The following is a 72,089-nucleotide window of genomic DNA, read 5'->3' on the forward strand; positions in this document are numbered from 1 at the left end:
AGTTTTTTGGGTCACTTAGGTAGACTATCATGTCGTCTGCAAATAATGATAGTTTGACTTCCTCCTTTCCAATTTGTATCCCTTTGACCTCCTTATGTTGTCGAATTGCCCGAGCTAGTACCTCAAGTACAATATTGAAAAGATAAGGAGAAAGGGGGCAGCCTTGTCTGGTCCCTGATTTCAGTGGGATTGCTTCAAGTTTCTCTCCATTTAGTTTGATGCTGGCTACCGGTTTGCTGTATATTGCTTTTACTATGTTTAGGTATGGGCCTTGAATTCCTGTTCTCTCCAAGACTTTAAGCATGAAAGGATGCTGAATTTTGTCAAATGCTTTTTCAGCATCCAATGAAATGACCATGTGGTTTTTTTCTTTGAGTTTGTTTATGTAGTGGATTGTATTGATGGATTTCCGTATATTGAACCAACCCTGCATTCCCGGGATAAAGCATACTTGATCATGGTGGATGATCGTTTTGATGTGTTCTTGGATTCGGTTGGCAAGAATTTTATTGAGTATTTTTGCATCGATGTTCATAAGGGAAATTGGTCTGAAGTTCTCTTTCTTTGTTGGATCTTTGTGTGGCTTTGGTATCAGCGTAATTGTGGCTTCGTAGAAGGAATTGGGTAGTGTTCCTTCTGTTTCTATTTTGTGGAATAGTTTGAAGAGTATTGGTGTTAACTCTTCTTTGAAGGTCTGGTAGAATTCTGCACTGAAACCATCTGGTCCTGTGCTTTTTTTGGTTGGAAGACTTTCTATGACTCCTTCTATTTCTTTAGGCTTTATGGGACTGTTCAGATGGTCTAGTTGGTCCTGATTTAATTTTGGTATTTGGTATCTGTCAAGGAAATTGTCCATTTCCTCCAGATTCTCCAGTTGTGTTGAGTACAGGCTCTTGTAGTAGGATCTGATGATTTTTTGGATTTCCTCAGTTTCCGTTGTTATGTCTCCCTTTTCATTTCTAAGTTTGTTAATTTGGATACTTTCTCTGTGCCCTTTGGTCAGTCTGGCGAAGGGTTTATCTATCTTGTTGATTTTCTCAAAGAACCAGCTCCTGGTTTTGTTGATTTTTTTGTATGGTTCTCTTTGTTTCTACTTGATTGATTTCGGCCCTGAGTTTGATGATTTCCTGCCTTCTACTCCTCCTGGGTGAAATAGCTTCTTTTTGTTCTAGGGCTTTCAGGTGTGTCATTAAGTTGGTAATGTATGCTCTCTCCATTTTCTTTTTGGAGGCACTCAGGGCTATGAGTTTTCCTCTTAGCACTGCTTTCATTGTGTCCCATAGATTTGGGTATGTTGTGTTTTCATTTTCATTGTGTTCTAAAAAGTCTTTAATTTCTTTCTTCATTTCTTCCTTGACCAAAGTATCATTGAGTAGAGTATTGTTCAATTTCCACGTGTATGTGGGTTTTCTATTGTTTCTGTTGCTATTGAAGACCACTTTTACTCCATAGTGATCAGATAGGAGGCATGGGATTAGGTCGATCTTCTTATATTTGTTGAGGTCTGTCTTGTGACCAATTATATGGTCGATTTTGGAGAAGGTACCATGAGGGGCTGAAAAAAAGGTATATTCTTTTGTTTTAGGATAGAATGTTCTATATATATCAGTTAAATCTAATTGGTCCAAAGCTTCAATTAGTTTCATTGTGTCCTTGTTTAGTTTCTGTTTTCCTGATCGGTCCATTGAGGAAAGTGCAGTGTTGAAGTCACCCACAATTATTGTGTTAGGTGCAATGTGTGCTTTGAGTTTTAATAAAGTTTCTTTTATGAAAGAGGGTGCCCTTGCATTTGGAGCATAGATGTTCAGGATTGAGAGTTCTTCTTGTTGTATTTTTCCTTTGACCAGCAAGAAGTGTCCCTCAGAGTCTCTTTTGATGACTTTGGGTTGAAAGTCAATTTTATCTGATATTAAAATGGCTACTCCAGCTTGTTTCCTGATACCATTTGCTTGTAAAATTGTCTTCCAGCCTTTTACTCTAAGGTAGTGTTTGTCTTTGACCCTGAGGTGTGTTTCCTGTAAGCAGCAAAATGTAGGGTCCTGTTTACGTATCCAGTCAGTTAGTCTGTGTCTTTTTATTGGGGCATTGAGTCCATTGATGTTAAGAGATATTAAGGAATATTAAGAAATAGTGATTGTTACTTCCTATCATTTTTGATGTTATTTTTTAAATTTGATTGCTTAACTTCTTTTGGGTTTGAGGAAAGGTTACTATCTTGCTTTTTCCAGGGTAAAGTTTCCCTCCGTGTATTGGTGTTGTCCTATTATCCTTTTTAGGGCCGGGTTTGTGGATAGATATTGGGTAAACTTGGTTTTGTCATGAAATATCTTAGTTTCTCCATCTATGGTGATTGAGAGTTTTGCTGGATATAGTAGTTTTGGTTGGCATTTGTGTTCTCTTAGAGTCTGCATGAGATCTGCCCAGGACCTTCTAGCCTTCATAGTCTCCGGTGAAAAGTCTGCTGTGATTCTGATAGGTCTTCCTTTATATATTACTTGGCCTTTTTCTCTTACTGCCTTTAGTATTCTTTCTTTGTTTAGAACATTTGGTGTTTTGATTATTATGTGACGGGAAGTATTTCTGTTCTGGTCCAGTCTGTTTGGAGTTCTGTAGGCTTCTTGTATATTCATGGGCATCTCTCTCTTTAGGTTAGGGAAGTTTTCTTCCATAATTTTATTGAAGATATTTGCTGGCCCTTTAAGTTGTAAATCTTCACTCTCATCTATGCCTATAATCCTTAGGTTTGGTCTTCTCATTGTGTCCTGGATTTCCTGGATATTTTGGGTTACAAGCTTTTTGCATTTTGCATTTTCTTTAACTGTTGAGTCCATGGTTTCTATGGAATCTTCAGCATCTGAGATTCTTTCTTCTATCTCTTGTATTCTGTTGTTGATATTTGCATCTCTGTCCCCTGATTTCTTCCCAAGGCTTTCTATCTCCAAAGTTGTCTCCCTTTGAGTTTTCTTAGTTGTTTCTACTTCTGATTTTAGATCCTGGATGGTTTTGCTTAGCTCCTTCACTTGCATGTTTGTGTTTTCCTGTAATTCTTTAAGAGATTTTTGTGTTTCCTCTTTCATGAGCTCAGCCTGTTGACCAAAGTTCTCCTGTATTTCTTTAAGAGATTTTTGTGTTTCATCTTTCATGACCTCAGCCTGTTGACCAAAGTTCTCCTGTATTTCTTTAAGTGTTTTTTGCATTTCCTCCTTGTTGGCTTTTGTATTCTCCTGGATTTCTTTCAATGATTTTTGTGTTTCCCTTGCAAGGGCTTCTAACTTTTGATCCATTTTCTCCTGAATTTCTTTAAGTATGTCCTTCATGTGTTCCTGTACCAGCATCATGACCAGTGATTTTAAATCCAAATCTTGTTTTACTGGTGTGATGGGGTATCCAGGACATGTTGGCAGAGGAGAATTGGGTTCAGATGTTGCTATATTGCCTTGATTTCTGTTAGTGACGTTCCTGCGTTTGCCTTTTGCCATCTAGTTCTCACTGGTGTTAGTTTGTCTTGTCAGTGCTGGACTCACCAGTGCAAGCTGCCCCTTCCCAGTTGGCCTCTGGTGCACAGCTTACCTCCTGCACTGCTTGTAGACAGGGTGCTGCTGCCCAGGCTGTTCAGATCCCAAAGCAGGCACCCGAAGGCTCCCGCTGGGGCCCGCTGGATTCACTGGAGCACACTGACTTCTCCCAGCTGGCCGCCCAGAAACCCAGCTAGCCACTTGCAGGACTTGGAGATGTGGTGCTGCCGCCCAGGCTGATCTGGGCAGCAGAACTCCCAACCGGGTTGGTGCACAGAAGGCTAGCCTAGCTGCTCAGGCCCTGAGTCTAGGCAAAAGCCTGGGAGGCCAATATCCGTGCAAAGTTCCCCTCAGCTGTGGGTGTTAATTGGGTGTGTCAGCTGGCTAGGATGGTGGCGTGCGAGAGTTCCCTGAGAGTGCTGGGAGAGTCTGCTGGGCTAACAACCTCCTGGCTGGGTCAGCACACAGATGGCCCATCGAGCAGCCCAGGGCCTGGGGGCAGTCCAGGGCCTGACCGTCTGAGACCCCTGCTATGTCCGCCTCGGGCTATGCCTGTTAGCTGGTTTGGTTTTGCCTGCTGGGTCTCTCTGGCTTCCCGTAGGCAAAATGGCGGTGGTGTGCAAACTGGCCAGGATAAACAACCTCCTGGCCGGGTCGGCATACAGATGGCCCACCGAGCAGCCCAGGGCCTGGGGGCAGTCCAGGGCCTGACCGTCTGAGACCCCTGCTTTGTCCGCCTTGGGCTATGCCTGTTAGCTGGTTTGGTTTTGTCTGCTAGTCTCTTTGGCTTCCCGTAGGCAAAATGGCGGCGGTGCGCGCCGGCCCGGGCAAACAAGCTCCTGGCTGGGTCGGCACACAGATGGCCCACCGAGCAGCCCAGGACCTGGGGGCAGTCCAGGGCCTGACCGTCTGAGACCCCTGCTATGTCCGCCTCGGGCTATGCCTGTTAGCCGGTTTGGTTTTGCCTGCTAGGTCTCTCTGGCTTCCCGTAGGCAAAATGGCGGTGGTGGGCAAACGGCCCGATAAACAACCTCCTGGCCGGGTCGGCACACAGATGGCCCACCGAGCAGTCCTGGGCCTGGGGGCAGTCCAGGGCCTGACCATCTGAGACCCCTGCTATGTCCGCCTTGGGCTATGCCTGTTAGCTGGTTTGGTTTTGCCTGCTTGGTCTCTCTGGCTTCCCGTAGGCAAAATGGCGGCGGTGCGCGCAGGCCCAGGCAAACCAGCTCCTGGCTGGGTCGGCACACAGATGGCCCGCCGAGCAGCCCAGGACCTGGGGGCAGTCCAGGGCCTGACCGTCTGAGACCCCTGCTATGTCCGCCTCGGGCTATGCCTGTTAGCCTGTTTGGTTTTGCCTGCTAGGTCTCCCTGGCTTCCCTTAGGCAAAATGGTGGTGGTGCGCGCGCCGGCCCGGGAGGAAAAAAACCTCCTGGCCGGGTTTGCACCCCGGTGGACCCCCGATCAGCCCAGGGCCTGGGCGCAGGCCAACGCCCGTCAGGCTTAGACCCCCGCGATGTTGGTCTCGGGTTATATTTGCATACCTCAGTCTGATTTCTCTGGCGACTGAGAACCAATATGGAGCCCTTGTAACTGACTGGCGGGAGGCAGAGTTCTGATGTGGCTTCTGTGTGGTGAAAGGCACTGTAAATCCGCCGCTGCTTGCAGCCTGGCTGGCCAGCGATGGCCAGTGGTCGTGGACGCCGGGTCTGCCTGGACCCTGTCCGCTTGGTTCTACTGCTGATGGCCCTTCCTCTGGACCAGCTGCTGCTGCTGCTGCTGCTGCTGCTGCTGCTGCTGCAGGTGGCGGCCCCTCCTGATATATTTTTTATTTACATTTCAAATGATTTCCCCTTTCCTGGCTCCCCACTCCCGAAAGTCCCATAAGCCCTCTTTCCATCCCCTGTTTCCCTATCCACCCCTTCCCACTTCCCTGTTCTGGTATTGCCCTACACTGCTGCATGCCCCTGGCATAGTGGCATATACCTTTAACCTCAACACTTGGGAGTCAGACACAGGTGGATCTCTATGTGTTCAAAATGAGTATCAGGCTGGCCAGAGCTACTACACAGGGAAACTGTCTATCTATCTATCTATCTATCTATCTATCTATCTATCTATCTATCTATCTTCTTTCTCTCTCTCTCTCTCTCTCTCTCTCTCTCTTTCTTTCTTTCTTTCCTTTCTCTCTCTCTCTGTTTCTCTGTCTCTCTGTCTCTGTCTCTGTCTCTCTGTCTCTCTGTCTCTCTGTCTCTGTCTCTCTGTCTCTGTCTCTGTCTCTCTCTCTCTCTTTCTCTCCTCAGCCAAAGTAGACACATAAAATAGTAGAAAAAGAAGCCTTCTGTTTTGGGATAACAATGAAAACTATAACTGGATAGGAAGCAATCTATAATGACAGATGACAGAATTGATAAGAGGTACATTAAAACCCACTACTTTGGCTGTCTAGTGTGAGAGTAAGGAACTAGAGGAAAGTCACACAGGTTTGATACAGACCAGCAGACCACAAAAAGACACAAATGTGGCTAAAGGGAGGAAATGTCAATGTCCAAGATAAGTGACCTGGATGGAATTAAAAGAAGATTAACTACGACTACAGAAGAAGAGGGTAGTTTGAAGATACTTATCTAAATTATCCAAATAAAACAAGAGATACCAAATAATAAACAGTGGTACACATTCTGGCAGGATGAAAAATCAGATTTAGAGTTCCAAATTAGCTAAGTACACAAAGAGTATTTAAGGAAATGAATCTATGTATTTTCAATTTTTGATAAAAATCAAATAAATCCATGGATTCAGGATACTCTATGGTTGTCTGTGAGAAATAAGAATAAACTTGTATCAAGGAACTTCAAAAATCAAACTTCTAAATCTAGTGATGAAGAGAAAAATTAAAAGCATCCAGATTAAAAGTTTACAGAAGAAAGACATCAGACTTCTTACTGGAGTTAATACAAAAGAAGATGGCAGGGACATATTTTTAAAGTATCAAAAGAAAATACTGCAATAAGTTAAATTTCTATTTTGCAAAATAAATTTTATACTGCAGACAAAGTAAAGGCTTTTCCAGATACACAGTAGCTGTCAATGTTTCATGACAGTAGTATCTCACTGCAGGTACTTTTAGGAAGTCACCCAGTCATATGAAAAATTAAAGAAAACTCCAATTGTAAAAACCAGGAAACCACATTCTGGCTATAAATTATTAACTAACAGAAATGCAAAGAAACAATTACAGTCAGTCAGCAAAGAATACAAGGTAAAATTGAAAAATTCTGTAAAAAAAACAGTGACAAATGCTAGCTAGTGTGTGTCTGTACATGTGCGTGTACATGTGAGTGTGTGTGCATGTACTTGTGCATATGTGTGCCCATGCATGTGAAGCTTTTGCAACTGCTAGTGGGGTGTAAAGTAGAATAGCCAGTATAAAAATAGTAGGTCATTTTTATCAAAAAATTGAAACCAATGTACCATGTGATCTAATTGTAGTCCCAGGAACGTGAGTGAAGACTCTAATGCAGTTTATAACAGAGACACCCACTCCTCATGGTAGGCTAGGTTATGAAATCAGTTGGGGTATCCAACAGGTGCATTGATAAGGAAAAATGAGGTATACATACATGCACACACATGCATACACATGTACACATACTAATAGCTTGAAATGGAGGACAAATGAATTTAGGAAGAAGAAAAAGACTATCATGGAGATTCAACTCAATACACATCAAAATTCCAACTCAATTCTTCATAGTGTTAGAAAGAGCATTTTGCAAATTCATTTGGAATAATCAAAAACCCAGGATAGTGAAAACTATCCTCAACAATAAAAGAACTTCTGGTGGAATCACCATCCCTGACCTCAAGCTGTATTCAGGGCAATCATGGTAAAAAATTCATGGTATTGGTATAGAGACAGGCAGGAAGACCAATGGAATAGAATTGAAGACCCAGAAATGAGCCTACACACCTATGGTCACTTAACCTTTGACAAAGAAGTTAAAACCATCCAGTAGAAAAATCACAATTTTCAACAAATGGTGCTGGTTCGACTGGCAGTTAGCATGTAGAAGAATGCATTTGATCCATTCTTATCACCCTGTACAAAGATCACATTCAAGTGGATCAAGAACCTCCACATAAAACCAGATACACTGAATAGAAGAGAATGTGGGGAAAAGCCTCAAACACATGGGCACATGGGAAAAATTCCCAAACAGTACACCAATGGCCTATGCTCTAAGATTAAGAATTGACAAATGGGACCTTGTAAAATTTCATTGTTTCTATAAGGTAAAGGACACTGTCAATAGGACAAAATGGCAGCCAACAGATTGGGAAAACATCTTTCCCAATCCTACATATGATAGAGGGCTAATATCCAATATATACAAAGAACTCAAGAAGTTAGACTCCAGAGAACCAAATAACTTTATTAAAAATGTGGAACAGAGCTAAGCAGAGAATTCTCAACTGAGGAAACTCAAATGGCTGAGAAGTACCTAAAAAAAGTTCAGCATCCTTAGTCATCAGGGAAATGCAAATCAAAAAAAAAAAAAAAACACAATAAAACAAAAACCTGAGATTCCACCTCACGCCAGTCAGAATGGCTAAGATCAAAAACTCAGGTGACAGAAGATGCTGGAGAGGATGTGGAGAAAGAGGAATACTCCTCCATTGTTGGTGGAATTGAAAGCTGTTAGAACCTCTCTGGAAATCAGTCTGGTGGTTCCTCAGTAAATTTGACACAGTACTACCTGAGGACCCAGCTATAACACTCCTGGGCATATACCCAAAAGATGCTCCAACATATAACAGGGACACTCTACTATGTTCATAGCAGCTTTATTTATAATAGCCAGAAGCTGGAAAGAACCCAGATGTCCCTCAACAGAGGAATGGATACAGAAAACGTAGTACATTTACACAATGGAGTACTACTCAGCTATTAAAACCAATGACTTCATGAAATTCACAGGCAAATGGAGAGAACTAGGCAATATCATCCTGAGTGAAGTAACTCAGTCACAAAAGAACACACACGGCATGTACTCACTGATAAGTGGATATTAGGCCAAAAGTTTGGAATACCATTGATATAACTCACAGGACATATGAAACTCAAAAAAAGGAAGACTGATGTGTGGATGCTTCAGTCCTTCTTAGAAGGGTAAACAAAATACTCACAGGAGGTACTGGGTGGGAGGGACTTGGGAGGAAGAAAGGAGGGGGAAGGGAAAAGGGGGGGGGGAAGTATCAGGTATGGGAGAAGGGGATGACATACAGAGAGAGTCAGGAAATTGAACCAAGGTGTGTAGCAATGGTGGATGAGAAATTGGGGGTAGCCACCAGAAAGTCCCAGATTCCAGGAAAGCAAGATGCTCCTAGGACCCAAAGGGGATGAGATTAGCTGAAATACCTAAGAAAGAGGAAGGAGAACCTGTAGAGGCCATATCTAAAGGCTAGGGAAGGTGCCTGGGTGAGGGATGGGACCACCTATTCATCTCCAAATTTTTAACCCAGAATTGCTCCTGTCAAAGGAAATACAGGAACAAAGTGTGGGCCAGAGACTGAAGTGAAGTCATCCAGAGACTGCCCCACCCAAGGATACATCCCACAAACAGACACCAAACCCAGATAGTATTGATGATGCCAAGAAGTGCTTGCTGGCAGGTGCTACCTCCTGAGAGGCTCTGATAGAGCCTGATAAACACAGATGTGGATGCTCACAGGCAACCATTGGACTGATCATGGGCACTCCAATAGAGGAGTTAAGGACAGGAATGACGGAGCTGAAGGGATCTGCAACCCCATAGGAAGAACAACAATATCAACCAACCAGACCCCCTAGATCTCCCAGGGACTAAACCACCAACTAAAGAGGTTATCTGGCATCAATGGGAAGAGAGGCCCTTGGTCCTGTGAAGGCTCAATGTCCCACTGAGTGCCTGGGTGGTGGGGTGGAAGTGGGTGAGGGAGTACCCTCATAGAAGTGGATGCGATAGGGGGTTTATGGAGGGGAAATTGGGAAAGGAGATAACGTTTGAAGTGTAAATAAATAAAATATCAAAACAGAAGAAAAAAGGAACAACACTATGGGTATTACTAATCCACAAGGGAAAGCACACTAAATGCTTCTATTTTCCTTTGGAGTGGAATTTGAAACTCTGTGTGTTGCTGAAATACCAGTTCTTAAATAGTTTGAAATTAGAACATGGGTCTCAGAATTAAATCTACTTTGGTAACCCATGCTTGCCTCTCCCTGGCTGTGGAACTGTACTCAGACAGCCTCGAAATTTGAACTGGCTATGTTCTGTGGTATCACTTAGCATACAATGTTCTCACCAATCTGTTGTTATGGTCTTAAAGGCAGCAGGTCTTTTCCAGGAAGTATTTAGGAAACACCTTACCAGTCTGTGAAATGTTGAGAAAACTTAGTGTTTCCATCTAAACAGTAACATGAGGCCTCATTCTTACAACTTTCTTCCACATGGTTTTATAAAAAATGGTGATTGGAATGTAAAATTTGAAAAAAAATATGATTGGTTGGAATTCCTATGACTTTTATTAAAAATCACTGTTCTGATCAGTATATATACTAAAATCCATGTATCTTTAATATTTTATCTCTTGCTTCAATTCATCTCTGTCACACACTGGGGTGATCTGGTCTTTGGCAAGCACTTTATGGAACTATTTAAACAGTGTTAAAGATATTTAATGCCAGCAGTTGAAAGAAGGCAAAGGCCCTCTTCCCCCTCCTCCCACATCCCCATACAATAAAATCTGTAATTTATTTCATAATAAAGAAGAAGTAAAGGTAGTCCTAGGAACAAAGGGGAGTTTTTCTTTGTTTTGTTTTTAGTAACAAGAGCCATTTCAGTTCATGGAGAAAATATAGCAGTCACAAATGCCTCATAGATAAATATTGAATTTCAAAATACATAAAGTAAAAACTGTCAAGTAAAAAGAGTTAGAATTAAAAGTTCCATAAGTAAACCTACAGACACAATACAAGATTTCAAAATTCCCCTAATGAAAACCTGGCAGAAGGGCACGGGCTATTGCTCATTGGCAGAACACCTGTCTAGTTTGTATAAGGCCCTTTATTTAACTCCTAATACTAAGTATAATGTATAAATAACATATAGCCCAATAAAAATACCTCAAATTAAAAACACTAAGCAAGACAAAAGCAAACAATACCTCATGAATCCCTGATAGGACATTAACACCCTGTGGCCTTATTGACCTTTAAGCCATATGTTATCAACAACAGACACATGTCATTCACTAGAAGGTCTCCTAGACCATACAAAAGACCTCATAGGTTTCAAATGATCAAACTGTTACTAAGTATACACAATGATGCTATAACAATAGGTGAGAGATGAACAGAATTCTCTCTGGGATATCCCCAAATATTAGAAAACTAGTGCCAGAAGTCACAAAGGGAAATTACAAAGCTGATTGAACTTAATCAAAGTGAAAATACATCATGCCAAAGCACTTGGGAAGCAAGACCTCAAGTAAGAGTTATGGGGTAAAATAGCAGAAAGAGGAAAGCACCTGTGTCTTAAGACATTATAAAAGAGGAGAGAACTCAGCTCAAAAGGAACTGGGAGGATAGAAGCAAATAAACAATTTACTGATAGTGGAAAAATCAGTGGAGATAGCAAGCCAAAAGGATGTTCTGACATCCCAGCCACAGGACAAACCCACACATAGTTCATAGGAGCCTTAAACCCAACTGGAGGGTTTCATTGGGAAAGAGATCTATTTTCTCAGTCTTGATATTTCAGACAGTTGTAGTCTGATACCATCTGGAGGAGACTATTGTTTGAGACTGGGCTACTCTGGTGACCAGAAAGCAAAAAACAATCATACCTCAAGTAGCCTGAGGTCATTCAATCACATGTTGGTAGCAGACAGCAGTTCTAGAGAGGACAAGGGTCCTACACAGATGAGCTGAGCCGCTTAAGTTGCAGGAAGGTGGTCAAGAATATTGAGGTCTATGGTCTGCCCTCTGTGGTAAGGAATGTGGACTACAGTGTACACTGAGAGCCCCCATCTCATAGTTAATGGACTGTTCATCCTCCAGAGTGGCCTCCCTGATGTAAATAATTTGCTGCCATAGAGGACTGAGAACATGGAATCCTAGTCTGGTTTGGACAGTTGGTATCCTCAGGGTCACAAACTAGTGGCTTTTGAAACAAACTTTCTGGTCCATCAGCCTCAATTCACAGTGCAACAGTCTGTAGCTCCTGGAATGCACAAAAGGAATGGAGACCTGCCTAAAACTGAACATCAAGCCTTGGCTGTGCTGGTCTTCAGCCTGCACACAGCCAGACTGAATGGATAGTTTCAGTGGTATTGCCTTCTCTTTGGGTGATACTGGGGATTGAGACCTCAAGTTTAAAAAAAAGAATAAGAAGACCACCAAATAATATCAGAAGACACATGCATGCCAAAGAATGCACAAATTGTAATTTAGAAACACAGGTAACAAATAAGGTATCATGATTCCTAAAATGTTTATAGGTATTTAATAACGAAATCAAAAGATCCTGAAGTCATTAAATGTAGGAGAAAGAATTATAAAGTTTAGTTTTAAAACTGATTAATGACCTCAAAGAGGATAGATGATCTGAATAAGAAGGGCAACAATATGGATGAGAAAGCCACAAACACACACACATACACACACACACACACACACACACATACACACACACATATACACACATACACACATACATACACACACATACACATACACACACATACACACACATACACACATACACACACATACACACATACACATACACACATACACACACATACACACACATACATACACACATACACATACACACATACACACACATACATACACACATACACACACATACACACACATACACACACATACACACTCACACATAGACACACACACATACCACACATACACATACATATACACACACACATACACACACATACACACACATACACACATACACACATACACACATACACACACATACACACACATACACACATACACACACATACACACATATACACACATACACACATACACACACATACACACACATACACACACATACACATACACACACACATACACACTCACACATAGACACACACACAGACACACACACACCACACAGACACACACATACACACACACATACACACACATACACACACATACACACACATATACACACATACACACACATACACATACACACACATACACACACACACACACACCCCAAAACACAAACTGATAGTCTGAAACAAAAGAACAAACAAAATAGAAATGAAAAATTCAATTAATTGATGAAAGACATGGTGGACTTCATCACCAATATACTAGACTAAAGAGAAGAAATAATTTTAGGGTCTGGGGTCTGGTAGATGGCACAGATGGTAAAGTCCTTTCCACACAGGCATGAGGATCTGAGTATGGATCCCCAGCACTTACATAAAAGCAGGATGTAATGGCACATGCTTGTAACTCTAGGGCTGAGTGGGTGGAAACAGGCAGACTCCTAGAACCCAATGCCCAGCCAGTCTCACCATTTGATGCACTCTCAGTTCAATGAAAACTTCTGTCTCAAAAATAAGGTGAATGGGGAGGGGAAGAGGTAATCAGAGTATATTATTAAAAAAAATCTTTTCAATAAAACCTTTCAATAAAAAGGCAGGGGAAGACAGAGTAAGACACCTGCCCCTGACTTATAGTTCACACACACACACACACACACACACACACACACACACACCCTAAGGAATTCTAGATACAATGGCAAACTAGAATTCATGTTGGAACAAGTGCCCATTACAGTTTTGGAAATAAAGAGAACAGAAATATTTTATCACCCATCAGCTACTTCTTGCTTTCCCAACCTCACCTTGATCAGTGCCCTCAAGAAACTTCTGATTCTGAACACATGAATATTCTCTACCATCAAACTGGATTTGCTGTTGTGACTGCAACCAATGTATCCACTGACATAGCTGTGTTTAGCTGGGTTTACTTATGAGTAAATCTACAAAAGCTGTGCCGTTAGGGATTTTATAGAAGGGGTTCCCAATGACTACTTCTAGGACCAGCATCAGTAATCCAATGGGGAAAGGTAAAGCTATGGGAGATAAGCAAAGCTCTAAACAGTGCTTTAGGTATTATATACCCATCAGACATTCCAAACTCCAGCCACGTAAGGACTATGGAGTACCAGGTACTTCTCATAGGCACCCCGAATATACATTCAGGCTCCCAAGATCTTCTGTCCCCAACCTACAGTTGACCAGAGCCAATTCAAGGTAGAGCAACTAGACTTGGGGAGCGACACCAAAAGGCAGCAGAGGAGAGGTCCAACCAGAAGTGTGCTGAGGGATACTTCAGGCCAACAATAGCAGCCTCTCAGAAGGCTAGGGATAGAAGCTGGGCCCTGATTGCTAGTCTTCCAAAAGAAAACAATGACTCAACTCTCTTACAAGTTAATCCTTTCTAAATATTGCACACAGCTACACTGCAAGTGGCAAGATGGAGATCAAGATGGCTAGAAGATTCTTCACCTTCCTCAAGAATGACTGTGACCAGAGAAACAGGTAAGCTAACTGAAGATCTTCACCTCTTCCTCTGCTCCTCCGAATCCAATGCCCTGTTCTCATCCCCAACTCTGCAGCATACCAATAGCTGTAGCCACATCCCTCTACTACCTCCATCTCTGGTGGATCCCACATACCTTCCTCTCCTAAAATCCTTCTCCCAACTTACTGCATTATTCTAAGACCCAATTCATGCAGGGATTCCCTGAAAACCTACAAACCATTCTTGCTGGGGAAATGTGTTGCTAACTGTGTCTCTTCATCACTCCTCTGCACCTCCAAATCCAATCCCCAAGTCTTATCTTCAGCTCTGTAGCAAAATGCCTGCTGCAGCCTCCCTTCACCACCCTGCCACCATCTCCAGGGGATCCACACAGATCTCTATCCACCTAGACTTTCTTCCCTTATTCATTGCTTGTCCAGTCCCCAACTCTAGGAGACACTCTCTTGAAAGCCATAGGCCACCTTTTCTAGGGAAATAACTAAGCTAACTGCATATATTTACCCCTCTCTCCATTCCTCTAACTTCCTAGTCCAATATCCCAGACTCATCCCCAGCTCTGTAGTAGACCTTCTACCATGGCCTTTCCCAACTCTGGCTCCATTCCCAGGGTACTAAGCAGATTCTGGTGGAACACAATTCTTCCTTTCCTTTTGTATACCCTCATAATCCCAGCCCATCTCAGTGTCTAAGTATCAGCTCCCAATACCCAGAATCACATTTTACTTAGGACCCCCAAGGGCTATAAATATCAGGATCCCAGAAGAGTTTCCTACCAGGCAACACACAGCTACTACATTCTCCTAAGAACCCAAGAGAGCAATAGAAATAAAGGAGCAAAACACTCACCCAACAAAGACAAAACCAGATTATCAACATTTAGAATTACATTCTTCCTAATGTTAATTTCCTAGATGTAAATGTAAAAGCACAATTAATAACAGCCAGGACAATATGTCTCCACTAGAGCCCAGCAACCCTACCACAGCAGGCACTGAGTATTGCAACTTAACTGATGCAGAAGGAAAAGACCTTAAAATAACCTTAATGAATATGATATAGGTCCTTAAAGAGGGAAGGAGTCTTTTAAAGAAATCTGTGAAGACAAAAACAATGAAAGAAAATGAATAAAAGAATAAAACCACTCAAGATAAGATATTGAAAATAGACTCAATAAAGAACACCCAAACTCAAAGAAATCCGGAAATGAAAAATTTAGGAATTCCAACAGGAAACCCAGGGGCAAACCTCACTAACAAAATACAAAATATGGAAAGGGAATCTCAGGCAATGAAGACAGGATAGAAGAAACAAATACCCCAGTCAAAGAAAATCTAAAAACTTCTGACACAAAATATCCAGGGAATCTGGGATAGTATAAAAAGACCCAACATAAAAATAATAGGAATACTCGGGCAGTGGTGGTGCACGCCTTTAATCCCAGCACTCAGGAGGCAGAGACAGGTGGATTTTTGAGTTTGAGGCCAGCCTGGTCTACAGAGTGAGTTCCAGGACAGTCAGGGCTATACAGAGAAACCCTGTCTTGAAAACCCAAAAACCAAACAAAAAAAAAGAAAGAAAGAAAAAAGAATAATAGGAATAGAAAAAGGAGAAGAAACACATGCCAAAGGCACATAAATATTTTTAAACAAAATTATAGAAGAAAAATTTCCTAACCTAAAGAACGGCATACCTATCTGTATCTGTAGAGGAATTTAAAACCAGCAACATAGCTACTCAGGTAAGGGATCACATCAATAATCTAGATTTGTGTGATATAGCTGGAATACCATCACATCCTTCATACACAACTTTAGTCCCAAATAATGAAGGTAAAGTTAGTTTTAGAAATAATGTTTTGAAAGTGATGTCTAATTGAGGGGCAGGCAAAGTGACAAATCAGAGAAAGATTTGACAGAATGAGTCAGAGATAGGATATGTCCAACTTTCATGAGAACAGCACAGCAAAGAAAGGTGACTTAAGAGTGCAGCAGAGAGGAGGGGGGAGAGATGTGGGAGGGGAAAGGGAGAGGTAAAGGAGGGCAGAGCAAGAAGTCAAAACCGAGAGAAGCCAGTCTGAATCAGTTAGCATGGAGCAGTTAGGAGTTAGCAGTTAGTAGGAGTTTGAGCCAGAACAGCTGAGTTGAACCAACCAGCCAGAGTTCAGAAAGAACTAGAAAGGGTTAGCCTACTCAGCAGTAAGCCTCTGATATAAAAATTACATCCAGCCAATAAAAAACATTTACAATTGACTGTGCCCGGGGCACATCTACAAATTGAATTAATATGATTTCTTTTTTAATATTTATTTAATTTTTATATTTTTTTCTTGTAGCTCTAGTTAAGACATTAAAAACTGTATCAAATAATGATAGAGATAGTAGGCAGCCTTTCCTCATCACTACTAGTTTCTTTAGGACTTTTACCATAAATTTTGTCAAATATATTTTTGCTTCTGTTGATATGATCATGTAATTTATGTCCTCAAATTTATTTATATGATATGTTACATTTACTGATTTGCATGTGTTGACTCAATCTTACTTCTCAGGATAAAGCAAAGTTAGCCATAGTACATGGGCTGAATATGTTTTTGAATTTAATTTCTAAGTATTCTGTTGAGAATTTTTTCATTATTCTCGTTAGAAAAAAAAAGGTTGTGGTTATGCTATTGTTGATATTATGACGTTAACTTTTAAAGCAGGATTTCATTAGCTTGATAAAAAGAGTTTGGCTGGAGAGATGGCTCAGTGGTAAAGAGCTCTTGCTGCTCTTGAAGAGGACCTGGATTCTGTTCCCAGAATTCATATCTTGGCTTACAACCAACCTTTTGCAACTCCAGTTCTAGATAATCTATCTGATGGCCTCTTTTGAGGACATGAACATGGTTCACATACAAACATGGAGAGAAAAAACATTCATACACACAAAATAAGATAAATATATTTAAAATAACAAGAGGTTTGGTAGTATTCCTTCTCTTTGTGTTTATAGCATGGTTAGAGGGACACTAGGGCCATACCATCCCTGAAGGATTGGTAGAATTATCAGTTAATCAGCCTTATCTCTGTGGGGAGACTTGATTAATCACTGCTTATGATGGATCAGCTTACTCTAGGTCATATGAGTTTAGAAATTTATCCACTTATTCTCAGTTTTCCAACTTTATGGAATATAAGTTCTCAAAGTATTCCCTAATGTTTTAGATTTTATGAGAGTTTTATAAGAACTCCATTTTATTTCTAATTTAATTAATTTTGATCTTTTTCTTCTTCTTAGTTTGGCTAGAAGTTTGAAAACTTGATCTTTAAAGAAGCAACTCCTTATTTGATTGATTCAATGTATTATTCTTCTAGTGTATGTTTTATTAATTTCTTCCTCATATTTCTTGCAATTTATTGTATTTGGGTTGAACTTAGGGTTTTAGAGACAATGCTGCTTGTTGGATGATGGAATATATAAATTTAAACATGTGACAGGGATCTTATTACTACTTGTTGAATCATCAGTGGCTTCATTGTAGGTATTTGATATCTGCTGATTTCCATGCTTCTCTGTTGGGTATGCTATGAAGTGTTTTTTTTTAACCACCAGTATAATTGAAAGTTACTGACAAGACACTTCTGGCAACACACATGTTTGACTTCAGAAGGCTGATCTTAGAAGAACCATGTTCAATACACAAAGGGTACTAATTGAGAAACTGAAGAGGAGAAATTATTTTCTTTAATTAGAGAAACTTTTGCTGGAAAGAATGGTCTATTGAAGCACAACATTGACAGACTTGTTACAGTAGCATCTTCTTATGAATGGGCAATAAATTCCAGGGCCCTCCATAAGAGCCTGATATTGTGGCTACTTCCATCTTTTCTATAGCAGAAACTATAGCAGAAACTACAGTTTTGAAATTACACATATCACCAAACCCTGTGTGTTAATGAATAGGTCCCCAGAGTGGTGATATTATAAGGTGGTAGAATATTTAAGAGATAAGAGTCTAGTGAGAGAACATTAGGTCTCAGTTTTTGTGTCTGTCCATGTGAGCTGTTTTGTTGTTATCATGTTCCCTCTATGATGTACTGCCTTGCCACAGTCCCAAAGCTGGAGATCACACATGGAAGTGAAACGTGTAAGCTAAAATAAGGATTTTTGTTTTACATAACAAAATGCCTAATGTTTTTTATTATAATAATGGAAAGTGAATACACAGAGCTACCTATGAAAAATTTAAGTTCATAAAGTAAGTCAGGGATTCACAACAATTAATAGTAAAATACAATAATTATAATAAAATTTACACAAATACAGCCTTTCTCTCAAGTATCTTATCATACTGTAGTTGTCCTTCTTTTGATGATGTTGGACAATTCAATGCTTGTGTAATGAAATGACACAGAATTCATATCTCCATAATGGCTACTTGAACACAATTCTATGATACTGCTGGCAGCTGAGACAGTGACTAAATGACTTATAGACAGGAGTGTCTCAGTATGGACACACTCAATTTCGATGATTCATATCCTAGCTGGGACAGAGCCAGATGGCATGATATTTCATCATGTTCCTCCAGAACAGGTTGCAATTTAAAATTTATGAATTTAAAATTTGGGGGAATATATTGATTCAATAAATTTACAAATTAAATTTTCCATTTAGTATTTTTGAACTACAGTTGATATTAAGGGAAATTGAAACCGTAGAAATCAAAGCTATGGTTGGTGGTTGGGGTTGTTACTCTATTTCTAGTTCCAAGAATAGCATTCCTAGCCAGCAACATCAACTTCTCAAGGGAACCCACTTAAAATAAGAGAAAGGACTTTTTCACCTCCTCATAGAGTTCTACAACATCTGAATTCTTTTCCCAGTAAAATTCTTTTTGAATGAATGAAAGAGAACTGTCCTGCAAGTTAATATGATGAGCATTAGCCTGCCTTTAGCTCCTTATCCAACACTTGCCTTCCTACTGCTATATGTGTATCTCACAAGATAAAATCTTCCTGTTCTTTCAAAAGGATCTTTCAAAGCTGGCCTTTGCTCAGAGGTAATGCCAGTGGGAATGGGAAAGGAACATTTGTTGAAGACCCTAAAAGAATTTTTGATATCAATTACAAAAGCAATGCACATTTACTATGCATTCAAAAATAATGAAACCATATAAAGTACGAGGCAAAAGGTTGTGATGACTTAACCTTTGCTTTTGAAATTATTGTGACAGAAATACACACTTGGAAGAATTCAGATGTTGTAGAACTCTATGAGGAGGTGAAAAAGTCCTTTCTCTTATTTTAAGTGGGTTCCCTTGAGAAGTTGATGTTGCTGGCTAGGAATGCATTTAGGCTTATCATTAGAGTGTATGTTCACTAATGCACCATTTTCCTGGCTGATTACTAATATGGTAAAGAAATAGGCCCTACTCAACAGAAGAGTGGATGCAAAAAATGTGGTATATATACACAATGGAGTACTATTCAGCGATTAGAAATAATGAATTCATGAAATTCTTAGGCAAATGGATGGAGCTAGAGAATATCATACTAAGTGAGGTAACCCAGACTCAAAAGATGAATCATGGTATGCATTCACTAATAAGTGGATATTAACCTAGAAAACTGGAATACCAAAAACATAATCCATACATCAAATGAGGTACAAGAAGAGCAGAGGAGTGGGCCCTTGTTCTGGAAAGACTCAGTGAAGCAGTATAGGGCAAAACCAGAACAGGGAAGTGGGAAGGGTTGGATGGGAAACAGGGGGAGGGAAGGGGGCTGATGGGACTTTCGGGGAGTGGGGGTCTAGAAAAGGGGAAATCATTTCAAATGTAAATAAAAAATTTATTGAAAAAAAAGATATCCTCATTCACAGACATTCGAATAACTATCCCCTATTAACTGTATTCTAATGTAACATTTATATACATATTTTTACAGTTATACATGTACTTCTGTGGATATGTATTAGAAGTAGAAACATTATCTAGGACAAAAGTAGAGATAACTACTTAAAGCAATGATTCCCAACTTATGGGTCATGACTCCTTTGGGCATAAAATGACCTTTTCACAAGGATTGCTTAAGAGCATCAGAAAACACAGATATTACATTTCGATTTTTAACAGTAGCAAAATTACAGTTATAAAGTAGCAATGAAAGCAATTTTATGATTGGGGGGGGGCACCGCAGTGTGAGTAACTGTCTTAAAGGATTGCAGCATTAGAAAGGTCACCCCCTTAAACCCCTTAAACCAAAATCAGACAGTTCTCAATTTCTGGTAATTTTTTGAAAATTTCCCTGTCCCTTTTAGTAGATGCAGCAAAGAATAAAACAGAATTGTTGATATAGTTCACTGTGTCCTAAAACGGAGCTGTTGGGCAGAACTAGTGGGATAAACACTAAAGAGAAACAGGTCAATCAGTTAATGTGAGAGCAGACTGTGATAAAACGCCAACTGGCCACTTTCCTATCTCTCTGGAACATCAGATGCAGTATTCTGGAAATGGCATGGACCAAGGGCAAAAGGGTAGAGGGCAAAAGGGCAAAAGGGTAGAGGGTAGTGCAGCTAAGCACTAGTCTGATAAACATACTACTGTTCAAAGGCTGAGAATCACCAGGCTTCCTTACATGTGAGGACATAGTTGAAACTGTAAATGTACAGGAGCAAAGATGGAAGATTTTTTATTGGGCTAGCCAAAAAAATAAGAGAAATATGATGCTGGGCAAGTATGATGCTATATACTATTTGTATAAGATAATGTTTATTTTGGTTTTACTTGTTTGTTTTGGTTGGTTGGTATTTTGAAAGAGGGTTTCTCTGTGTAGCCCTGGCTGTCCCGGAACTCGCTCTGTAGACCAGGCTGGCCTCGAACTCAGAAATCTGCCTGTCTCTGCCTCCCGAGTGCTGCAATTAAAGGTGTGTGCCACCACTGCCCAGCAAGATAATGTTTAAAATGGAACCATTCTTATGCCCACTTTACAGATGAGGAACTAGAAGAGAAAAGTAATTTGTATGGTTATACAGTTAGGGAATGGGGAATCTAGACTTAAATCTAGGCTAGGAACATAGACGGAACCAGAAAGCTCTGAATAAACTACTGAGACCTTCAGCTTAGGAGATGAAATCAGAATGTGCATTGTGACCTGGTGAGGGGCTTTGGGATACATCTGGTAGGAGCTGAATGTCTGAAATTCTCCTCATAAAATAGGAGGCCTGGGATTACCTGCCCAGACCACAGACATTTGGAAAAGTCTGTATTGTTGATCACAAGCCAAGAACTGCGCAGGGAGCCAAGCTGTTGGTGTGGGGTTTTGTTGTTGTTGCTGCTGTTTTTCTTTCTTTCTTGTTTGTTTAAAATTAGAAGAAAGTATGTTTGCCCTTTGAGCTGATCTGACCCCACTTCTGCTCAGAACCTAACAGCCCTCAGAAGGGTTTTCAGCCAGATCAGCACTCTCTGTGGGGCTTCCAGGTACTTGCTATGCTTGTGGTCATAGGATGACCCATTATCTGTTCGTATGTTTCAGCTCCCTTGTAAATTTTCTCAAAGCTGTAATATATCACTCTGAGATATTTTACTAGATGCTTACAATTTCAAAAGGAGGAGAAATTCCAAATGGAGAAATGATGGCATCATGGTGTCTTTCTGCAGGAAAAGTGTATGTCTCTTCATTTCTTCCTGTCATGGAGATACCTGTGTTGGGATCAGAAGGCTTACTAAATTTTCATTCCATAGTAGTCAAACACAGAGAGTGGGAATGGCCATCACTGCCCCATTGCTGCTTTGCTGATTTTTAGAAGAATGAAACTAACATATAGTTTTTTCCCCAATAATTTATTTATTCACTTTACATCATGATCATAGCCCCTCCATTCTTCTCTCCTCCCAGTCTGACCCTTACAAATTCCTCCCCAAACTACCCGTCCCTTTCTTCTCAGAGAAGGTGAAGCCCCAGCCCCCATGTTGGGTACCACCCTGATCTGGGACATCTAGTCTTAGCAGGTCTAAGCACAATTTCTTCCACTGAAGCCCAATCAGGCAGTCCAGTTATAAGAAGGGGATCTAATGGCAGGAAACAGTCAGAGACAGCCTCTGCTCCAATTGTTAGGGGACCCACATGAAGACCATACTGTGTCTGGTTTTATGTGGAGGTCCTTGATTCATTTGGAGTTGAGCTTAGTACAAGGAGATAAGAATGGATCAATTCGCATTCTCCTGCATGCTGGCCTCCAGTTGAACCAGCACCATTTGTTGAAAAGGCTATCTTTTTTTCCACTGGATGTTTTCTGCTCCTTTGTCAAAGATCAAGTGACGATAGGTGTGTGGATTCATTTCTAGGTCTTCAATTCTATTCCATTGGTCCACTTGCCTGTCCCTGTGCCAATACCATGCAGTTTTTAGCACTATTGCTTTGTAGTATTGGTTGAGGTCTGGGATACTAATTCCCCCAGAAGTTCTTTTACTATTGAGAATAGTTTTAGCTATCCTGGTTTTTTTGTTATTCCAGATAAATTTGAGAATTGCTTTTTCTAACTCTGTGAAGAACTGAGTTAGGATTTTGATGGGGATTGCATTCAATCTGTATATTGCTTTTGGCAAGATGGCCATTTTAACTATTTTAATCCTGCCAATCCAGGAGCATGGCAGATTTTTCCATTTTCTGAGGTCTTCTTCGATTTCCTTCTTCAGAGACCTGAAGTTCTTGTCATATAGGTCTTTCACTTGTTTGGTTAGAGTCACACCTAGATACTTTATATTGTTTGGGGCTATTGTGAAGGGTGTCATTTCCCTAACTTCTTTCTCAGCCTGCTTATCCTTTGAGTATAGGAAGGCAACTGATTTGCTTGAGTTGATTTTATAACCTGCTACTTTGCTGAAGTTGTTTATCAGCTATAGGAGTTCTCTGGTGGACTTTTTTGGGTCACTTAAGTATACTATCATGTCATCTGCAAATAGAGATAATTTTACCTCTTCCTTTCCAATTTGTATCCCTTTGATGTCCTTATGTTGTCTAATTGCTCTAGCTAGAACTTCAAATACTACATTGAAAAGATATGGAGAGAGAGAGCAGCCTAGACTAGAGAGTCTAGTCCCTGATTTTAGTGGGTTTGCTCCAAGTTTCTCTCCATTTACTTTGATATTGGCTATCAGTTTGCTGTATATTGTTTTAACTATGTTTAGGTATGGGCCTTGAATTCCTGTTCTTTCCAAGACTTTTAGCATGAAAGGATACTGAATTTTGACAAATGCTTTTTCAGCATCTAATGAAATCATTAGATCATATGTTTTTTTCTTTGAGTTTGTTTATGTAGTGTATTGCATTGATGAATTTCCTTATATTGATCATTTTGATGTATTCTTGGATTCAGTTGGCAAGAATTTTATTGAGTATTTTTGCATTGATATTCATAAGGGAAATTGGCCGGAAGTTCTCTTTCTTTGTTGGATCTTTGTGTGGTTTTCGTAGAATGAGTTGGGTAGTGTTCCTTCTGTTTCTATTTTGTGGAACAGTTTGAAGAGTATTGGTGTTAGGTCTTCTTTGAAGGTCTGATAGAATTCTGCACTGAAGCCATCTGGTCCCGTGCTTTTTTTGGTTGGGAGCTTTCTATGACCCCTTTTATTTCTTTAGGTGTTATGGGACTGTTTAGTTGAAACTAGTAGGGAAAAAACTGGGGAAAACCCTTGAGGACATAGGCACAGGGGAAAAGTTTCTGAACAGAACACCAATAGTATATGCTCTAAGATCAAGAATTGACAAATGGGATCTCATAAAATTACAAAGTTTCTGTAAGGCAGAGGACACCGTCAAAAGGACAAAACAGCAACCAACAAATTGGGAAAAGATCTTCACCAACCCTATATCCGATAGAGGACTAATATCCAATATATACAAAGAACTCAAGAAGTTAGACCCCAAGGAACCAAATAACCCTATTAAAAATGGGGTACAGACCTAAACAAAGAATTTTCACCTGAAGAAATTCCGATGGCTGAGAAGCACCTTAAGAAATGCTCAACATCATTAGTCATTAGGGTAATGCAAATCAAAACAACCCTGAGATTTCACCTCACACCAGTCAGAATGGCTAAGGTTAAAAACTCAAGAGACAGCAGGTGCTGGCAATGATGTGGAGAAAGAGGAACACTCCTTCACTGCTGGTGGGATTGTAAGATGGTACAACCACTATGGAAATCAGTCTGGCGGTTCCTAAGAAAACTGCTATACCTCTCCTGGGCATATACCTAGAGGATTCCCCAGCATGTAATAAGGACACATGCTCTACTATGTTCATAGAAGCCTTATTTATAATAGCCAGAAGCTGGAAAGAACCCAGATATCCCTCAATGGAGGAATGGATACAGAAAATGTGGTATATATATATACAATGGAGTACTATTCAGCAATTAAAAACAATGAATTCATGAATTTTTTAGGCAAATAGATTGGACTGGAAAATATCATCCTAAGCGAGGTAATGCAATCACAAAAGAATACACAGGGAAAGCAATTATTGATAAGTGGATATTAATTAGCCCTGAAGCTCTGAATACTGAAGATACAATTAGCATATCAAATGATTCCCATGAATAAGGAAGATGAGGCCCCTGATCTTGGAAAGGCTTGATCCAGCATTATAGGGGAGTACCAGGACAGAGAAAAGGGAGGGGGAAAGATAGGAGAATGGATGGAGAGAAGAGGACTTATGGGAAATATGGGGGGAACTGGGAAAGAGGAAAGCTTTTAGAATGTAAACAAAGAATATAGAAAATAAATATAAAAAAATTAAAAAAAAATACCATACTGTACATCTGCTACAAACACGTAGGAACCTAGGTCCAGCCCTTCTGTATGCTCTTTGATTGGCGGGTTCAGTCTCTGGGAGCCCCCACGGGCCCAGGTTAGTTGACTCTGTAGATCTTCTTGTAGTGTTCTTAACCACCTGACTCCCTCACTTCTATCTAACAGTCAGTCTTTAATGTGACCATTTATTCCTTGATTTCATAAGGATTTAGTGGATAAGAGCCAGGCTCTTCACTAAGTCTTGCAGATGCAAGAATGGGACTTACTTTCCCCACTTTTAGACACACACAAATCACATCATGCTTGTGAATTCAAGCAGTGAGGTGACTTGGGGATCTATAGTATCAGGCAATGCTTCTGGTTTTCAGTTCTTGAGTACTGCCTCTGAAAGAGATGAACATTTACATAGCTGTGGAAGGTCCCTAGGTTCAATCCCAGGCATGAGCCCACAGTTTGCTTGCTTAAGATTGTTGTTCCCTTCCTTTATATTCTTCAAGAAATGAAGCCCATTTCCTCCAATGTTCTCATAGTTCTAGTGTGGCAGAACAGTTTCCAAAAACATGCTTTACCTCATGTCCACTGGAAACACTTGAGTCTGGGCTTGCTTTATCTATCAGCTTCCATTAGCTTGCCAAATACCTACCTCCCATTAATGATGGAATTTGTAGTTTTCTTCAATAACTAAGAGAGACAATCTCAAACGTCCAATTGGCGCTAGACCTCAGGAGAAAACTGAGAACAATGGGCAGGCGTGGAAGCTGGGGACCTTAGACAAATGGAGTTTCTAATATTAACACAGGTAAAAATCACTCCTTGTAGACCCCGGCTACGAGCCACCATAGCTATGTATCCTAACTCTCTCAGCTTCTTCACAGATACAGACTTGGCATCCCAGGACTGGGGCAACTGGCCTGCCAAATCCAGGTCTGTAGTCAAGTTGTACACTACACAGAAAGAATGGGACACGTGAGCCACTCTCATCAGGATGCACAGATCAGTTGCTTCAGCACAGTCAAGGGTTTGTATACAGTGCCCACATGACTAATATTCTTTACAAAATAGGACGTCACATGGTCCATGTGCATCTCAGAAAAACAGTTTGGAAGACACATTCTACAGATGTAAACGGTAGTGACTGGTTAGAATATCTGTAGGATCTAGCAAGATAGTTTAATGATTTACTGGATGTGAGAAGAGGCAGAGAAGGGGGGGAGGAGGAAAGGGAGGGAGAGGGACTAGAACTGAGAATAAGGAAGAAGAAAGAGAGACAAGGGCTCGATCCCATGTCTCTGAACTCTAGGATGGGCAGCTTGAAGAAGAGTGGAGATTCTTTGACTCAGGATGAGGGACCTACCCAATTTGTGTTCCAGTTTCCCTTTTTGTAGGAATGGGGAGTAACAGTATTTGCTCTAAAAGTCAGGTGGAGTGCACGTGAGTCCTGAAATGCTGGCATGATGTCAATTATTGCAGTGGGCTGCATAGTCGCTGTTGTTAGTTGCTTGAGGCGTCCCTACAGATCTCTTCCAGTTTATTAGTCAAGGCTCCATAATTTCGAAATATAAACCAGCTTGAATAAGTTACAGACACTCTTAACAGGTGGGGCAATAAGGCTCTCAGCTGAAAATAATGTTCCAGGCTCATTGGTTAGAAATCAAGGACATGGATATTTGTTTTTGCAGATCTTACTGAGCCCATGTCTTCATGATATTCTTGTTTTGCTTTTAGAAACTGCCAAATCATACATCACTTCTACCAGGGGAATGACACAGCATTATGAAACTCCCACACTCTCAAGAGGGCGGCAACCAGGTTTCTTACATAACAAGGACTTTGGCAACTCACCCAGGGCTTGGTAGCTTGCCAGTCTTCCACTCCCCAGAAAAAGGCGTCAAGATTATTTGGACAGTTGGGTATGATCCAAGCTTTGGGCATGGGACAGTGTACAGGCCAACACAGTGGGAGGGCAACTCCTGGGCATTTTGAGTAAACAAGCAAATGCTTCACGATCATTGGCATTTCCAATTCTATCAGAACTTGCGTGGAGGGTACCTGGGTCCAGACCTGTCTTGGATTCTGAATTCTGTGTAACTTATAGAAACCATGTATCTTCCAGAGTGGTCTGAAGGGTCTTCAGTTCTCTATTAGGTCATATGGAATAAGACTGTCCCCAAGAGCCTTTCCTGATGCTTCAAACTGAGGGAAGCAGCAAGGAGCACTTTCACCTGTGAAAAACAGTTTGCGTAAGAGAAAGAGTCTAAATTTCCTAAAGGGAAGATGGACCCAGAGCCAAAAAAGATCAAGATCAACTTTCCATCTGGGAGGCAATAGCCTTCAGTGCCAGCAATGCAGAAGCTAGCTAAGTTCTTATTAAAGTTCCAGCACAAACATTCCATTCATTTTTTATTCTGCTCTGTTAACACTGCTCGCCAGAGTATGGATGGTCTATAGTGTGAGGTTGCTTTATTTACCTTTATTTTATTTACTTCTTGCTCCAGTGAAAGTAAACCCTGAGAAGGAATGATCCTGACTGCTTGTATGTGACCTAACATTCTGTTGCTTTTATGTTAGGGGAAGTAATGCCCTTTCCAAGATAAAAGGCGACTGAATTCATGACACGTTATTGAAATCAGGCCAATTTTTTTAAGCTTTTGTTCTCATAGTTCCACTGGCAGAGTCTTGTTGAGTAGATTTAGTCTTGAAGAAGGTTGTTATTCATGTCAGGTATTGTCCTTGGCATTTTCAACACATTATCAGGATTTCAACAATACTTCCAAGTACATGCTCTTGCCCCATGACAGATGAGGGAGCTTGCGTCAGAAGAGTGGCTTTGGCTAGGAAAGGAGGTACAGGGGCCTGGTGGAGCAGGCTTGCTACATCAAAGCACCAGCTTTTTACCTCTTGTTGGTACTACACAGAGGAGATTGCCCTGTACTAGGGGGCTCTTCTGGTTTAGCGATTCAGATTTGACTTGAACCTTCATTAGAAACTGCACTCAACCTTTTGCCAAATGGAAAGTGATTCTGAAGTGAAATTAGACTTTTGTGTTAGGGTCAAAGTCTCATGGTTTGGGCCTGGCAAGACTGTTCAGTGGGTAAAGGTGCTTGTTGCACAAGCCTGATAAACTGAGTTTAATCCTAGAAACTCATGGAAGAAGGGGAGAACGAAGTCCAAATGTTGCCCACCTCTATGCATACCAATACTAAAGGATAAGAACCCCTCTGTTTTAAATTTTCCCCTATCTTGCTTTGGTATAACCAACAAGAATGTGTCACATATGGATTCCTTTGCTGTTTGTGAGCAGATTGTAGAAAAACGTGATTGAGAGCAGAACTCAGTTCACTCAGGCCTTGCCCTGAGGGTCCTGCAGGGGAATTTCCAGCAGTGCAACAGTTTCCACATTTCCTTGTTTTGCAGAAAGTGGTAGCCTAACAGCAGAACAGCACCCTTCACTTTGCACCCCAGCCCGAGGGAATTTGGGGAGGGAGCAAGTATCTCCCATGCTAATTCCAAAGCTCCTTGCATGCCGAATTGGGCTATACATTTCCAAAACAGCTTATTGCCAATGTTCCACAGGGCAGATGCTCTACAGATGTTGGTGGTGGGCAACAACAGAAGGGCTCAGTGTGTAAACAGCTTTGAGAAATTCTAGGTTTCTTTACCTAGATGCAGGGCATCTCAGTGCTTCTCCAGTACTGATAAAGATCTGGGTCGACGTTATGGGGACACAGATTGCATTGCTGTATAGTTGACTCAACTGTATAATTATTTAAGGGAGAACTATGTTGTCAGAACCTGGGAAGTGCTGTGGTAATCCTACTCCATTACCTTCCTGACTCATCTCTGTGCTTTTGTTGATGTGATCAGTCATTTTTATATTCATTCATCCTCTGATATTAAGTCTCTGCTAGGTAGAGGGCAATGTCATGTCCTGGATGGGTAGTCATAGCATATTTGGTGCATTTTAGAATGAATAGTCTAGTTTAGAAGGTAAGAAACACACACAGATACAACTCCATTCTAGACAGTTAAAAAAAAAGCATTTCTGCTGTCTACAAATGAAAATCAAATTAGATCTCAAGAACTGAAACTAAAATAAAAATCCCTTTTCATCGAGGGATCAGATTGGCATCAAGAGTGAAGGTGGTTTCTGGGCAGAACTTCCATTTGCACAGCATGGCCTATGACCTGCCATCTCTTTTACTGATATGAGCCCATTGCGACATCATCTCACTGTGGTTCCAGGAGTCCCTGAGGGCAGCCTCTGAAGGCAGAGAAGAGGGAGTGGTGTGGACTCACTCCAAATACTTAGTCTTAAATGGTATTAAGGTTTTATAGACAAGCAGAGGGCAGACTGGTGGCACCATCCACCCATTGGCCTTTTGCCTAACTTGGATAGAGCTTTCCTGGCTGAAGAATCCTCTTCCCAGAGTTTATTTCTAGCTTCTGGCTATTGACAATACAAGTAAACAAAAGGTTGAACTGTTCTGTGCTAGGCACAGCATTAAGGGGAATCAAAATTAGTTGTAAAGGCTAGGGTAAGAAGCGAATTCATCCTTAGATAAATGTATCAAGAAAACCGGAATGCTTAGAAGATGCTCAGAGAGGCTTGATTCCCCAGAACAGCGGAATACAAGTCAGGAAATTGGGGTGGGGGTGGGGGCTGAGCAGGGGGAGGGGAATGAAATAGGGGGGTTTTGGAGGGGTAACGTGGAAAGGGGATATCTTTTGAAATGTAAATAAAGCAAATATCCAATAAAAAATAAAAACAAGAAAAATAAAATATTTCTAATAAAATTGAAGAAATACATAGAAAAAAAAAGTGTTTTTAAAAAAGAAGATGCTTAGAGGAAGAGCCTTCTTTTACTTGGACCCCAGACTGTTTTCTTTATGGCCTTTAACTGGCTGCATGAGGCTTTCCCACCTTATGGAAGATAATATGTTTTACTAAATATTAGTGTTATCCACCCCTCCCCAAATCACAAAAAAGACACAGGGTAGTGATTGACTAAATATCTGGATACCAAAGCCTAGCTAAGATGGTGCATACAATTGGTCCTTTATGTACATTAGTGCCCTCTTTTCCATGGGGGACATAGTTAAATAGATCTAGTAGGTACAGAAATTATGTATAGTACAAAATCTTATACATACTGTCCCCTCCCCATCTAAACACATGAGAAGAGTAAAGATAATGGGTAAGTTTCACATAAGAGGTTAACATAATAACTTAATAACAAAATAGAGCATTTATAAATACACACCACAAAAAGGCTGTGTGAATGTGCTTTCTTTCTCTTTTAACCACTACAGAGTAGGTAGCATATATAGGGTAGACGCACCACAAAGCATTGGCTCACACTCAGGCAGGATGGGGCAGGACGATGCAGGATTTCATCGCACAGCTCAAAGCAACATGCAACCTTAAACTTTTAAGTTACTCATGGACTTATCCATTCATATCTTTGGAACAAGGTTAACTATAAATAATGAGGAGCACTGTACAGCATGTGTGTGTGTGTGTGTGTGTGTGTGTGTGTGTGTGTGTGTGTGTGTTGGATAGAGAAATAAAATGTGTTCCCCTGAGTCGATCATAGCCAGGAAGATTTTAAGCTTCTATGTCTTCACAAGGTCACTCTTCATCCTGCCTCCAAATGTGCATTTGCCCTTCTTCTACCTCTTGTTTCTGACTAATGGTGAAGCCTACTCCTCAGTGTCACCTCAGACAATCTTACAGCTGATCTGGCTCTAGCCATCCTGTCTCTATTCCTTCTTTCACAAATGCTCACAGATCCCCACCTTCTAACCATTTAGTTGCACTGTCCTCAACAAGCAAGGTCTTCCCTTTCAGGTTTCTCGGTGAACTGACTCCTTGTTACTGGCTATGCGCCCAATTGCTCCTGTTTCTGCTCAGAGTGACCTTATTTGTTATTACCTGTAAACAAATCCTGTCTCCATCCCCACATGCCCAATATGTCCCCACATATTTGTTGATGGCCCAGTATGTTACTCCACAGTACTATTTTCTCCAATGTACTCACCATAATCTGAATTAGTTATGAATCTATTTTCTGTCTTTCTCACACTCTGCCTTTTCTACTCAGCTTTGTCTATTCAGCACTGGAATGACACCTGTCATGTGTATAAGGTCTCCAGGATCAGTTATGGAATGAATACATGGCTGTACAGTGGACGTTTGCCCATGGCTGTCATGTCATCCTATGACTATCCCATGACTTTTAGAGAACACTGTTTATGAATATAGGTTGGAGAAAGAAGTGGACAATTGTCCTCTTGGACAGACTTGGATGTGTGCCCAGGTGCCTAGCTATGTTTCCCCTGGAAATGGCACTAAGAAGCAAACATAGCACATAATGGAAGCTGCAGCAGGCAGCTTGACCTCCAGAGTAGCAATATCATTGATGACTTGCCTGGACTGACATTGGGCTGGCTTGACTTAGTTCTTGTATTAAACTCACTTTTCTGCATTCATAAATCACCTGCTCCCAGTGGCTCTGCGAGATGCCAGATAGTGCTGTCTGCTTGAGTTGCCAATGCAGTTGCGGATTCTCAAACTCTCTTGCTCCTCTTCTTCCTCTTTCTATTCTACCTTATAGCTTCCCTTCATCACCTCACATTCTTGAGGTCATCTTCATGTCTTTCTCTACTGCTGTATTTTATACTCACCAATGGTTCCCATAGTCTTGGCAGGTATCCTGTGTCTCAAATGAGTGATGGCCTCTACCATATAGCTTTGCTTTCTCCTGTGAGTTAGAGGATTTAGGGACGGGGAGGACTGAGGAACAATATGTGGGTCAGAATCAGTCACTGGAACTTCTTTAGCTCATCATTCAGTGAATTATAAGCCTTGGGTTTCTTGTAGCTTTCTAAGGAGCTTATATAGTGTAATTAGGGTTCCCCATCATTATGTAATGTATCACTTAGGAGACGACAATGTAAAGGAATAGAGAAATAATAGGGATAGTGTCCCCTTATATACACCATACTACCAAAGACAGATACAGCAGTATCATCTTAGTGCTTTGGCAAAGCAACCCTACCAAATTTCAAATCCCCTGAAGGCTTGGGCTTTTCCATGCCAGTTCAGGAAAGTCCAGTGATACTCTATAGTATAATTAAGACTACACCGACTTTGAGGTGGTAGGAAAGTCCTGAAATGGCTCACAGGATCTGCTTCCCAATGCTTAAGAACCAGTCGCCACATAATAAATGGGACATGCAAAAACTATTTACTGTGAAGAGCTCAGATACCCTGTAGAAAGTCTCCACAGGATGAGGTACTCTATGAGTTCTTTTTTTTAATTATTTATTTTATAGGTAAGTACACTGTAGCTGTCTTAGACACCCCCAGACGAGGGCATTAGATCTCATTATGGATGGTTGTGAGCCACCATGTTGTTGCTGGGATTTGAACTCAGGACCTTCGAAAGAGTAGTCAGTGCTCTTAATTGATGATCTATCTCACCAGCCCCAATCTATGAGTTCTGTTATCATAACAAAATACTGAGGTTGGGTACTTCATAAACAAAAGAGGTATTTTAGCTGGTAGTTTTAGAGGTCCCAAACCATGGTGCTAACTTCTGCTTAGCTCTGACGAGGGCAGGCATGCTTTCCTATAGTATTCTGCCCTCCTGTAAGGAACTAACCTTCAATATTGCCAATGTAAGTCTCCCTGCGAGCAGTGACAGAGTCGTGTGCTCTCAAGGATCCCACTACCTCCCATTATCACCACACTCAGAAGCAAGGCAGACCATTGTACATAAGCGTGTCTGGCCTCTGGATCTCTCTGGTTTCCAGCTTCAGCATGAGATCTTGCCTATAAATGTTCCTTTCATTGTGATGACACCTGCCACAATGCCCTCATGAGAGTCAAGCAGAAGTTAGTACCATAAATGGGCTTAGACCTCCAAAACTATAAGCTAAAATGCCCCCAAAACACCGTAATAAACCTGTGTGAGGGGGAACACAAGACGTCTGAATCATGCTAGTTAATGTGTAGAGGAAAATCATGGTGCCAGGCTAATGAGTGAGTAACGCATGTTGTAAATGATCTATGTGAGTGGATTTTCATTCACTTCATTTTAGGGTGGCTCATTACATAACAATAGATAGCCAACAAAACACAAGGACCCATATATGCCTAATCCTCTGAGTACCTGGGTGCAGTCATGCAGACTGCTTTAGTATAAGTTTGGAACTTGAGGAAATACTTCAGCCTCCTGATTATACCAGCATCCTTAGGAAAGAGTGGTTTTTCAAAAAAAAAATAAGCAAAAGCAAAAACATTTAAGATTGAGAAAATCCTAGTGTGAGATGCTAGTGGTGTCAGAGGAGCTCTCGCATGTACGGGTCTGATCCAGCTCACCATCCAAGCAAATGAACCTTCACCTCCTGGAGAGGCACAATTATGCTCACCAGTGCTCAGGTGTGAACCTAACGAAGTCGATTCTCTCCATCTTTCCATTTTTGGGCTGTGGAAAAGTTCCCCTGTGGTTTCTTCCATCCTCATCTAAAATTGCATTTCCCTCAAGCTAAGAAAAACCAGACTACAACTGAACATCATCGAGGAGAAGCATGGGCTTAAGGATGCATGGGGAGGAACGAAGGGAGCCTACTGCCACATTGATGCTCGGTCGCTAAGGAAGCAAGGCTTGAGCAGCCATGTGCTGTTTATGCTTTATTTGTGTTCCTTCTAGAGATACCTTCTATAGCCTGTACTTCCGAGCAAAGACTGATGTGTTATTTCTTCTTGTTCATAGCCTTCTTCTAGGTTGCTTTAGTAGAAACTTCCACATGAAATATCTGAGACAATATTGAGAAATATCCAAGTTAACCTCAAAGCAGATTAACCCTGAGAGAGTGTGTAAGGTGATTTTGGACCTGAGTTTAGAAATAAATAGGCACAGTAAGTTTTGTTGGTCTGTGCACCCCACCTCATGCCTCTACCTGCTCCTGCAACCCCCCCAAAACAAACATCACAAAATAACAACAGCAAACAACAAAAACAAACAACAAACAAACAAAAAAACTTAAGTCAGTGAGCCAAGTTTCAATCTTTGTAACTGTGTTGGGCTCAGGTGAAGCAAAATGTGGACAGGGGAAAGTTCTCTCCCTTTTAAGTAGATATACCAAGAAAATATGTCTTCACTCTTGCCTTCTTATTTGGTTCCTGTGGGAGGGCATGAATGTACAGAGCTGCCATCATCTTGGTCACCAGGCCCGGTGTTAGCTTGAGAGATGTCACGATGAAAAACAGAATGGGAACAGGAAAAAAAAAACTAACTATATTATTGTATCATTGAATTAATTTGCCTAGGGTGAGACCTAACTGTAAGCTTCTTGGTATGTAAAAAAAGTTTTCTCTCCTTGTTTATGCCACATTTAGTTGTAGTTTTTGTTGCTACAGCTGACAACATCCTGCCTGATGCAGTAATTGAGAATAATATATTACAGATGACTGTTGGCACACTAGAGGACAGCGAGACACCTTTGTTTGGCATTGGGAGGCAATGTGGCATGTGTTGCTAGAATGGTCCAGCTATCCACAGACCATGTACCAGGCTGTGACCTATGCCCGTGGAGGTTCACATCAAATACAGATGCAGAGGAATGTCCCCAAGATCCCCTGTGCTTATCTCAATTGAGAATCTCAAATTAAAGAAGTCATAAAAGAGTCACTGATATATATCATTTTGTCAAGGTCTCATTAGCTGAAGAGGAAACACAGAGCATGTGAAATGCCTGAGACCCTTCAGAAGGTTGTCACAGCACACGTGGAGGGTCTTGACAAATACAAAATAAGATGAAGAAGGTAAGTCTCCATACTTGCAGAAGCTAGATGTGCCAGCTCAATGCACTTATGTCTTTACCACGGCTCCTACAGCAAAGAATAAAGGAAATCTTTGCAAAATACCTTTGCAGGGCAAAGAAACCTGCCCTTCTCCAGCTGACTTATCTCAGCACTTGTCACATGCCACAGGCCTCTTGGACAAGCATCATAACCTGGCATATGTCTCAGACACATACTGTCATCAGTTCCTTTGACAACTGATGAAAAAAAAAACACAAACAAAACAAATACCCAAACCCCAAATCGAGCCCTCCACACTTAGAACTGAGGGAGTTTTATTTGTCACAAGATAAATGTATTACAGGTATGTTCTAACTAAGTTGCTTATTTCTTGGAATGAGAAAACATGCATTTTAGAATCGGATGCATAACAACTTCTTAATATACAGAAAAGGCTAAAATGGAAGAATAGCCCCTTATCACTCGCAGAAGGGCAATCAAAAAGTGATAAGGACCATTGGGTGATTTCTTTCAGAAAGATAAAAGTAGCCCCTGATATCCAGGAGCTGGCCTGGAACTCCTTACTGGTTTTCATGCTCTGTTGAACGTGGACTGCTTTGCAGGTTACTGTCAGACAGGACCAGTTCATGATTGTGATGTAGCAGGATAGAAGGCTATTGATAACCACATGTGAACACAAAATATGAATACTATCTAAGCTGCACAAAACCAAACAACCACTTTTTCTCTTCATCAGCTAGAGCTTCACCCTTGCCCTCGCTCTACATGATAGCCATAGGGTCTTGGTGTTAGCACCCTACCTCTGCCTTTAGAAATGATCTCCAAAGTGATTAAAATAATATAAATGTATTTTCTCATAGTACTATTAGCCAGAAATCTAAAATGAGAAGGTCATCAGGGCTAGACCTTTCTGGAACAGCAGGAAAGATCTGCCCCAGGTCTCCCTTCCAGGTTCTGGATCTTCCTAGAAGACTGAGAAACACCTGTGCCAGGTCTCTTCGAGGTTTCAGTGTCTTGGCTGGTAGAACCGCACTCTAGTTTTTGCCTCTGTCTTCTGCTTCTCCAGTTCCCCCTCGTCTCATATAAAGACTCTTGCCAGTGTATTTAGACTCCATCTAAGACATGCAGCAGAAACTCATCCCCTAAACCTTCCTTTACCTGTATCTACAGAGAGGCTCTCTACAAGTAGGATCACATTTACAGATTCTGGGTGTTAGGACTTGTGCATATCCATTCACCCCCACTAAAGATAAATAGCTACAGAGTTATCCCAGCTCTCTTACAACATGCAATCCAGAACAAATCATACCATTAAAGTCTCTTTACAGTACTGAAAACAAACTCAAATCCAATACATCTTTTGGAAGACCTGAGGTGGTCTTTATGAAGTATATTCCACTCCTGTACTGAACAGTGCATCTGACTTGTGCTATGGGTGTGTGCTTTGTGGTCATTGGATGAGGACATTGGCACTCCTTCACAATTCAAGTTTGTGAACATTCTCATGTGTTAGGTACCAGAGCAATGCTCATGTACAAGAATTCACTGAGTCTTGGTAGCAGTCCTGTGAGTAAGTACAATTGCTCCCTATTCTGCAGGTAAGGAAAATTGGGCCATAGAAATGTTAGTGCCTACTTTAGTTAAGGTTCTTCAGAAAAACAGAACCAACTGTGTGTATGTGCATGTGTGCATATGTATGTGTGCATGTGTATGTGCATGTGTGTGTGTGTGTGTGTGTGTGTAAGGGTATGATGGTTTGTATATGCTCAGCCCAGAGAGTGGCAGTATTTGAAGGTGTGGCCTTGTTGGAGTAGGTGTAGCATTGTTGGAGTAGGTGTGTCACTGTGGATGTGGGCTTTAAGCCCTTTACCCTAGCTGCCTGGAAGTCAGACTTCCACTAGAAGCCTTCAGATGAAGATGTAGAACTCTCAGTTCTTCCTGCACCATGCCTGTCTGACTGCTGCCCTGCTCCCACCCACCTTGATGATAATGGGACAATCCTCTGAACCTGTAAGCCAGCCCCAATTAAATGTTGCCCTTATAAGTTACCTTGGCCATGGTGTCTGTTCACAGCAGTAAAAACCTAACTAAGACAAATGGTGAGGAGAGATAGACAGATGGGAATTGTTTCATATAATTATGGAGTTTAGCCCAGCCTGAGATCTTTAGGCTAACCTGGTAAGTTGGAAAGCCAGTAGCTTTTGTTCCAGTGTTCTTGTGAAGACTTGAGGACCAGGAGACCAGAGAAACAGTTTGAATCTGAAGGCCAGCTGTCTTGAGTCTTGGAAAGAGCTAATGATTCAACTTAAGAAGTCAATGTTTCAGATAAAACACAGTCAAGTAGAGACAAAAATTCTTCCTTAGCCTCTTTAAAATACCATTCGGGCCTTCAAATGACTGGATAAGGCCTAACCAGATTAGGGCAACAACTGGCGTTGATTAATTTCACTTTACCCATAACCACTCTCAAATAGACAGAATAATAACCAATCAAGTATCTGTGCTTTGACCTGAAATGGGAAGTTTGTGTCCATTGTCCAGGTGAGCCGAACATCAAAAATTTAACCATCTCAGCATTTGCACCAAGATCCCATGGCCTGTGATCAGTACAACTCAAACATTGTACCACGTGACCCTCATGCCTCTTTTCCCGAGTACTCCCTGACTATGCTCCTAGCCCAACTCTTATCTTACAGATGGGCCTCAGCCAAACTGGCTTCTGTGTGATTCTCACCGATCTAGAGTGGGACTGAATTACACACTATCTCCCATTTTTGCTGCTGTGTCACTTGTAATTTTTTTGTACCTCCCATTATAGTGTGAAGAATTTGGAAATCAAGGACTATGTCTTATCTATAATAATAGCTAATTGTGGACCACGAACTTGGGTTGTATTTATTCACTTACTCTAACAATACCACGGATCTATTGCTTCTATTATCTCTACTTTTCAGAAGTATGCAGGCTGGATCCTCATCAGTTTGTACAGAGTGGAACCAGGATTTGAACCTAGGCAATCTGGCTTCAGAGCCTGAGTTTTTAACTGCCGTGTTCTTAACAACACTATGATGTGTTTATGTATCCTTTCCGCCAGCTGGCCTTCATTCCAGATGCCATTTCAGAGGTGATATGTAGGCAAAGGAGCTCTCTGGGGAGTTGTTATCAAGGATCAAGAGCTCCTTGGGAGGTCAAATGGTTTTAAGGTTGGCTGACTGGGTATGTGCTGAGGGGGGTAAAGTCTCTTCTGCAGGTGGCATTAGCCTTTCTGGTCTGACCTCGGCTGTGGGCCTCTCCTGCTTAGGTTCCCAAGTTTCTGCTCATCTCAACTGTAGGAGTACTTCCTTGGAAATCTGTGTGGAGAGTTCTGGAGCCCTCCCTTCTCATACACACCCAGGCTGTCCTTAACTGCCTGATTCCTGGAGCCAAGCCTGGGCCTTGAAAATGCAATGTCACCTCTCTAAACACTGGCTAGCAGCTGTTAATGTGAGGCACTGCCCCACAAGTACTGCACAAACTGGTTCTTTGCATAAAGGGCCACCAGGAGCTTGTCTTAGGCCTGGGCAGAGTGCCTGAATATGGGTAACAAGGTTGGCACACCTAGTCATTTCTCTGGGGATCCTGGGGCATACACTGACTCTGTGCTCCAGGGACTTGAGACTGCTGGAGTCCTGTGTCCCTATTTCGAGCACACTTTCTTCCACCTCTCTTAAACTAGCAGGCAATACTAAATGTCCCTAAAGCAAGCTATCCATCCTAAAGAGCTAGCTAGCTAGTTAACAGAGAGCAGGAGTATGGTTCTCAATGGGAACTGAATTGGCCATGGTGCCCCCTAAAGTATGCAGATTTCCTTTCACAGCATTGGATCTTTATCTCTTTCAAAGGCACACTGTGAGCTCTCTCAGGACTGAAGCAAGCAGTATGGCTCTCAGTTCCTGGTACAATGCCTGGGATGTAGGAATTATTCAGGAATTGTTTTCCCACTAAGAAAACTATCAGAACTTCCTCTTAATCAAATTGCTTTGCCATTTAGAACAAATCCAGAAGAAGGCCAGAGAAGGCTTGTTGGTTTGTCCCAGCTCTGGGATAAACCAGCCAAGCGGCCTGTACATCACAGAAAGATCTCCAGTTCTTTATATGAAGGATGGACAAGGTCAGATCAGAAAAATTCTGTGGTTCCTTCTGGGGGACTCCCCAGAAGGTTAGGTGCTCTGTAGAGAATGGGTGTTGTAGGACATGTCTCACCTGGATTATAAAGCTAAATGTGGTGACATAGTTAACCACACAGACTGAGTCCCTCTGTTTCAGGGACTGACTGAAAAGGAAGTAGGGTTTGGGAAGGAATGGCAATTTTCTAGAACATCCAAGGAGGTGTGGCTGGAGTTGGTGCTCCTACCTTACACCAGAGCACTTGCATTTGCACTAAGGCCCTGCTGCTACTAGGATGCCAACTGAGGTACCCAAGAGCTTCTTAGGCTCCCCCCCCCCCAATTAATGTAGGCAATCCTGCTAATAACACACAGCACTCAGGAAACATCCTTCTTGTGGAACCTTCATGGGGAAAAGAAATCTGGAATTCTTTGATCTTGGTGGCCAACAGGAACTTGTCTTAATATCTTTAAAATCTTGAGAGAAACAAAAAGAGAGACCTGAACTTTGAAAGTTCTTTTTGTTTGATGTTATAATCCACCAACAGGACAAATATTATCCTCTGGGGTAAATTCTTTTGTTTGGGGAAGATAGCACAATTGATATTTGGTTCTTAAAAGGAAGGCAAACATCCTCAAAGGCAGAAATTCAAACCCTGTCTTCCCAGGGGGTTCCGCTGTTATGTATGTTATGTACATCACAAAACAGTTGTTTTCCTCATGCCGGCATGGCCAATGTTTTCAATAGGAAAGTGTTTCATCTTTAAGAAAGGAGAAGATTGTGATTGTTTGGACTGGAGAGGAAACTGGATGTTCATGGGGTGGTATGGTGTGTTGGAGATCTGTCTTCCTCTAGGCTGGGGGAAGGAGTGCCAGGCAGGACATCTGGAGGGCTTTTTAGGAACTTGACTCTAATAGTCTAGACTTACGAAACCAGACTTTGAAAACGGATTCATGTTTTCCTTCTTCATTATTGTCTAAGACGAGAGTAGCCTCTAAGTGGTGAAGACATCCAGCTATTTGTTGTACTGGGATGTGCCCCATGGCAACAGAAAGTGAGGGGTTTTGGGAATATAGACAGTACTTGCAAGACAAACAGGCAAGGCTGAAAGAAGAGTAGGTAACTACAGACCATTTGCTCTCTGTCTCTAGCAGAGACAATGCAGGCCTTAGAACCAGTAAGGTAAATTGTGAGCTGAATTTGGGTGGGGCCCAGTCATGGTTATACATAGAGAAGTTTGCCTTGTGACCTTCAAAACTCCTCAATTCCAATGTCAGTGTTGACCTTCAGAGTTACAATTCCTTGTTACCTACGAAAGCTTTGGCTTACCTATGCTGTTGAAAGATGTATTGACCCAGTTGATCATAACACAGTTCCTATGGCAGGGGTTACTGGATAGAGTCCAAGTAGGGGCAGCGGGCAAAGAGACAGTTAAGATCCACCACAATGTTACATTCTCTACCACCATGGAGAGTGCTATATTTACATGGCTACTCTTGTGACTGGAGTTGGGGACTCTTCTAGGCTTAAGGGCTATGTTTTCTCTTGGCCTAATGTGAAAGGGAATTGCTCTCAGACTATTCTTTGCGAGGGCAGGAGGCCATGCCTAGCTCACAGTGGATGCGTCTCCTACTTTAGGAAAGTTGTGTTGAACAAGGGGACTGAACACTCCCATTCGCTCTAGTGTCATGTGTCCTGTATTAGCCCCCAAGGCTCACAGAGTAAAAATAACTCCAGTTTTATATGTGGTACATCAGACAGAGACAAGCTGTCACAAACCTGAGCTAAAATTGTCTCTAGTCTCTCCTGTTTAGAGATTTAATCTCTAAGCAATTTTCTTCAAGTAAGGATTAGATCATACCCTTAGCGGCTCTGTCTCAGCATCTGGGCAAGAGGAAAGGCAACATAGGCATTACTGGAACAAAAGGCTACAACTTGTGTTAGGTTCATTCCTAATGTGAAAGTCGGTATCTTAATCAAATGAATTATCTAATTATACCAATTAGGGAGCTCATCAGTGAAACAAACCATTGTGTAGGCCATTACCTCTAAATTGAAACATTCCCTTCTTGGTGGGGGTCGAGGATGCTCTTCAGGCTCAGGAAGCTAAAGAGCCTTTAAAAGTAAAGGCTCAAGAGGCTCATGTAACTTTAGTAGGCTCAGGAAACTCAGAAAATTACAGGATATTAAAGGCCCCTCCACAAGGTCATATAAACAGATACTACTTGCTAGGGACAGTCAAATTAATCAGGGAACTTCAGGGATGGAGTTTTAATGAGTTATCACCCCAGTGTTGCAGCTTTGAGGCTCCCATCTTCCAGGAAGAAGTCCCCATCAATACTCTATAAGTAATAACTTCACTGGTTTGTTAAGCTAGACTTGGTATAATTGTTTCTTTGTCTGTTATTGATATTCTATCTGAAGGAACAGTCCTTCATTCATGTCTACTCATTTATAGAAATCATACAACAGAAATAAAGCTGTACATGTCACAATGCTTGAGATAGTGTTCAAAGGGAGAGCAAATGTGAGAAGAAGCTGACACAAGGCTTGGGTCCTACAGTATTCAGAGGTGCGACACAGGACATGTGTGCTTCCATAATCTCGGCTCTCTCACATACAGCTATCCCAGAGGGACAGTAGAGAGGGCAGACGGCTCTCAGACCTGTCACATCTGGAGCCCCCCAAAAGGAATGGAGCTTAAGCTGATGCGGGGCACCTGTATATCCCAAAAGAACACTCTGGAAACACGGGTGCAAACTCATGCTTCCAGCATGAAACACGGGTGCAAGTTCATGCTTTCAGTGCTCTTACTCTGCTATTGCCACCTTCCACACCTAACTCTGAAAAATAGATGGATCACAGATGTTGAGACTTATGGGGACTTATAAAAGCCACCCGACACAGCCTCTACAGAACATGCCCTTCTCAGCCATTCAGTCCTCATATCAACACATGGAGTAACTGTAATTCAGAAGTAGACTGGTGGAATCTCAGTTTTGCCCATCTCCCTCTTCACTGACCAGGAGACTCACACTGTGCCTCATTTTACAACTTTTTTAATATCATTTATCTGTTGTCTGTTAGGCACATGGCAAGGCTGGATTCCTCAGCTGAATCTAAGTCAGACCTGAACTTTACCCTTATAAAATAGCCTCATGGAGGAAGACAGGAAGACAGGAACCATGCAGGGTGGTGGTTCCTTTGAAAGCAGTAAAGGATCCTTTGAGATAGATAAAGAAAAACATAGATGTGGTCATCAGGACCACCTTAAAGTGAAGGTAATGGATGAGAGGAAAAGAGCTAAAAGAACTAAGGAGGTAGACATGGGCAATCAGTGGAGGGCAAGGAGAATTCCAGGGAGGGGAAGCGGCAGTTGGCCAAGGCTTGGGCAGCAGAGAAAAGTGGCCTTCAGGATACAAGCAATGAGTGGAGCATCCCGATGTCGGTGGTAAGGACAGAATGGATCTGGGAAAGGAATGTGATTTTCATTGTATTTGGACTTGAAACTTGTGAGAACTCATTTGATTTAGCTCAAGCTTACCATAAACAACTGTTGTAGGGACAGAGAAATTAAGAGAACTATGGTAAATTCCAGCTTATATTGTAACAATTAAAGAGTGAGCTCTGCAAGGAAGACCTGCTATCTGCAGATGTAAGATAGATAATAAATAAATAAGTCATGCAGTTTCACTAAAAATTCCTTTATTTCTCAAGTGACTAATGATAGACACCGTGTATGAGCTTTTATTATCGCCTTCGGCCAGACTTGATCTTTTGCTTTCTAAAATGATCTAAAATATGCTTTTTCCATATGTTTATATTTTAGATAAAGACAGGCCCTGTAACAAAATTTTATAAGCAATTTGTTCTGTTAACACTGACTGTCAGGAAAAAGGTGTTTTCAGCAAGCATTTACAGAGCCTCTTCTATGATGCAGCCTGATTCTAGACATTGCAGATCAGAGATGCCAAACACAGCCAGGACCTGCTGTTAAGGAGCCTTTACTCTTGTTGGGGGACAGATTGCATTCCAAACAATAAGCAAGTAAATAAATAACATCTCCTATGGGCTTGGTGTTAGGAGGAAGATAAAGCAAGGTGAAGGGGTTGGGAGAAATCAAGATGCTGGGTATAGGAAAGCCGGGAGCTGTGTCTGAAAATGGCCTTGAGGAAACGTGAGATGCAGATGGGTCATGTATTTTTATGTTCCTTGATTGTTAATAAATTTGCGGAGGACTGCAGGAAGGCAAGTGGAAAGAAAGCTTCTGGATTTGTACAAGAAAGAGCAGAGTTTTCTTAACAAAAGAAATTATATTGCTGTAACACAACACTATAAACAAACAACAACAATGCAACAAAAACAAACCCAAAACATAAGCTCCCCTCATCACCACCATGCAACAGCCCAAAAGCCTACATAGATCAAGGGTCTGATATACGCCCATGAACATATAACTTGCATCAGTCCTGGCTGTGCAGGCCAAGACTGACATGTGACACTGCAGGGCTGAGACAGACTCCCTGCCCCTGAGATTAACAGGGACCTGCATCAAGGGCTCCCATTCTCTCCTCTATCACATATAGATGCTGCTGATGTGAGGTAGCTGAGAGCTTAACTATGTCAGAAACTCAGTCCATAGTAAAATGACAGGTCTAAATTCTTCTGGGGATAACACATACCAATGGTTCACAACCTTCTTACCACTGTGACCCTTTAATATAGTTCCTAATGTTATGGTGACACCCAACCATAAAGTTATTTTTACTGTTACTTCATAACTATAATTTTGCTAGTGTTTTAAATCGTAAATATCTATGTTTTCTAATGGTCTTAGGCAAATCCTGTGAAAGGGTCATTCAGCCTCAGAGGAATAGTGACCTACAGGTTGAGAAACACTGATATATACCCTAAATCAGGTATTACAGGCTTGAACCAGAATTGCAAATTGAACCTTCGTCATCAGATTCAGTTTGATATATAATATAGCTCAGAGAAGAAAATCATTAAAAACCCACAACACCAAAGAGGAAATTCTGGCCCATGTGATGGTTATAAAACAAATGTGCATTCATTATGCTCTTTCTGTTGTCATTAACATCTTGTTATGTTGAATCTCCATCCTTACATCAATAGCTCACGCTGTCTTGCCCAGTGAACTCTGAGGATTGCAGCTTGTTTCCCCACCCCATCTGCTACAGTGCACGGTCTACTGCTCTTCCTATGTAAAACTCAAGTATTTCCCCTCTAATTTCAACCTCTTTTATTTTTGTTTTTATTACTCCCCCCCTTTCCTTCTCAGCTATTACCTCACATTTAATAGTCTTCACATTGTATTGACCATAACGGTATCTAAACTTCCCCCTTCCTACAGTATTGCTTTCTCATTTGGTCTAGTACCAATCTCTATCCTTACTCTACCCTTCCATTCCTGACCTAGCAACATATTTCCTAGTATACACCTTGTCCATGTATCATTCAATAGTTGCTCAAGTTAAAGGGATGAGTGTTTTAACTTGCAACTATGGCATCACTTAGTTGCACATAGACCTAAATAGCAATTTTGGTTACTTTTGAAGTTAATATTATATTCTGGGGGATCATACCTAACACTGAGTGGTTAACTTCTGACATGTGCACACTGACTTTCTTACAGAAGTTGACAGCAAGTCAATCAATGAAATAACTCTGGATGCATAAGTCCCAAGGCAGAAATATATATATATATATATGATCAAGGCAGTATAACCCCACCTAAAAAATACCAATGTCGTAGTAGTAGATCCCTGTTTTAGGGTTTTACTACTGTGAACAGACATCATGACCAAGGCAACTCTTATAAGAACAACATTTAATTGGGGCTGGCTTACAGGTTCAGAAGGTTCAGTCCATTATTGTCAAGGCAGGAGGAACATGACAGCATCCAGGAAGGCATGGTGCAGGAGGAGTTGAGAGTTCTACATCTTCATCTGAAGGTTACTAGCAGAATACTGACTTCCAGGCAGCTATAATGAGGGTCTTATAGCCTACACCCACAGTGACACGCCTACTCCAACAGGGCCACACATCCAAATAGTGGTACTCTCTGGGCCAAGCATATTCAAACCATGACAATCCCAAAGACATTAAAGAGTATACGTATATTTAACAAAATGGAAGAAGCAACAAACTAATTCCTAAATAAATTTAAAAAGAATACAAACAAGCACCCAAAGGACATAAAATAGTCAGTAGAAGATATGAAACAGAAATTCACAAAAGAGATATAAGAGATTGACTTTTTTTGAAAAAAAAAACAATTTGAAATTTTAGAAATTAAACCATGATAAGTTGAATAAGAAACTCAGTAGATAAAATGGAGCAAGTGGAAGACAGAATATCAGTGACAGAAGACATGAGATATGAGTTTGAATATTCAGATAGTGACCATATAAAATAATAAAAAAATAGAAACAACATGTGCATTCTATGGGACATTATTAAAAGATCAAATTTATAAATCATGATAAGAGTTTCAGCTAAAGGCATAAGCAATATTTTCAATAAAACCATCATAGAGCAAATAACAACAAAATATTAAAACCATTATAAACCAAATAACAAAATATTAAAACCACTGTAAAACAAATAACAACAACAAAATAATCAACCAACCAATTAAACAAACAAAACAACTTAAATCTAGAGAATGTAAGTATCCAGATTCAGGAAGTTTTTAGAGCACCAAACAGATAGAACTAGGAATAAATTTCCCTATATCATACTGGAGCTAAAATACTTAAACACATTTAATATTTTAAACTAAGCACTCTGGCAAAAATGAAGAAAACTGATGAAAGTTGCAAGAGAAAATCATGAAGTCACATGTGCAGGCAAACCATCAGTGTTATACAACTTTCTGAACAGAAGTTCTAAATCCAGGGAAAACGGAATGATATATCCCAAGCATTCAAAGAAAAGAATTGCCAATGCACACAGGTGTACTAAGCAAAACTGTCTATTATAATTGAAGGAGAAAGGACTTCCTATGATAAAAATCGTATGGAAAGAATTATGAACACTAATCCTACAGAAGGATCCCTAGAGTCAATTCTTTAGACAGAAGAGAAAGATGAACATAACCATAATGCTAGGGAATGATGAAATCATCTTAGAAGAGTAATTAAGTGGAAGAGGAATAGGAAGATAGTAAACATGAAATCAGTAGAATGATAGGAATTAATACATATCCCTTAACGGTAACTTTAATAAACATTGAAGGATTAAATTTTCCAATCCAAACAAACAGACTACGAGATTAGACAGCAGTAGATAAGTGCAGCTCTTATGTCTCATCGAGGAAACTTTCTTTTCTTTTGCAACAGATGGATATCAAAATGCAGAGAACAACTAACTAATAATGTAGTGTCTGACCCAGTGGTTACATCTGCATAACAACTCTTGTACCTAAGGCTCAGGACAGAACAGAGATCAGAAGATTGTTAGAGGAATTCTGCTAAGAGATTATACCTTCTAGAAATGACAGGGAAGCTTCCCTCATGATACCCCAACAATATGGCTGCCTAAACATTTGAAGAAGGAGGTGCTAACATGGAAGGGAGAAATCTCATACGGCCCCACCCAACTCTAGACAGAGAACTATAGGCAATTAATGAATTCTGGGAGGGAAAAATATAGTTTTCCCTAGGGATGAACCCACTAGTTGTCTGTACAATACCAATTGACAAACTCTGAAATCATATACATACAAGTAACACTAAGTGGACTGAGCAAATTGTATGCATGTGGGCGTATACTTATGTATTTATAACAGTTACAACAAAAGAAAAAATAAGACCATGAATTTGAAAGGTGTACAGGGGTAGGGGTAGGGCTAGGGGTGGGTAGATGGGATAAGGAAAGTGAAGAGGAAAATGATGTAAATGTGTTTTAATTTCTCAAAAATGGTTAAAAGAATCTATTTATTTGTTGTTTCCAAGAAACACACATTATCATCAATGATAAATGTAATCTTAAGGTAAAAGGATGGAAAATGGAACTAGAGAAGAAGCAGTGTTCACTGTTATATTTGACAAATTAGACTTCAAATTGAAACCTCCCAGATGAGAAAAAGACAGAACAACAAAAGAGAAAAATATAGACAAATATCTCCAATAAGCATGGAGCGAACACTCTCAATAAAATATTTGTAAACTGGCCCCTTCTGCACTTCATTTCCCTAGCTACAGTTTTGCTGGTATCCCTGGAGGCCTGCTGCTGACAGGGCCAACCAGGTAAGTTCTCCAAGCCCCCAAAATCTTGCCTGCTGGGTCCCCAGCAAGCCTAGCACTCCTAAGGTCTGCTCTGACACATTTGTGGTCCACCTTCTGGTTCCACACCTCTAAACACAACCCCGAGACAGCTAAAGTCATCAGTGACCACCAGGTGAGACCTCCTACCCCCAATCACCTATCTGATGGCTCCTCTGTGCAAACCCCGCAGTGGCAAACTCTACTCTGACCCCTTTGAACTCCATTTCTGGGGCCAAAACTCCACCTACATCCCTGGAGGCTTGCTGATGCCCAGAACAAACAGAGGCCTGCCATAATTGGGGACCACCAGATCTACATGCATCACTGGAGGCCTGCCCCCATATGGGAAAACCTGTAGCATGAGGTTATTAGGGTCTACCAGCTCTGCCTACATTCCTGGAAGCCTGCTACCACCAAGGACAACCAATTCTACCTACGATTCCAGAGGCCTGCTGACATCAAGGACTACCAGCTCTAACTGCAGCCCCAGAGGCCTACTCCCATCAGGGACTACTAGGCCTGCAAACACTAAAGACATCCAGATAGGTAAAGGCCAGCAGAAGAACAGAAACAACAAAAGCCAGGGCAATATGGCACCACCAGAACCCAGATATCCTATTATACCAAGCCCTGAATATCCTAACACAACTGAGTCACAAGAAAATGACCTTAAATGTAATCTTATAATGATGATGGAGGCCTTTAAATAGGAAGTGAATAAATCTCTTAAAGAAATACAGGAAAATATAATCAAATAGGTAGAGGCCCTTAAAGAGGGAATGAATAAATATAACGAAATACAGGAAAATGCAATAAAACAAGTAAAGGAAATGAATAAAATTGTTCAATAACTGAAAATGAAAATAGAAGCAGTAAAGAAAACACAAACTGAGGCAATCTTGGGGATGGAAAGCCTAGGAAAGAGAACAGGAGCTATAGACATAAGCCCCACCAACAGAATACAAGAGATGGAAGAGAGAATCTCAGGAATAAAAGATACCATGGAAGAAATTCAGTGACAGAAAATTGTAAAGCTAAAAAGCTTCTAACACAAAACATCCAGACAATTTGGAACACCATGAAAAGACTAAACCTAAGAATAATAGGAATAGAAGAAGACTTCCAACTCAAAGGCCCAGAAAATATCTTCAACAAAATTATAGAAGAAAAGTTCCCTAACCTAAGGAAAGACATGCCTATAAATATATAAGAAACTTCTGTTAACATCAAATAAAGTAAATGAAAGAAACAAAGTCCTCCCACCACATAATAATCAAAATACTAAGTGTACAGATCAATGAAAGAATATTAAAAGCCACAAGGGATAAAAGCCAAGTAACATATAAAGGCAGACCTATTAGAATTCCATCAGACTTCTCAACAGATACTTTAAAGTTCAGATGTTTTACATTCTCTACAAGATCATCGATGCCAGCCCAGACCTCTATACACAGCAACATTTTCAATCACCATAGATGAATAAAATAAGGAATTCTATGACAAAACCAAATTTAAGCAATATCTTTCTACTAATTCAGCACTACAGTGGATACTATAAATCAAACTCCAACACAAGGAGTATAATTATACCCAAGAAAACACAAGAAATAATTAATTCTAAAGCATCAAATCTAAAAGAAGAGAAACACACACACACACACACACACACACAGCCACTACCACCATCAAAGTAACAGGAACTAACATTTTAACATTCATTGGTCATTAATATCCCCCAACATCAATGCTCTGAATCCCCCAATCAAAAGACACAGTTTAACAGAGTAGATGTATGAACAGGATCCATCATTCTGCTCCTTATAAGAAACACACCTCAGCAACAAGGATAACCATTACCTCAGAGTAAAGGTCTGGTAAAAGAGTTTTCAAGCAAACAGACCCAAGAAACTAGTTGGAGTAGCCATTCTAATACCAAATAAAATAGACCTTCAACCAAATGTAATCAAAAGAGATACAGAAGACATTTCATACCCAAAGGAACAATCCACAACGAGGACATCTCATTTCTGAACATGTATGCTGCAAATACAAAGGCACCCACATTCATGACAGAAATATTATTAAAGCTTAAACCACACATTGAACCCCACACATTATGGTAGGAGACATCAACAACCTACTCTCACTGATGGTCATTGAGACAGAAACTAAACAGAGACATAATGAAAGTAACAGAAGTTATGAATCAAATGCACCTAGCAGATTTACAGAACCTTTTACACAAACACAGAAGATTATATCTTCTTCTCAGAACCTTATGGATCTTTATACAAAATTGGGCATATATTCAGTTAGAAAGCAAGCCTCAACAGAGACAAGAAAATTGAAATAGCATCTTTTATCCTATCACACTACCATGGATTAAAAAGTTGGACTTCACCAACAACAGATACTGTGGGAGCTTGTCCGGGATCCCCGCAGCACCCTGGAACCCCGAAGACCCCTCGGAGGTACGTCTGTATAAGTTTTGAGTGTCTGAGTGCAGCACCGCTGTATTTGTGTTTTGGTTTTGATTTGTAACAAAAAGGAGCAGAGGTGGAATCCTGCTCTGTGGTTAGTCCGCAGCTGCCGCTGTGGAACATAAAGACCCAGTGGCTGTGGAAGGGGATGCCCTAGGGCTGCGGGCTGCAACCCTGTAGGATGCTCCGAGGGTGAAGGACAGTCAGGAGTTTTTCGGAATGAAGGGGACGAAGTACTCTTTCTACTGAAGAGAGAGTGGGGGCAGAATCCCATTCCGTCAGAAGTTGCATTTGGATGTTTAACTCCAGACGTGGGCGAGTGTGTTTGGACATATTAGTGTCTGTTGTTTGTGTTCTGTTCTTGTGCTTCTTGATTTTTGCCATGGGGCAGATGGTGACAACCCCTTTGTCTTTGACTAAGGACTATTGGACCTCAGAATGGCCTACCTTTGGAGTAGGCTGGCCACCCATAGGGACTTTTGATTTGCCTACCATCAGGGCCGTGAAGGACATTGTCTTTCAGGAAGGACTGGGATCACAGCCAGACCAACAGCTGTACATCACGGTATGGGAAGACCTGGCACAGTCTCCACCTGAGTGGGTCCGGCCATTCCTTCCACCTGGCGTTCAGACTCCAGGATCCTGGCTGCAGACTAGAAACCGAAGTCTCAGCCAAAGGAAGATGGCGGACGCAGCATTCCACCAGCATCCACCCCCAGGATTTACCCTGAAATAGAGGGACCCCCTGAATGACCTACTCCCCTGCCCCCACCTTACCCTCGAGCTCCACAACCGGAACCCCTACCCTCAGCTCCACCGGCCCCTCCTCCGGCTTCACCCCCTGAGGCTGGGGAAAGGAAGGGCTCCTTTGCAGGGACGAGAAGTTGACAAGGAGCTATCCCCAAGGAGCCAGCTGACTCCACTGTGGCGCTTCCCCTTAGGGCTGTCGGGGTACCCCCAGGTCCAAATGACCAGAATGGCTTACAGCTTTTGCAATATTGGCCTTTCTCTTTCTCTGACCTCTATAACTGGGAAATTAATCATTCTCCCTTTTCAGATAATCCGGCAGGGCTTACAGGTCTGATAGAGTCCCTGATGTACTCACATCAGCTTACCTGGGACAACTGCCAACAGCTCTTACAGACCTTGTTCACCACCGAGGAGAAAGAAAGGATTCTCCTTGAGGCTCGGAAGAATGTCTGAGACAACGCCCTCTCCAGACCCCCGAGGGGATAGATGAAGGATTCCCTTTGATGCATCCTCAATGGGATTATAACACAGCACAAGGTAGAGAACGGCTGTCCAATTATCATTGGGCTCTAGTGGCGGGTCTCAGAGGTGCCACAAACTTGGCTAAGGTAAGAGAGGTCATGCAGGGGCCGACTGAACCCCCTTCAGTTTTTCTGGAGAGGCTCATGGAGGCATACAGAAGGTATACCCCTTTTGACCCTACGTCTGAAGGGCAGCAAGCTTCCGTGATTATGGCTTTTATTGGGCAGTCAGCCCCTGACATCAGAAAGAAATTGCAACAGATTGAGGGACTACAGGATTATACTACAAGAGATGTGGTTAGAGAGGCTTAGAAAATATATCACAAGAGGGAGACAGAGGAAGAGAAACAAGAAAAAGAGAAGAGGGAGAAGAGAGAAGACGAGGATAGGAGAGAGAGAAAGCAGGAGAAGACTTTGACTAGAATACTGGCCACAGTAGTAGACAGGGACAGAAGAGACAGGAACAGACAGCTAGGGGACCTGGGAGGTGGAGGATGGCAGGGGCCCAGGAGACCCAGAAGAGACAACCCACGCCTGGAGAAAGATCAATGTGCACACTGTAAAGGTAAAGGACCCTGGGCCTGTGAGTACCCCAAGAAAAAGCAAGGGACAAAAGTGCTGTCCCTCGAGGATGATGAAAACTAGGGGAGACGGGGCTCGGCTCCCCTCCAGGAGCCTAGGGTAACCTTACAAGTGGAGGGGACCCCCATAAGTTTCTTGGTCAATATGGGTGCAGAATATTCGGTGCTCAAAATCCCTCTGGGTAAGATAAGAAATAAAAAGACATGGGTGATTGGGGCTACGGGGCAGAAATCCTACCCATGGACCACTTCCCGGATGGTAGATTTAGGAAAAAACTTAGTAACTCACTCATTTCTGGTTACCCCTGAATGCCCTACGCCCCTACTAGGAAGAAATTTGCTAACCAAGTTAAAGGCACAAATAACTTTTGCCCCCTCCGTACCGGGATTGTCCTGGGGAGCTACGCCACCTCAAACCTTAGGGCTATCTTTGCAATTAGGAGAAGAATATCGGATTTGTCAAAAGGAAACTACCACCCCTGAGGGGCTGAAGGACTGGCTTGCTCAGTTCCCTCAGTCTTGGGCTGAGACAGGGTGAATGGGAAGGGTGAGGCAGCCCCCCCCCCCCAGTGGTCGAGCTCAAGTCTGAAGCCACTCCCATTAGGGTCAGACAGTACCCCATGGGAAAAGAAGCACGGGAGGGCATATGCCCTCAAATCACCAGACTAATCCACGAAGGGATCCTGGTCCCTTGTAAGTCTGCTTGGAATACCCCCCTCCTCCTGGTAAAGAAACAGGGAATGGGTGACTATCGCCCTGTGCAAGACCTTAGAGCAGTCAATAAGTGAATACAGGACATACACCCCACCGTACCAAACCCCTATAATCTACTCAGCACACTGCCGCCTGAACGAGTCTGGTACACAGTGTTAGATCTTAAAGACGCTTTCTTTTGCCTGAGGTTACATCCTCACAGCCAGCTCTTGTTTGCCTTTGAATGGCGAGACCCTGAGAATGGAAGAACTGGACAGCTTGCTTGGACTAGGTTGCCTCAAGGATTAAAAAATTCACTAACTCTGATGAGACCCTGCATCAGGACTTAGCCCCTTTTCAAGCCAATAATCCACAGGCGACCCTCCTGATCTACGTGGATGACCTTCTCTTGGCCACAGAGATTTGGGAGGAATGCGAGCGTGGGACTCAGAATCTCCTGGCTGAACTAGGTGAGTTGGGGTATCAGGTTTCGGCTAAAAAGGCACAGCTGTGCCGGACTGAGGTGACCTATTTGGGATATACCCTGAAGAATGGACAGCGATGGCTAACAGAAGCCAGAAAATGGACAGTGACACAGATCCCGACCCCCCCCCCCCCGGCAGGTAAGAGAATTCCTGGGGACGGCAGGATTCTGCAGACTCTGGATCCCGGGGTTCGCCACCCTGGCAGCCCCCTTATACCAAGGGAAAAGGGGACTTTATTTGGACTAAAAAACACCAATTGACAATTGACTTTTGAAACTCTCAAAAAGGCGCTGCTACAGGCCCCCACCCTAGCACTGCCTGACCTAAAGAAACCTTTTACCCTATACATTGATGAGAGAAATGGAGTGGCTAGGGGGGTCCTTACCCAGACTTTAGGACCCTGGAGGCGCCCAGTAGCCTACTTGTCAAAGAAACTGGACCCGGTAGCCAGCGGATGGCCTTCCTGTCTACAGGCAATAGCAGCTACTGCCGTACTAGTGAAAGACGCTGATAAACTGACTATGGGCCAGAATGTGACCATAGTGGCCCCGCATGCCCTTGAAAGCATCATCCGACAGTCCCCAGACTGTTGGATGACTAATGCCAGGATGACTCACTACCAGAGTTTGTTGCTGATTGAGTGGGTGACTTTTGCTCCACCTGCTATTCTCAACTCTGCCACCTTACTGCCTGAAGTTGACGAAGCCCCCATACATCACTGTGAAGATATACTGGCTGAGGAAACTGGGACTCGGCCAGGCTTAACTGACCAACCTTGGCCCGGGGCGATGGCTTGGTTCACCGAAGGAAGCAGCTTCGTGGTGGAAGGTAAGCGCAGAGCTGGGGCAGCAGTAGTGGATGGGAAGTCTGTCATATGGGCCAGTAGCCTACCTGCAGTGGCTATTCCTGGTTGTCAACTTGACTATATCTGGAATGAACTACAGTCTAGAATTGGAAGGCTCACCTATGATCCTAATTTGGAGGCTCAGAGATATAAGTTTCTGACCTGGTTTTAATCTTTGACCCTTGTTTAATAAATAAAGGGCTCGTTTTTGTTAGAAATAGAGTAAATGCAGTACAGCTTATGGTTCTGCAACGTCAGTATCAACCCATAGTCAAGGTAGAAGAAGAATATGATTACCATCCTTCACAAGGGGATACTGATTTCCAGGATTCTAAGATTAGAATTATTAAGAAAGAGAAGAGGGGGATATGAAAGGGAGTTAGAACTTCATGGAATCCATGATCCAGGCAGAAAGCGGGCCTAGAGAAAAGAACAGAACAGTACAAGCCTGGCTAGCCCAGACAGGCTGGTTTTTTTCAAGGCTGTTAAGACATTCCAGGAACTGCCCAATCATAAAGATAAAGGAACAGGAATGGCCTAAACAATCCCTCTTGAGTCATGAGCCATCTGGACTAGCGTCCCCTGCCCCTGCTTGCCCTCCTACATTGCTGATCCGCATGTACTACCTGCTGATGCAATTGCGCACCAATTCCTCCCACCAATGTTTGAATCAACCAATCGTGTGTAAGCACGCCAACCCCACCCCCGACTTTTCCTATATAAACCCCTGGCTTTTGAACTTCAGGGTTGACTCCTTTGTCTCCTGCATGAGACACGTGTTGGCCCGGAGCTCTGATATTAAACTACCTTGTGTGTTTGCATCAAGCCGGTCTCTCGAGTTTCCTTGGGTGTGCGCCGACCCGAGACTCGAGTGGTGTCTCCCCAAAAGGGGTGGGGGTCCTACAATACAACAGATAGCTTACATACTCATGGAAACTGAACATCTCTCTACCCAGTGATCACTGGGTCAGGGAAAAATAAGTGCCTTCATTTTGATTTAATTCTAGAAAGTCTTTAATTTCTTTCTTTTTTATGGTACTCAGTACTAAGAGGAATGCTCATAGGCTTAATTGCCTTCAAAAAGAAGTTAGTTCTCATGCTTGTGCTAGTGACTTAACAGCATATCTAAAATAAAAAGCTCTAAAATAAAAAGAAGCAAATATGCTCAGCAGGAAATGGCAAACTCCGGGCTGAAATCAATAAAATAGAAATAAAGAGAATACAAAGAATCAATGAAACAAAGAGTTGGAGATTTTGTTCTTTGAGAAAATCAACAAGATAGATAAACCCTTAGCAAAACTAACTGAAAGGCAGAGAGACTATCCAAATTAACAAAATCAGAAATGAAAAGGGAAACATAACAACAGATACTGACAAAATACAAAGAATCATAAGATCTTATTTCAAATGTCTGTACTCCACAAAATTAGTAGGTCTAAATAAAATGGATGATTTTCTAGACAGATACCACTTACCAAAGTTAAATCAAGATCAGATCATTTATCTAAATAGTACTATAATCCTTAAAAAGGAAAGAGTCATTAAATGTTTCAAAAGAAAAAATCCACAGGGCCAGATGGTTTTAGTGCAGAATTCTACCAGACTTTCAAAGGAGAGCTAATACCAATATGCCACAAACTATCCCACAAAATAGAAACAGAAGGAAATTTGCCAAATTACCCTGATACTTACAGACTCAACAAAGAAATAATTTCAGGCTATTTTTCCTTATGAACATTAATGCAAAAATACTCATTAAAATTCTAACAAACTGAATCCTAGAATACTTCAAAGACATAATCCACCATATCAAGTAGGCCTCATTCTAGGGATGTGGGGGTGATTCAATATATGAAAACCAACTACATAATTCACCATATATGATTCAATATATGAAAACCAACTACATAATTCACCATATAAAAAACTGAAAGTTTAAATCCACATAATCATCCCATTAATGCTGAAAAAGTTGTTGACAAAATCAACATCACCCCTATATGTCAAAAGTCGTGGAGAGATCAGGGATACAAAATTCATACCTAAACACAATAAAGGCTCTATACAACAAGAAAATAGCTAACATTGAATTGAGAGAAAGTTAAAAGAATTCCACAAAAATCGGAGAGAAGGCAAGGCTGACCACTCTTTCCCTATCTCCTTGACATAGTACTTGAAATCCTTGCTAGGGCCATAAGACAACTAAAGGAAATTAAGAACATAGAAATTGGAAAGGACAAGGCCAAAGTATCATTATTTGCAAATGATATAATAGTATACATAAGTGACTCCAGTTATTCTACCATAAAACTCCTTCAGCTCATAAACACCTTCAGCTGAATACAAAATTAACTCAAAGAAATCAGTAGTCCTTCTTTATACAAATAATAAATGGATGGATAAGGAAATTAGGGAAACCAAATAATTTACAATAGCCACAAATAGTATAAAATATCTTGGTGTAACTCTAACCAAGCAAGTGAAAGACCTATAGGATGAGAATTTCAAGTCACTGAAGAAAGAAATTGAGTAAGATATCAGAAGATGGAAGGATCTCCCATGCTCATGGATAGGTAGGAATAACATAGTAAAAATGGCCCATCCTACAAAAAGCAATCTAAAGAGTCAATGCAATTCCCACCAAAATTTCAACACAATTCTTTACAAACCGTGAAAGAGCAATTCTCAACTTTGTATGGAAAGACAACAAACCTAGGATAGCTAAAACAATCATATACAATAAAAGAACTTCTAGAGGAATCCCCACTCCTGACTTTAAGTTGTACTAAAGAGCAGTAATAATAATACTGTGTGGCACTGGTATAGAAATTCAATGGAACAGAATCAAAGGCTCAAAAATATTCCCACACATTTATGGACACTTAATTTTTGACAAAGAAGTCAAAACCATACAATGAAAAGGGTAGAACATCTTCAACAAATGGTGCTGGATATCTGCATGTAGAAGAAAGCAAATATATCCATAGTTATCACCCTGCACAAAGCTCAAGTCCAAATGAATCAATGACCTCAACATAAAACCAGATATACTTAATCCTATAGAACAGAATAGAACCTTCATCGCATTGGTACAGGAGCCAATTTCCTGAAGGGAACACCAATGGCTCAGGTACTAAGACAATTAATAAATGGGACCTCATGAAACTGAAAAGCTTCTGTAAGTCAAAGGATACTATTAATAGGACAAAACTGCAGCCTACAGATTGGAAAAAGATCTTTATAACTCTACACCTGATAGAGGGCTAATATCTAAAATATATAAAGAACTTAAGAAGTTAGACTCCAACAACCCAAATAACCTAATTAAAAATGGGGTACAGAGCTAATTAGAGAATTTTCAACAGAGTAATCTAGAATGACCAAGAAGCACCTAAAATGTTCAAAGTCCTTAGTCACCAGGGAACTGCAAATCAAAACAACTCTGAGATTCCACCTCACACCCATCAGAATGACTAAGATCAAAAGCCCAAGTGACAGCTCATGCTGATGAGGATGTGGAGCAAGAGAAACAGTCCTACATTGCTGTTGGAAATGCAAACTTGCTCAGTCACTCAGGAAATCAATGTGGTGATTTCTCAGAAAATTTAGAATATTTCTACTTCTAGAGCCAGCTATACCACTCTTGGGCATATGCCCAAAGGATGTTCTACCACACCAAAAGGACACTTGCTCAACTATGTCCATAGTGCTTTATTAGTAATAATCAGAAACTAGAAACAACCTAGATGTCCCTCAACTGAAGAATGAATAAAGTAAATGTGGTTCATTTACACATGGGAATATTACCCAGCCGTTAAAAACAAGGACATCATATATTTCACAGGCAACTGGATGGAAGTAGAAAATATCATCCTGAGTGAGGTAACTCAGACCCAAGAGGTCATACATGATATATACTCACTTATAAATGGATATTGACTATAATATACAGGATAAAAGTGCTACAATCCACAAACCCAAAGATCCCAAATAACTAGGAGAATCCAAGGGAGGCTGGTTGAACATTTCTCATAAGGAAAAATAAAATAAATATTGGAGTGTATGGAGGGAGGGAACAGAGTGGGAAGAGAGAGGAGAAGAGGAGTATGGGGGGTCAGGTGTAAGGAAAGCAGGGAAGAGCTTGGGAAAGGAAATTGCTGGTGAGCAGGGCAGGGGGGAGGATCTCTAGGATGTGCCAGAAATTTGAGATGAGGGAGGTCCCAGGGTAGCTATGGGAGAGACTGTAGTTGAAACCCCTAATAGTGGGGTATATGTATCCCAAAGTGGCAACTTCCTATAGCCAGGCAGGACACCAAGGTGAAGGGTATAGACAGCAAGCCACCCGCAAAGTATTCAACATAAAATATGTCTTGCCTACAAGATGTGCAGGGACAAAGACAGAGACAGAGGCAATGGCCAACCAACTACTGACTCAAATTGGGACCCAAATCATGGGCAAGAACCAGTCCCTGACACTATTAATGATACTCTGTTGTGCTTGCAGACAGGAGCCTAACATAACTCTCCTCTGAGTGGTTCTACCCAGCAGCCAACAGAAACAGATGCAGAGACCCACAGCAAACATTAGATGGAGCTTGGGAATCTTGTGAAAGAGTTGGGGAAGGATTGAGGGACCTGAATAGGAAAGGGACTCCACAGGAAGACCAACAGAGTCAACTAACCTGGACCCTTAGGGATTCCCAGAGGCTGAACTACCAACCAAAGAGTGAACATGGACTGGACCTAGGTACCCCTGCATATATATAGCAGATGTGCATCTTGATCTTCATGCGGGCCCTGAACAACTAGAGTTGGGGCTGTCCCTGAATTTGTTGTCTGCCTGTGGATCTCATTTAACTGGGCAGCCTTGTCTGGCATCAGTGAGAGAGGATGTGCCCAGTCCTTCAGTGACTGATGTGCTGGAGTGGGGGCAGGATAGGGGAGCTAGGGTGGGGGTTAGGGGTGATATCCAGAGGGCTCCCCCTTCTCAGAGGAGAGAGGGAGAATGGGGGAAGGATCTGGGAGAGGGGGAACTGGGAAGAGAAGAAGGTTGAGTGAATAAATTAATTAAAAATATTTGCAAACTCTTGACTTGTGTCCAGAAATTCAGGGATGTCTCAACATAATTCAAGTCAATATATGTAATATCATAAATAAATGGGCATGATAGAAATCTTGAATATTTTCACAGAGGCAGTAAAAAAGTTTTTTTTTTTTTTTTACAAAATTTTATATTCCAGGATTATAAAAAGTTAAAGGAATAGAAATAGAAGGGACATATGCATAGGCAAAACATACCTCAACTTATAAATGTTAAATACAGGTCATCTATAGACAACATTATGCTAAGTAGGGAATGCTGAAATCATTTCCACTAAAGTCAGGAGCAAGACAAAGGTGTCCATTTTCCCCACCCTCATTTAATATGACAAGATTAGGAAATAAAAAGAACACAAAAGGAAAGGAAGAAGTCAAAGTATCCTTGGTTTTTTTTGTTTTTTTGTTTTTGTTTTTGTTTTTACTTTTTACTTTTTTATTTTTTATTGATATATTTTTTATTTACATTTCAAATGATTTCTCCTTTTCTGGTTCCCCACTCCCTGCAAGTCCCATAAGCCCTCCCCCCCCCCCCCCCCCGCCCCCATTACTCCATCTACCCCTTCCTGCTTCCCTGTTCTGGAATTCCCCTATACTCTTGCACTGAGTCTTTCCAGAACCAGGGACCACTCCTCCATTCTTTTTGGACATCATTTAATATGTCGATTATGTCTTGGATGATACTATACAATCTAAAGACTCCCCAAGAAGACACTTAGATCAGATGAACACTTTTAGGGGTCAAGACATAGGACTAATATATAAAATCAGTAGCCTCCCTATATAACAATGGCATGCATGCAGAGAAAAATTTAAAACCACTAGTCCATCTATGATTGCATCCACAAACAAACAAAAACAGTGATAGCTCCTCCCTAATATATTTAACCAAGGAGTGAAAGACTTCTATAATGAAAACTAAAACATCAAAAGAAAAACTGAAGAAGATACTAGAAGATGGGAAGGCCTCCAGTTGGAAGAATTAATATTGTGAAATACAACCCCATCAAAATTTCAATGTCATTGTTCACAGAAGTAGAGTAAAATTATCTCAAAACTCACATGGAAGTACAAAAGACCCTGGATAGCTAGTGAAACCCTGAGCAAAGAGAACAATGGTGGATGTACCATCATACCTGATCCCGAGTATTCTACAGAGCCATAGTGACAAAAACCACCATGCTACTGGCACAAAAACAGGTCAACAAAACAATACAAGGGACACAGATACAAATCCACAGTTACAGCCTCCTGATTTTGGACAGAAACACTAAAACAAAATAGAACAACAAGACACTGGAAACAAATGAGTATCTTCAAAAAATGGTTCTGCCAAGAATGAATATACCTCATAGAAGGAAGCTAGACACATATCATAGACTTTATGTGAAAATTAAACTACAAATGGAGCAAAGATCTTAGTTCAAGACCTGTAACTCTGAAACCGCTAGATGAAAACTAGCAAAACCACCTCATTAGATCAGCCTAGACAAGGACTGTGATCAGCCTTCCAGACATTCAGTAAATGATGACCACAACTACAAATGAGGTCCCATAAAATTAAAAACTTCTATACAACCAAGGGAACAATTAATTGAGTGAATAAGTGAAAGGACACCCTACAAGGTGAGAAATAGTGTTTCCAAGTTATACGCCTAGAGAATTAATATCTAAGAACTACAAAAAGAAATAGGACACCAAACCCAGTTTATAAACGAGTCAATGAAGTCAACAGAAGTTCCCAAAGAATGAGCTACGGAGCCTGGGCAAATGTTCATCCTCACTATATGCCAGTCAGAATGACAGCTTTTTTTATTGGTTATTTTATTTATTTATATTTCAAATGTTACGCCCCTTCCTAGTTTCCTCCACAACCCCCCTATCTCCTCCCCTGCCTCTCTGTGTGTGCTCCCCCACTTTCCCACCCACTCCGGCCTTACTATCCTAGCATCCCCATACTCTGGGAGCCTCCACAGGACCAAGGAGCTCCCCTCCCAGTGATGCCCAATAAGGCATCTTGTGCTACAATCTTGTGCTACATATCCAGCTGGAGCCATGTGTCCCCCAATGTGTACTCTTTGGTTGGTGGCTTAGTCCCTGGGAGCTGGGGGTGGTGGTCTGGTGGGTTGATAATGTTGTTCTTCCTATAGAGTTGCAAACTCCTTCAGCTCCTTCAGTCCTTGCCCTAAGTTCTCAATTGGGGTCACCAAGATCAGTCCCACGGTTGGCTGCGAGCATCCAGGCATCCATATCTGTATGGGTCAGGCTCTGTCAGAGCCTCTCAGGGCACAGCTTTACTAAGCTCCTGTCAGCAAGTGCTTCTTGGCATCAGCAATACTGTCTGGGTTTGGTGTCTGCAGATGGAACGGATCCCTAGGTGGGGCAGTCTCTGCATGGCCTTTCCTTTAGTCTCTGTTCCACTCTTGTCCCTGCATTTTTTTTTTTGACAGAAGAATTCTGGATTAGTATTTTTGAGGTGGGTGGATGGTTCCATTGCTCAGCTGGAGGCTGTGCCTATCCACTGGATATAGTTTCTACAGGTTCTGTCTCCTCTTTGTTGGGTATTTTAGACACTAACACATTGCTGATATATTAAACTGGTATAGCCACTATGAAAATCAGTCTGGGCTGATTAGTCTGGAAATTCAGCTCTGTCATGTGACCAAATGCTACCACTCTTGGGTATTTATTCGAATGACTCCAAGTTAATATATATCAGAGATTTTTGCAGTCTCTTTTACCAAAGCGAAAATACCCAAGTTATGACACCAACTAGGAAAGTATAGGATATATACACAGTGGAATATTTTTCAGCCATAAAGAAGAAACATGCCATTTGCAGGAAAATGGATGCAGCTGGAGATAATCACACTAGGCAAATTAAGTCAGTCTCAGAAAGAAACATAAATATCACACATTTCCTTTCATTTACGGTTAGAGCTTATGTAGAGACATGAAATTATATATATACAGATGTCATGAAAGTAGAAGCAACATTGTCTAGGGAGAAAGGGAAGCATAAGGGAATGAGTGGGAATATGTTTAATGTAGATTATATTTGCATAAAAATTAGAAAATACATGAAGCATTCAATTTAAAAAGGGAAAAGGCTGCTTACAATTTCAAAGGAGCAACTTGTAATTAGGCTGACCCATTGTTTTTAGTCCTCTGAGAGAGGCGCCAGATAGGAATGGTACTGAGTGTGTGGCAGAGTAAAACTGTTTCCTTCATGGCCAAGAAAGACTGGAACTCCATAGTCTCATTGAAGGCATCCTCCCAATGATCTGAAGCCCTCTCATGAGGCTCTACCACTACCTCCCAAAAGTGCCTCTGTGGGAACCAATCATTTTCTGTACATGGGCCTCTGAAAAATACTTATACTTCTTTTCCTTTTCTATTTTTATTAGCTATTTTCTTTATTTACATTTCAAATGTTTTCCCCTGTCCAGGTCTTCCCTTTGGAAACCCCCTATCCCATCCCCCCTTCCCCTGCCTCTTTGAGGGCACCTGATCACCCACACCCATCTTCTAGCCCTGGCATTCCCCTACACTGGGGAATTGATTACCCTCAGGCCCAAGGGCCTCTTCTTTCACTGATAACCAACAAGGCCATCCTCTGCTGAATATGCAGCCAGAGTCATACATTCCTCCATGTGTCCTCTTTGGTTGGTGGTCCAGTTTCTGGGAGCTCCAGGGGGTCTGGCCAGTTGACACTGTCACTCCCTCCATGGGGCTGCAAGCCCCTCAACTCTTTCAGTCCCTTCTCCAACTCCTCCATCAGGAAACCTCCTCCTCCAGAACCCTGCACTCAGAACAATGGTTGGCTTGTAGCTCCCACCTATGTATTTGTTAGGCTCTGCCAGAGCTATCAGGCTCTCATCAGCAAGCACTTCCCGGCATCCACATTAGCATCCAGGTTTTGTGACCTCACATGACTTGGGATAGATTCTCAGGTGGGGCAGTCTCTGGATGGCCTTTCCTCGAGTCTCTGCTCCATACTTTCCAGATTTCCTCCTGTGAGTATTTTGTTCACCCTTCTAAGAAGCACTGAAGTATACACACTTTGGTCTTCCTTCTTCTGGACCAGAAGACACAGGTTTGAGAGTTGGAACTGTGTATGACACAAGGCCAGGCCAGGCCATGCAGAACCATGTGGCTGTGAGAATTGGGATGATGGGGATTCCTGAGTTGCTGTGGTGACAATACTGGGGGTCTAACAAGATTGTTACTGGTGGTCTGGAGAGGTTATGGTGATGAGGTTGTTCAGTGATAGTGGAAAAGGAAAAAGTGGTGTCGGCAAAGTTCCTCTGGCCCTAGAGCAGTGGTTCTCAACCTGTGGGACATAAGCCCTCTGGAGGTAGAATGATCCTTTCACAGGGATCACATATTAGACATCCCACATATCCAACATTTACATTATGGTTCATAACAGTAGTAAATTTACAGTTATGAAATAACAATGAAATATTTAGTGGTTGGAGGTCATCGCCACATGAGGAAATGTAAAAGATCACAGCATTAGGAAGGTTGACAAGCACTGCTCTAGAGATACTCCTCCAACATGTGAGCTGCAGGCAAATATGTTACCATGTCCCCTACCTATATAACATTTTGTTTTTCTAAAAACATTCAGAAAATAGACAGTTCCATGGCTAGTGTAGTATGTATTCATTAAGATTTAAATGATGAATAAGGGAGTGCTACTTAAGTGTCTTTCCTTATAACACACTGATGATTCCTCATTGTTTCCAGGAACTGCCACTTCCTGATCTGTTCCAGGATCATGCACTTTTTGTCTAACTTCACACCTCCCTCTGTGAGAACAAGCTAGCGCGCCTACTGTTACTCACAAAGCTGTGCAGTGTTTGTTAGGAACCTGCTTAGACTGAAACAATATGATCCGTTGGGCTCTACTTCCCATCCACATAATATCAGTTACATCACAGGACTGGCCCATGCCTGGCTCCCAGTGATTCTCACTGTGCTTCACTGAATCTCAGCAAACAACAAAAAACCTTCATCTTAAGGTAAAGAAAAATGACTTCCTTTCTGGTCATGTTAAATGTACTGTTTACAATTTTGTAACATAAATATAGAAAAAAAACACATACAAATTCTCCTGAATTCTTGGCCATAGCCACTACATTCTAAGAATGTGATCTTTTTCAGTGTTGGCAACATTCTGCCCTTCCTTATGAGACCAGTGAAACACAAGTCAGTGAACCATGGGCAAAACAACCTGAGCAGTTCAATGAATCAATGCAGGGAATCACTACCTCCTGTAGATTTTAGATAGACTGGCCCATTATGAGGCCATGTTATAAAATGGAGGCAGGAGAGGCCTTCATTGAGGTGGGTTTGTTACTATGCTAAGTAATAGTTTAAAATGCTCTTGGGAATGTAAGTATATTCACCCTAGAACTGTGTTGTCAGATAATGGGGGTGAATTGTTTAGAGGCTGTGGGTGCTAGTGACAGATAGGGCTTAAATACCTATGAGATTCCTCAAGTACTTTGTACTTGAAGAAGTACTGTAGGCAGATGTAGAAGACAAATGGGCTAGATTTGGCCAATGGAACCACATGAGCAGTTCAAGTACTGAATCATCAGTAGGCTAGTGTGGTGGTTTGAATATGCTTGGCTCAGGAAGTGGCACTATTAGGAGGTGTGGCCCTGTTGGAGTAGGTGTGGCCTTGTAGGAATAGGTGTGTCACTATGGGAGTGGGCTTTGAGAAACTTTACTTTTAGCTGCCTGGAAGCCAGTCTTTTTCTAGCAGCCTTCAGATGAAGATGTAGGACCTCAAGTCATCCTGCACCAGGCTTGCCTGGACACTGCTTCTGCCCTGATGGTAATGGACTAAACCTCTGAACCTGTAAGCCAGCCCCAATTAAATGTTGTCCTTATAAGAGTTGCCTTGATCATGGTGTCTGTTCACAGCAATAAAACAATAACTAAGACAGCTAGTATCCTGAGCTTGACTTTTCTCTAATATGAAGTGATAGTAACTCTTATCTGAAATACAGGCCTCAAAGGGGATTTTGACTGCTCAGTGGATATGGCCAAATCACTCATCTACCATAATAGGACAGATCAGGAAGTAAAGGATCCTACATATACCATCAGAGACATAAAGATTTAGGGTACAGGGGCACTTAGGGCATGTGAACCCCAAATGGGAGATAATTTATAGGGATGGGTTTAGAGCTTCTGGAACTTGGCTTACAACTGGGGCTCAGAACACTCTGTTGGTGAAAGCCTTGAGTGTAGATGGTAAGAGGGGCTTGGGTCCTTCCTTTCCTCTTGCTGTGCTCTGCCCCAGGTGGTAAGTTCTGGTATCACAACTCAGAAACCAGTGAAAACCTTTAATGTTTGGCCTTTTGCAGAACACTTATTAGCAAATTAGACTTTAATTCATGGGTTATGAATACTCTCTGTCTTCCAGGATTCTTATCAGTACAGCAGAGGCATTTACAGCAGCAAAGACAAGTGCTGCTGGATCTGACAGAGCAACTTCTGATTTTCTTTTTACCTACAGCCAATTATTTTCCTAAAACAATACTTCTCTATTTCCATAGGTTAGAATCCAGGTCACTAGCACATAGAGAAAGTATGTGAATGCTTTTATTGCAGGAAGCCATAACGAAGGAGATAGGGCAAATCCAAGTCCCACTTTACCCATTACATCCAATTTTATGTACCCCTTTACCACCCCACTCAGGACTCTTTTTGTCCTTTCTATCAATGAAGAACAGCTCTGCTAGGAGGACCATCTGCATCTAGAAGTTGGGGTTCTCCACCATAGCCAATTTCCTATTTTATTTCTTCTTTCTCCTTACTTTTATTACAACTATACTCCTGCAACCTAGGCTGATTCCAAGTGTACACCTATTAGGAAAGAAAGTATACTTGGCAAGTTCTTAGAAAAACTAATTTACTTTAAACATTAGGCCCAGGGCTAATCTGACAATATTTGAAGACAGAAGTAGTTAATCCTCAGCGATTTGGGTACGCCTTGACCTTACGTGGTCACACCATTATTATATAGTGGATCTTCCGAACTCTACTAACTAGCATATATGGTCTCTTGCCAATGAACAAGCACTTTATGCTTCTCTGCCTGCCTCGCAAGGTTCTACTTTTGGGAATAATCATTCTTATGTTGCTATCCAATTATTTCAATGTCTATGATAGCTCACTCTTGTCTGATAAAAATACCAATAGAAAACAGAAAAACAGAAGCACTAATTCTGCTGATAAATTGGTTGGGTGCATCTAAGTTACCTCTGGTTGTATGCTCCAGAGACACCATACTCTTGGCCATGAGTTGCAGGAAACAAAAGACCCAGGCAGAGACTCCAGGGAACATGTGGAAATACCACCAGCAGCAAGTGAGTTGATAGACGGAATAGAATCTCACAGAAGTAGAAACTGGGGATTGGCAGTGATCCAAATGCAAGGAGCTATGGATAAGACTGTGAAGGCCCACCATCTCACAGAGCCCTTTGATGAAAAGATGGTGGCATGCAACTTTCTCTTGAGAGTAATCTCAAGAAAACTTAACATCAAATACATCATCGAATACAATCCCTATGAGCCAGTCATTCCTCACCTCTACAGAGGAGTTCCTTGTTCAGTTGGATGATTGGCAATGGAAATACAAACTTATTTCAATATACATATTTTTATTACTTGTCTTTGATGTTTATTGTTTTTAATAAATTAAATATCATATATATATCATATTTAAAGCAACAAATCATTTCTTAGTTACATTTATGGGTTCTATAGTGGCTTTGAGCTCACAAGAATTACAAGCCTCTAAATATGCCTACAGTTTGACTTTCAGGTACTTGACCTTCAAGGACATTTTCAGAAACATAAGGACATAAACACAAGGGGACTTTGTTGTCTGTAATTTATGGGGGAAACATCTCCCTCTTTTTGTTAAGAATGTTGTGGGTGTTTGCTTGAAAAGAGTTTTCTCTCTCATAATGCATTTTGTTTCTAAAATAAGCAAAGTAGCTATGCTCTTCAGGATCAAAGTCAGTCAGTGCTCCTACATTGTCAGGCTGCTGCCTGCTGCCCAGAGATGTAAAATGTCTGCCCACCCACAGACAGTCATGGGTCTATGGGGCTAGGAGTGTTGTTGTTGTGATTCTTCTAGAGTCATTTTAAGTTGAAGAAACTAAGAATCTAGTGGACACCAATTTAATATTCCCAGGGAATGTGGACCCTACACTCAACCCAAAGACTTGACTGTGTCCCAGGGTTTGAAATACCAAAGACAGTTTCAAAATACTGTATTGATTTTTTAAGTCTTCAAGCATCAATTTTCTTCCAGCTGAGCTGTTTATACCTTCTGAAATGTTTTTCAGAGGAGCCTTTGAGACCATTGTGCTTGAAATAGTCCTTAGTTTATAGTGACCCACTTTTTAAAGGGTTCTAAAGATACAGGTTTCCGTCTGTGTGTTTTCCTAGTTTATATCTTGAAGTTGTACTCTCTGGTCTATGACTAAATGTTTAAAGATAGTGAAAGAAAATGCTTAGGAAGCTGTTTCCTGCTTGGATTTTTTAAGAGGTTTACAGCATAAAATTCACAGCCTAGCTATGCAATAGTTGCCTCTACCTGGTTTCCTAGATTGGGTATATTTTAGAAAGTGCTGGTGCACAGAATTTCATTATGCATTTTGGCCATCGTCATTACAGAAAACACAACTGCAGTATTATAAGAGATGGCAGCAAGCAGACGTAGCCAAAGGTTCAGAAATGTGAAAAAGTCTCAAAATGCATGTAATGCACAGTCCCAGCTTTGGAAATATATTAATGCGCAGAGACAGCAAAGCCTAGAACAATATATGACCTTGCTTTACTAGTGGTTATGCAGCCAGATGATGAGGTAATGGCTCTGTTTCATTCTAAAATCACTATAATGAGATTGTATTTTTAGTAAAGTGAATAAGTAAAAAGAAAAAATAATCGACCAATTAATATTTTTTTAAAAAAAGATTGTATTTTTAAAGTGAAAACTGACAACTGGAATAAAATATGTCCACTCTGCATCTGGCCCGTGGGAGGCAGTGCAGTCAGCCCCGGGCCTCCTCTGCCTCTCAGGCTTCTTGAATTCAAACAAGCCAAGTGGAGGTTTGGAGAACAAAGCATCTGGGAGCAGCACTGCTACATTACTCCTTCAGCAGAGAAACAGTCCCAGGAGGCTGTATTGTTCCTTCAACAATGAAGCTTTGGTGTACTCCTTACATGTGATGATGCAGAGCTTACACTCACCCAAACACCTCAAGTTCTGAGCCATGAAATAGATCTCTTCAAGCTTGAAACTTTAAAATGTATATAAAAATCTTTAGAGTCCACACTAAAGTGAATATGTTTACGTTCCCGCATGATAGATAAACACATACAGATGTGGTAAAATGCACATAGGAGACTCAGTCTAAAGACATCAGGGAACGAGTAAATCTGGGAATTGTTTCCTGCTTAGTATTTGTAACAGGGCTTTAAAGGTGAGGAGATCAGGTTGTGATTTTAGTTTGTTTTCCTCTCCTTATGCACATGGGTGAAGCTTTTGTAAACCTGGGATCTTTCTGCGAGTTTTGATGTCAGGAAAGCTTGGCTTTCTGGTCAAAGCCCATGGCAAAACTCTCGACACTGTCTACAAATTTCACCAGCAGCTGGGGATCCCAAGGTGTCTTTAATAACTGTTATGTTAGCCTGTACTGTGCCTTTAAACATTTATTCAACTTTTAGCACATCTCATTTGGGGAAACAACTCAAGTGTTCTGTCCCATTTCTCCTAGAAGAAAGTCATGCTTTGAAATCCAGTTGACTTGATTGTCTCACAGGCCCAGTATTTGTATGTGTTCAACAAGAAAATATGATTTAGTGGCTGGAGAGATGGCATCAGTAGTTAAGAGGTGCTTGCTGCTTTTACAGAGTATCTGGGTTTGGTTCACAGCATCCACTTTGGGCTACTCATAACTTCCATAATTCCAATTCCAGGGCATCAGAAACCTTCTTCTGGCCTCTGCAGTTCCTGACCCATACATGGTGCCCCTGCATACACTGAGGTACATACATAATGAATAAAATTTATGATTTAGTAAATTAAATAGTTATGATTTTATAAACAAAAGAAAGCTGTTTTTCCTCAATGTGACATCAAAGGCACCTTGTAGAGTCTCTGATCAGAAGCAGACACAGCATCTTTCTAGTGTGTTCAGAGGAAACTGGGTTTTCTGTTTCCAGTGGATGCTGTGAGAACACTCATCCCTCTTTATCCTTGCCTGCCATTTCTGAGTTCCTCTCTTTCTTATAACTTAGGGTAGCTGATTCAAGCTATGGATTATATAATACTTATAATAATAATTATACCTTGTTTAAAATTTTTGGGAACCAGAGTGTTTCAGATTTGGTAGCTCCGTATATTTTGGAATATTTCCATGTCCAGAACTGACCATCTTAGTGCCTTTGTTACCTTTGTCACCTTTGTCACAGCTGTAATAAAATACCTTACAAGGTTTATTTTTTCTTCTTTACTGGATCATAGTTTAGGAAAAGGAAAATCCACTGTGTCACAAAAGGCATGGTGGCTGGAGGGTAAGGCTAGTCATGTGGCTTTGGCATCCAGGAAACAGAAAGGTGGGAATACTGGTGCTCACACTGCAGGCTCCTTCTTATCTCCTCCAGTCTGGGAGCATAGGTCCTGGGATGGTGCTATCCATACACAGGATGGATCTTCCTCTTCAGTTAAATCTCTCTGGAGACGACTTCATGGATGGATGAACACAGAAGTGTCTTTCCTAGAGGATGCTGAATCAAGTTATGCTAACAATGAAGATTAACCATTATACCTGAGGACTGGAGCCAAGTCTAAACATGAAATTCACTGTTGTTTCATGTATACCTTATGCACTGAGTCGAATGCAATTGTGTGCGTGTGTGTGAGCCTGCTTGCATATGTGTCGGTATGCGTGGTAAGGTGCCGAAGGTGACATTGGTTGTCTTCCTCTATCCCTCTCTATTTATTATCTGTCATTGGGCTCAGAAGCCACTTGTTTGGCTGGTTATCCATTTTGCCCTAGGCATCTTCTGTCTCTGCCTGTTAATGTTAGGATTATAAGTGGGCTGCATGCCTGTCCAGTTTTCTATTGCAACTCTGAGGTTCTGAATTCTGGTCTTTATAGTTAGAGGCAAGTGCTTTATCCACTGAAAGCCATATCCCCAGGCCCCTAAAGGGAATTTTATAGGACATTTTTAGTATTCATGTGTTTTATATGCAACTCAGTCTCACTTGTGTCACTGTGCTGGTGCTCTCAGTCGGAAGCATTTTAGATTAGGGACTTTCTAGACTAGGAACGCCCTGCTTGTATTTTCCTGTTTTCCAACAACTTCCTCCAGAACTGCTGGCAAGCTGCACTGAGACTCCATCTTCCCAGAAATAGTTAGAAACAGTCTTGTTACTGGAGTAACAAGTAACAAATGTGGAGATAACACATGAGCCACAACATCTTGGTCTCTGATATCTGTCTTCACTGATTTCCAATGAAGACAGTGCTATGGAAATTCCTCTAGTTTTTTGTTATACAGTATCTATAAGGAACAAACTTCTGGTCAGGATAAGTTTCCATTGCTATGGAGACCTCAGATAGTAAAAACAGAAGGTTTCTCTCTCATAACATGTGACATGTATTGAATATGGGCACATTAATACATGCATATACATGTGTGTATGTGTGCATGCATGTGTGTGTGTTTGTGTGTGTGCATGTGTATGCATGTGTGTGTGTGCATGCATAAGCAAAGGCCAGGGGAGAATATCAAGTGTCCTTCTCTATCACTCTTTGTCTTCTTCCTTAGAAGCAGGGTCTCCTGTCAAAAATTGAAGCTCACAATTTCTTTTGGCTTGACTAGAAGCCATCGAGCTTTAGTGATGCTCCTGCCTCTGCCTGCTTCAGTGGTAGTGATAGATGTGTGCAGGGCTACACCTGCCTGTGATGTGTATACTGGGGTCTGAACTCAAATCCTCATGGTTGTATAGCAAGCACTCTTAACCAGTGGTCCATGTCTCCAACCTCAAGAACTCTCACTTAGAGCCTGTGTTTTGTTATTATATTATACTACCATTTTGGGAGCAAGATTCCTTCCTCTTGTCCTGTGTCTGGTGCTAGGAGGTATTATTCAGGTACTAATACTCTGAAGTAATACCATAGTACTATGTAATAATGCACATGTAGCTCCTGACTTCCCAGGGCTTCTTCACTGGACTCTGCTCTCCCCTCTGTCTCACAGTTGCTCATGAGAATTCAGTAGAAGTAATATGGGAGTATACTTGAGTTCACACAGTTCCTCCATGCTTACAAATCACAACAGATTACATTCAGCCTGCTCTGGTAATCAGTAAGCATGGATACCCGGATGTGACACAGAGAGACACACATCAGTGGCTGCCTTCGTTTACTTTTCTATGGCTGTTATAAAATAACCATGACAAAAACCAGCTTAGGGGAGGAAAGGGTTTGTTTGACTCAACATTTCCACAGTATTGCCCATCAACAAGGGAAGGCAGGTCAGGTACTCATCCAGGAACTTGGAGGTAGGAACTGAAGGGAAGACCCTGGGGGACTGCTGCTTACTGGCATTCTCTGCTTGCTTTTGCATGTAATCCACAACCATTTGCCCAAGGGTGGCACTACCTACAGTGGGCTGTGCTCTCTTACATGAGTTATTGGCTGAGAAAATACAGTCATGGTCGTGTATGCCTTTAATCCCTGCCCTTGGAAAGGTGATCTACATAGTGAGTTTCAGGCCACCCTACCACGATTGAACAGTGAGACCTGTCTCAACACACATACACACACACACACACACACACACAGAGAGAGAGAGAGAGAGAGAGAGAGAGAGAGAGAGAGAGAGAGAGAGAGAGACCCCCATGGACATACCTCCAGGCCAATTGCCTGGTGGCAACTCCACCTCAGTTGAGGTTCTTTTTCTCATGATAGAAGTTTGTGTCCAGGAGACAAAAACAACCTAGCACAGTGGTACAAGTGCTTTCATAGCTGATAGTTATTTTGATTGGTTGTGTAGTATCCACTATACTGGCCCAGTGCCCAGGCATAATGAATATTAATGACCCAGCCATCACCCTTGCATATAATTCAATAGATGAGATCATCACCCAATCCTACTGCTGCTTACTATGCATGCATGTGTATTTGTTTAAAGAAACATCAATCAAAGCCCTAAACCTGAAAACTAATGTCAATATTTATGCCACGATTCCTTGGAAGGCTGGCTCAGCAATCTCTTGCCCTTCTTTTCCTCATCCTATTCTCATCATCTGGAAGACTTAAGCAAAATCTATTATTGTTTTTGAAAAGAATTTCATACATGCACACCATATTT

General features: G+C 41.4%; 1 protein-coding gene across 1 annotated transcript; it reads left to right on the plus strand.

The window, feature by feature from the left end:
- The first annotated feature begins 14,097 nt into the window (after window positions 1-14,097).
- Window positions 14,098-53,948, plus strand: LOC127687956 (uncharacterized). The gene is given in 9 exon segments (XM_052186737.1): window positions 14,098-14,162; window positions 47,154-47,204; window positions 49,633-49,693; window positions 50,094-50,299; window positions 50,644-50,900; window positions 50,903-51,933; window positions 52,624-52,770; window positions 53,020-53,560; window positions 53,776-53,948. Coding segments are annotated over 9 exon segments (2,532 nt in total).
- The last annotated feature ends 18,141 nt before the right edge of the window (window positions 53,949-72,089 follow it).

The sequence above is a fragment of the Apodemus sylvaticus genome, chromosome 6 (genome assembly GCF_947179515.1).
Source record: "Apodemus sylvaticus chromosome 6, mApoSyl1.1, whole genome shotgun sequence".
Classification (NCBI taxonomy): domain Eukaryota; kingdom Metazoa; phylum Chordata; class Mammalia; order Rodentia; family Muridae; genus Apodemus; species Apodemus sylvaticus.